This window comes from Enoplosus armatus, chromosome 1 (assembly GCF_043641665.1).
Source record: "Enoplosus armatus isolate fEnoArm2 chromosome 1, fEnoArm2.hap1, whole genome shotgun sequence".
Classification (NCBI taxonomy): Eukaryota; Metazoa; Chordata; class Actinopteri; order Centrarchiformes; family Enoplosidae; genus Enoplosus; species Enoplosus armatus.
In genome coordinates this window covers 5,351,831-5,413,141 of record NC_092180.1, presented here as the reverse complement: position 1 = coordinate 5,413,141, position 61,311 = coordinate 5,351,831, and the positions used below count along the sequence as shown (strand labels likewise).

The 61,311-nt window shown below is 39.1% G+C and overlaps 1 protein-coding gene across 1 annotated transcript; it reads left to right on the top strand.

Annotated features, from left to right (window-relative positions):
- The first annotated feature begins 1,812 nt into the window (after nucleotides 1–1,812).
- Nucleotides 1,813–18,033, top strand: hsd17b12b (hydroxysteroid (17-beta) dehydrogenase 12b). Its single transcript, XM_070902078.1, has 11 exons — nucleotides 1,813–2,004; nucleotides 8,263–8,309; nucleotides 9,240–9,315; nucleotides 10,050–10,157; nucleotides 10,470–10,534; nucleotides 11,348–11,392; nucleotides 12,000–12,034; nucleotides 13,366–13,447; nucleotides 14,172–14,237; nucleotides 14,436–14,585; nucleotides 16,450–18,033. Exons 1-11 carry the CDS (start codon nucleotides 1,827–1,829, stop codon nucleotides 16,555–16,557), a joined length of 960 nt encoding a protein of 319 aa, XP_070758179.1. The 5' UTR covers nucleotides 1,813–1,826; the 3' UTR covers nucleotides 16,558–18,033.
- The last annotated feature ends 43,278 nt before the right edge of the window (nucleotides 18,034–61,311 follow it).

Sequence of the window (61,311 nt, the reverse complement as noted above, 5' to 3'; positions counted from 1 at the left end):
AAAACATTTAACAAAAAACACAAAATGTATCTAATTGAAGAAAAATCCTGCATAAGGCTGTTTTGTAAACTGTTATTATTTAGACCCCCATTTGGGCTCCTTTGTTAAAATACACTCAAAATGATTCTTACAAATTCTCAGGGTGAGTATGATGTGTATGCCAAGAGTGTGTTAATGTGTTAATGGATTTCACATGATACTGTAAGTGAGCCCTATCTACAGTTTATACAGTATTTCCATAAAACCAATAAAACATTAAGGAAAGCAAGCTTAATGTTGCAATCTTTTCTACCAGTTTTCATTAGGACAAATACAGAATCCACTAAAACACACTGGGGGTGTAAAATCGGACAGAGCAGTGAAAACAGTCTATACAGTGGTAGAATACTGAGTCTGGTAGTATAATATTCATAATCATGAACAGCTGGATTTTCATGTTGGATTTTTGTTGTTGCATTTTCAAACAAGATATTTTAACATACTCAACAGCAACAACAACTAAAAAGTTGATTTTTCATAACTTATAAAACATCTGAAAACTGCTCAGTTCACAGTGATCAATAATGCAGTCTGTAGAAATCAATACACCATCAATGATCAGGTTTGAAAGTATTATTTTGCACGGCAAAGGTGTTTTAATATATATACTGTATTTAGTCTTAAGCTGCAAAAATATGAACAAATCTAAAATATTTACATCTTATGCACTGTAATGCAAAGAGTCCAGCATCTTACCGAACTGGTTACAAACACAGCCTGCAGGTTTGGCATGACTACTTAATGTGTACAAATCATGATGCATGTACAATGACAGACATACAAACTGTAAAAGAGGCAGCAGGTAGAAGGAGTAGTGATACAGTCTCACGGTAGAACGATGAGTGAGGCTGTCAAGAACAAATATAAAACACTGAAAGAAATTTAGAAGAAACACCCATTACAGAAATTCAAAGAATTTACAAAGAGCTGCAGTTGCTTGGTAGAAGAGCAGTTTGACGTCAAAGTGAAATTGTTGGACACTTATGGAAAAGGTGTGTGCGACTATTAGAAACATGAAGAAGATCAGACAACGGTGTAAAGAGTGGACTGCTGAAGGTGTAGAAAAAATGCTAAGCAATTGTGAAAATACACATTGCTGATATTTACCTGAGGAAGGCAAAGCAGAAAGATAGGACATGAATTATATATAATGATATGTAATTAAGAATTAATAAAGCTGCAGAGGTTCTGGGATGAGGAGACAAATATATAAGATAAAAAAAAATGGATGTGTGTGTGAAAGAAGGAAAGAAAAGCATCTGATGTGTTAGATTATACTGTGTATATAAAAATATTTAAATCTTTAAACCTCACTGTAAAACCTTGCAGGGTGAAACTGGATGACTGTGAAACACAGTATTATTGTTTTTGTTTATTTAATCATTAGTAACACAGCAAGGCCTATTACATAAGAAACTGAAGAGGAAAGTGGCAAGAAAAGCATAAACAGTAAAACAACATAACAGCTCAGGAAATGCCGTTTCACATACGTTTGACATTTTTACAAAATACGGGACTGATGACAGGGAGGACTGTGGTAACAGTAGGTGGTAGTAATGCTCTGGTTTGTTGCAATTTGCCGTCAAAGCAGAAAAAGAACAAGAAAATTGGCCAATCACAGACAGCCAAGCGCTGATGCGGAAGCGTCCAACGCGGAAGTGATATCCTAAATCCTTTTTGACGCATGCATTTGCACTTTGAGCCGTTCTTATTACATTAATACAGACATTATAAATCCAGGATTTAGCATCATCACATATACAGACAGAGGCGTGTGCAGTGCAGCTATGTCGTCCAGCGCAGAAGCTGTGTTTCGGGCCGTGGAGACGCCGCTGTTCTGCCTCGGTGCTCTGACCGCGGCCTGGCTGTCTGTGTGCTCCGTGTGCCGGCTGCTGTCCGGGATCAGAGTGTGGGTGCTGGGCAACGGACGGCTCGTGTCACCCACCACACTTGGGAAGTGGGCAGGTGAGAAACTGTATAGGAACAATAACGTTAAAGATAAGATGTTTTATGTCATTCAAGTTTTTAATTTCTTTTTAATTTTATTTAAACCGCACAAACATCATTTGCAAACATTGATAAAATTGATAAAGTATCATAATTACCAAGCTACCATACCGTATAAACATAGTCAGAGTTATTATTGGAGTCCATTTCTTCTTAGTTATGACAAGTTTCACAAGTGTTATTAACAATCAAGGAAGTTTTTCCTGGCCACTGTGGCCAAAGTGCTTTCTCATGGTGGGAACAGTTGGGTCTCTGTAATAACATTATAAAGAGTCAGTCAGACCTGCTCTATTTGTAAAGTGTCATGAGATGACCTTTGTTGTGATCTGGCGCTATATAAATTAAATTGAATTGAATTGAATTGAATCTTCGTTTTGGTACAGGGGTGTCACTGTTTAGATGAGCATTCATTTGAACCTGAAGTGCTTGTGAAACTAAGGAAAATGTCTCTGCTGTACGGTTGTATTAACCAGCCATCCTTTCTTTAAATATCAATCCAAGCTGCCAAAATGTCAGAAAAAAAACAACAAATAGTTTCTGTCTCTAATCCACACACCTCACATGAATATTCATTTTCAGATCTAAACCTCTCCAACACGTTTTACTGGTTATATTCAATGTTCAATGTCAAAGGAGCTTCTCCAAATTCATTACTATTATTAATTTGTTTTTACTTTTTATTCTACACATCACATCTCTTGTCTTTTACCTTGTTGGTTATTCATAGTCACATTTTACTTAAACTTAGCCTGAAATACCTTTGTGTCACTGTGAAAGAGTAACTGAACATGAAGCTTTAACAGCACTGTTCACTGACCTCTTCTGGCAGAAAGTTATAGTCTGCTGCATCTCTGACCACATCCAACATCATGCTTATAGGTGATGTGTGCAGCAGCTCAGCTTTTAACAACCTTACACTTGTTGTCTCCAGTTTAATTTGGCAATAATACTTTGATGTGTGTTTGATTATTTATGGCAACAGCAAACAACATATTTATTTAAATAGCTTTTAAACGTAGCATTTAACTTTAGCACATTTTGTTTTGGATGTACCAACAAGTCTTGTTTGGCCGTTTCAGATGATCATATATATATATATATATATATATATATATATATATATATATATATATATATATAATAAACCACTGAGCAATGAAGGCCTGGAAGTCTTGGACCAACCTGCATGAGGAACTGTATTAAGGAAACACCGTCTATAATATGTATATCCATGAATACTATTTGCAATGTTCCTGTAGTTTTACAATCTTTGTCTTGAAATTCTTCCTGAATTAGTTTACTTTACTTTAACCAGTTAACAAAATAGTTCTATATTAGATACACCCTCAATTTGAGAACATGATTTTAGATTATTTTTTACAATAAATAGTGATGGTGTTGTGCATTATATTGAGGGGGGGGGGCCCCCCTCAAGAGTGGAAATGTGAAGGACCAAAAAATTAGAAACACCTCTCAATATAATGTAGTCCTGTATGACACCACCTTTAACTATGACCTCAGGAATAAACATATAGTTAAATTTACACATTTCCAACAATGTCAACAACAACTGACCATCATAAACTTTGTAAAGGTAAAACTTGTCTTGGATTGCATTTGATTGTACAGGTTATTTTCTTTAATGAAGTCAATTTTGTTCTTTGAACATGTCATGAAGCACCTGTGCAGTACTGTGCTGTTGCGCTGTGTCACGGTTGTCTTGCATAATAAGCTAACCCCGACTGTTTAATGGTTCACACTGGTGATTGGGAAGTCTCCAGCCTTCTGATACTCCTTCAGCACATACTTGTTACACGTGGCTTCTTTGCCTGAGCAACAGCAGCCTACACTGTTAGTCTGTGGTACTTTTCACATGAAATGAGGAATGGGCAGGGAATGATCAGCCTTTTGTCATCTGGTGTAAACTGTAGTAAATCTTGTAGATTGGATTACAGCGAGGGGATTATCAAACCAGACTGAATACTGTCCAGCATGCCCACTGAGTGAACCTTGGAAGTTTGAACAGACTGAAGGGATTGATTTAATGTTGGCGAGTCTGGTGTTCAAGGTTCACATCATAATACAAAAAAGCTGTACAAGGTATTAGTGTTTTTAGATACTGTTATATTACATTGCATCCTACATTGTCAGTGGAAATAACAAGATGAAGAGCGCTTGTTAATAGTGTATATTTCACAATCCTAAATTATTTAATGTGTGTATTTACCTTTTTACTTGGACACTGGGCTCCCCGTATTTTAACATTTTTACCAGTCTTGATTGCGAGCAGTCGTTTCCAACCCGTGCAGTCACAGTCACAGTCACATCAGTCTGCCAGAGAAACCCAAATGTTTTGAGGATGCGAGCTCGAGTTGCCTTTGATCTTTTTGTGTGCAGCTAAAAATGGAAACGCATCAGACGGGTTTTTATTTTTGGATTACACATGCAAAATGATTCAGAATATCCAATGAGGCAAAGGAGCTCGTTTGCCTCGGCTGCTGCTTTCATTCACAAACTTTGTGTCAGTGAAGTGGACTTGATTGAGAGGACGGCCTGATTATGTAACCGGACCAGAGCCATTCATGAATGAGACGCATGGTCCTCGAGATTCTGGTTCACTGGTACCCACATCTCCCTTTTTTCTGTGTGTGTGAGTGAGAGAAAGATAGTCTGTGGCAGTATTACAGCCATTGTAGTGGTATCCCAATCAAATGGTGTCTTCCTGTCTGACACAATGCTTCAGTTATTAATAATATAGCTGCCTTATTATATAGTAACAATAAATGATTGTAAAACTTGTGAGTGTATGGCGTTAGGTTCTACCACTTAAATTGCACAAATCACTCAATAAATACGAACCTGTTGGTGGCACAAAATAGCATCTGTCTTGCTTATCAGGGCTTGGACATTGTTGCTCATCCAACATACGCACACATTACAATGGTTTCATTTGTTATAATAATAGTCATTGTTGTCAGATACGGTTGTAAATTATTTTATTATTTTGATTGTTCTAGTAGTGCTTGGTGCAATGTTAAATTACATTAGGGCTGCAACTAATGACTATTTTCACAATTGGTTAATCTACAATCAATCATTTTGTAGTATAAAATTAGAGAATTACAGAAAATAGCACAACATGCCCAGTATGAATTCCCAAAGCTCAAAGTGATCTTCAAATGTTGTGTTTGTCCAGAACCCAAAGACATTCAGTTTACTGATGATATAAAACAGAGGAGAGAAGCAGCAAATTCTCACATTTGTAAAGGTGGTACCAGACAATGTTTGACGTTTGATTGAAACAAATAAACGATTAAGTTTTATTTCTGCATGAAATGGTTTGTTACAAATGCTGGTTGTGTTACTCCCCGAGTGGAAAGAAAGCAAGTCTGGAAGTAGGTCAGGACTTGGCTTATATTGTCACAAATATTAACAAATGGGGTATGTTGGGCAAATCCTCATTATGTCTTCTTGAAAAGTCCTTTAATTATGTGCAACAATAAAGTGATGTTGGCTATCAAACCCAACACCCAAATGGTGACACATAGTAGCACTATCATCAGAACACCTAGCCAGTCTAACCTACATTTGCAGAAGACAGCAGTCCCTAAAATAGATCTTGTTTTTTTTTACTGAAGGGAACATGCACTCAGCTGTAAAAGCTTTTTTTTCTGTTCCGACTGCAAAACAGTTCATTCTTAAAACAACTAAAAATAACCCAGCCTATGTTTCCCTCATCATTGTGCCTGCAGACTCTCCATCACTCTGCCCTCCTCTTCTCTGTGCTATTTTTAGTTGCCCCCAGGATCCCCCATGTTCGTGTTTGTCATTTTCTCTCCTCTGTCCTCCCCCTCTCCCTTCTGTTTGGCTCTGCTGCAGCCCTAGAGGATGCTTAGCACCTCAGCATCATCTGTACTCAGGAAGATCACACAAAGGGGAGATGGGTACAGCAAAGGGCCGATAGACAGATGAGTAAGAGAAGCAATGAATAGTATTGTCAAAATAAAATATTTGCTTAAAATAAACTTTATTATCTCTGCAGGGATATTTGAATTAGACATTGCGGCAACAGCACAAATAACATTTCATGAAAACATCAGGTGTGCAGTGCTCAGCGATATGACTGTGCTTTGTCGTGATAAAAAAATATCATATTTACAATAGTAATCATGATGTATATAATGTTTGTTAAATGCTTCTAATTCTCAAAAAAAAAAACATGCTATGGAGTAAAAAAGAAAATCGATTTAATTAGGGATGCACTCAGCCAATATGCCACATCGGTAGCAACGCTGATACTGACCTTATTAGGCAGATCAGGTATTGGCCATGATGTGACGGGTCCACATTAAAAACAGTTTCTTCATCACCGTCATTATTCACTGTTTTTCGCCTTCAGTTACATTTATTCAGTCATGACGGGCTGCCAACTCGGTTATTAGTGCCACAGCAATCTCAGCAATTACCTACTCCAGCATATAGTCAATTTTATTTATGTAGCCCAATATCACAAATCACAAAAGGTGCTTCAAACACAACAGATGAAGCTTTACTACTTGATTCCACCGGGCACAGCTGTGACGTCACACAGCTTCATACCCCTCGATCGGGAGTCTACACAGGGCGTTTTATTTAGTTCCTGTGTCTGATTTCCTGCCCGCCTCAGTTTCCATCAAAAATAGGACAAGAAGTCTTTATATTTTACTGAGCCAGGCAGCAGATCACAAATAACCAAAATAATGCCGAACCACAATGACATTTTTTTGTCAATAGACTTCTAATCTTTAATCTTCTTTTGTTTTGAGATTGCACGTATGTCGGTGCACCTCGCATGTAGTATTTAATGAGCCTAAGAATCTAAAAGCCCCGTTAGCGGACCCTAGAGGCTGCGCTGCTCAGTGCACCCAGCCAAACTGATGTGGTTTGATTTGACCTAACCAACCCACCAATATTCCCACCCTAAGTGCACTTCACTCTCACAAGTAGGTCTAAACCACAATGCAAAAGAAAGAAAGAACAAAACAACATAAAATAAGAACAGAATTGTAATTACACACAATGTACACCTAAAAACATAAGATGACGAACAATACAGTTTACACAAGGATAAGATGAATATTGCTCTTTAAGCTCTTTCAGGTTACACAGGGACATATTGTAACGCCCTGACTCTCCATCCCACTCCCCATCTACTTTTTGTTATATTTAGCCAGAGGTGTGATGAATAGTTCCTTCTGAAAGATGGGAATTGCTAAAAATAGGCTCCTGCTGCTGCTGCTGTTTGTGCCAGGCAGTTCCAGGGCATCCGCTCGCTCGACTGCCACTGATGACAGAGAGGACCTAACTTTCCCTCTCCCCCTCTCTCTCTTTGTCCTCCTTATTCACCTCGTACCTCGTGCTGCAGTACATCTGTCTATGCTGACATTCAGCCTTTTACCCTTGAAAGTCAATGTATTTTATTTTTCTAAAGCTTTTCGTGCTTGGTCATCATTAGTGGTTTTGCACTGCACTTTCCATGAATCACTTGTGGTGATAAAAGTTCCTTAAGGTGGCGCTCTTTGTCTGTTCATCTGTGGTGGCTAGCACTGCTTACATCTCCTGCACTGTTTTTCAAGTGTTAAAATGTGTTTCCCTTGGTGTTTCGTCTTCATTTTAAATCTCACACTAAGGAGGGTAAAGAAAACAAATCTGTACTTGTGAGTCTGCAGCGGGAGAGGCAAAACATCCCTGGCCTCAAATTTTAAATTATTTTCTCCTGAGGAAATATTTCTTCAAACAGCGCTAGCAGCTCAAGCTAACAGAGACAGAGACAGAGAAAAGTCTGTCTAAACTGTGCTCACTGCCACAAGTTTAAGGCCAAATGCAGATATAGTAAACGTGTGGCTACGTCAAGGTTATCCAGGTTTGTAATGTCTAATTTTGGTCCAGGGCTTTTCATGGTTCGGGAAAGGCTCCTTTAATAAAGGAAACCTTGGTGCTGCAGCGCTCAGTGATATTTTAGACAATCTTCCACCTATGCAGCAACAGATTCAGGAAGGCCTTTTCCTGTGTCAACATGACGATGCCCCCGTGGACAAAGCCAGGCCCCTTAAAAAATGTTTGACTGACCTGTATTGAGCCCTGACCTTATTAAATTCTGTGTTTTCATATTTGATTTAAAACAGTATATACTTTGTCCTGCTAATTCAGTCTCTATCTGTCCTTTCCTTTTTTTAGTTGTGACGGGAGCCACAGATGGGATTGGGAAAGCTTATGCGGAGGAGGTAAGATTCCCCCAGTCTCTGGGAATTTTCAGACTCCTAAACAACAGAGGACTACAGTGAAACAAGAGGGGGAGAGAGTTGGGTGGAATTTCTGTCTCTGTCTCTGTCAAACACTTATTAAGTCATTCATAAAGGTGTGCTTGTAAATAGAGTTTTCTACCTGTAATCTAGTTTTTTAAGCTTGAACATTTAGGTGTGTATCTGTTATTTCAATGGGTCGATCCGGCAGTTGCGGAGGCCTCGAAGAATCCGCCATTATTCCGTTTGTTTGAGTAATGCAAACCTGTTGGACGCTGGGTGAGCTGGTAGCCTTCCTGAGTGCAAACTCACTGGTAGGTGATTGACAGGTGTGTCCAGCCAGTTGTGTTGTTCGTAGCGATTCCAAAGACACTGATTGATCAGAAGCTGAAGAGCCCACCCCCTCTTCCTTGCTGGTAATCCCCCTTTTGTACCACACTGTGTACAAACACGCAGTAAACCTGTCAGATGTCTGTGCTCGTGCAGACAGACGCTGGTGCGTGATCTTTTTTCGATCAAAACAATCATGGCTGACCAGTGTGATGAAGCTCTAGCTGAGCATGTCCGTATTATGAATGCATTAAGGAGCACCATATACACTTCATCACCTCTTCGTTCAGACAGGAATGCAGTTGAAAATGTGATCATCATCAAGCAGCAAAACCAACATAACGGGTACAAAACTCTATTGTCAAGCAAACCTTTGTGAATGATTTAATATATATCTGTAGATATAATACATCTACAAACTGACTACTTAAATAGTACACCTGCTGAATTGACTTTCCGAATATAAAAGTTGTTTTAAGAAGACTTTAGACTAATTGCAGGTTGATCATCACTACAGGCCAAAGTAATATGTGTTGAAGTGCACACGTGTCGCCTTTTGTTAATTGATTTTGGTGTTTGCAGCTTGCCCGCAGAGGCTTTGCCATCGTGCTGATCAGCCGCTCTCAGGAGAAGCTGGATGATGTATCCAAGGCAATCTGTGAGTGCCTGTTCTATTTTATTTTTTCAAACATGCAGTGTAAATGTAGACAAAAATGTTGCCAGACATGAATAGAAAGTGAATGTTTTTCTGTTGAGTTTCATGCAAATCACTGTGAAATACAGTGTGTAGCTCAATATTACTCTATTTAATCCATCAGTCGAACTATTCCCCCATCTTACAGTCAAGGGAAATCATCAGTACCTGTGGTCCAAAGGCACAAGGCTAATACTAATATAGTGTTAAGTATGACAGCTGCTAGACTAGAAATCAGTCTTAATGATCCATGCTGCTATACGGCCTCATTTATCCCGAACCTGAAATGTTGCATCCATATTGCACTGTGTGATAGTCCAATAGGGCTAAATGATTAAAGACTAAATGATATTGCATTGAATTGCGTGTTTTTCACAACTGAGTGGAGATTCAGCAGGACTCTTATGCTTTTGGTTATGAGGCAGTAAAGCCTCCTGCTGGAGCTGAAAGTGAATCTATCCAATTAAATGAAAGCTTCCTCTTAAGGGAGGGATATCCTCATTGATGATGACGGATTATTCCAGGGTTTAAATATTTTTCTCTCTGCTCTGCTCTTCCTTTTCCAAGTGACTATTTGGTAGCAATGTGGTCATTCATAAATGCTTTACACAAGCGAGTAGTAATTTCCTGTGTCTTTCATTGTTTCTCATATATATTTATATGCAAATTTAAATGTTTATGCATATTTATTCCCTCAGCGAGCAAATGTGGTGTGGAGACAAAAACGATTGCAGCTGACTTCAGTGCTGTAGACATCTACTCTAAGATTGAAGATGGACTTGCAGGACTGGAGATTGGAGTATTGGGTAAGACTGCAGCAGGTGCTGAGGCCACCTCACTTTTTATAAAATGTAATGTGCCGGTCCTATGAGATGACAAACTCTGAATCAAGGATCATCAGGAATGCTGTGTAATCCTCTGTGATAAATGTAAGTTTCTCATGTAATCGTAAAGGTTAATTTATCCTGGCTTCTTCAGCCCTTTGCTGCCCTCCTAAGATTGGAAAGAGGAATAACACTCCACATTACAAAAATGTAATCTTCTTTTCATCCATCACTTTGTCAACATTATGTAGTATTTTGAATGTGACAGTGCTGTTGTTTTTCTTTTGTTTACAGTGAACAATGTTGGAATATCCTATTCTTACCCTGAATTCTTCCTCAACGTCCCCAATCTCAACAATGTAAGTTAAAAGTTTATTGTTATTCTATTTGCCATGAATGTATAAATGATTACACCATACATGTATATGAAGAATGAAATGTAAGTTTGAAACATTTTAACATTTCACGAGATTGTAAAGTATGGAAGTGGTAATAATAGCACATCCTACAACATATGGTGTATGTCATGTGTTTTATATGTTTATTAAGTTTGATCAGTCTAGCTCTACTACAAACTGGGTCCTTTACAGTTAGCTGTTTGGAAAGTTTTGCTCTCAGATCATTTTTCCGCCTCATAAATTTGAGTTAAATAGGTAAAAGCGCCCTCATGTGCAGATAGAACTGAGCTTCAGACAAAGTAAAACTGCACAAAGGAGGCCAGCTGAGTAAGACCTTATCAAATATTGTACTATCTTGCTCCCTGTGTCGTTTTTGCTGAAAGGTGCCCACTGCAAATACCAGATAATGCAAAAGCATAGTGAAAGAGTAGCACACGTGGAGAAGGGTCGTAAAGTTAGCAAACTGACTCAGTATTGTTTGTTACACAGCTTTAACTACAAAAAGTTTGCTAACATTAGCCACCATAAGCTACTGGTCATACCAGACTAAGGCAGCGTTGGAGTTAAACTTTTAATTTGTGAGAGAATGTGTGTGCGGTGAACAGCCTTTGGCATTTCAGCAGATATCTTGTGTTTTAAAAAAATCGCAAGATAACATCTTTAATACCTGCAGTTAATACTTGAACGGATGAAACTGTCTACATTTCTGATCAATGATAACTATAAATAAATCACAAACACTGTAGTGTAGTAATGCTTCTGTTCTTGTTTCAGTTCATCGACACCATGGTCAACATTAACATAACATCAGTGTGCCAGGTGAGTGTTATTATTTTAAAACATGTGGAAATGTTTTCAGATACTCTCATAAAGTCAACGTGGAGACACCGAGCAGGGATTATCCTAAATAAGTGGTTCAGTGTCAGCGTGCACAGCATGGACTCTGTAGACTTGGACTTGTAAATGTCTGTCGCATGTCTCACTGTGACGTCTGGGTTGCCTTTAAGTCATTAAGTTTGTCCAAGTGGACGGCTGAGATAGTTAGATCCACTGTCAGGTAGTCCGGCAGACCGCCCCCCCGCACACACACACACCAACACAACACAGTGACATAAAGCATAGTAAGTCACTTCCGTCCCTATTCTCCATGTTCGGCAGTTCCCAGAACAACAGCTAGAGTCCACCCACTCTCTTACCACTTAATTTATGTCATTCAATATTTCTTTAAACTGCTCCCTCTGCTATCATTATCATTTCCTTTCTCTCTTTGTCTTCCCTCCCCAATCACCTCTCCACACACAACCCACACACACACTTTTACAAATGTGGATGCACACCTCCACACTCTTGTCCACAACCCACACACATTAATAGACTTTTACTTGGTTTCTCACTCCCTCTCTTTCCCTTTCCGTTGTTTTTCCAGATGACACGACTTGTTTTACCTCGCATGGTGGAGAGGTGAGTTTGTCTGACTTGAGCAGTAAGTGATTTGTTATTACATCACTGATGTCTGTGAATCTTTAGTCATCAACTCCAGCACAAACGTTATTAAGTAATGTTGTTGAATTACCTATTTATCATCCAGCCCTATGTGTTGCTTAATGCATGTGTGCTGGTGTTAATTACTAAAGATTTATTATGTTTAAATGGTATTGTGATGATATGATCATATCATGTTATCATTTTATAAAATAGTTTTATCTAAATCAATGACTAATTTTGGTTCTTTTTCCATTTTACATGTGAAGAATTGTATTTGACATCGTAGTAGATATTTAAAGGAATAGCTTGGATGAGAAAATAGATACCACTCTCATATCTTAAATATAAAGCTAGAGCCAGGAGACACTTAGCTTAGCACAAAGACTGGAAACAGGAGGAAACAGCTAGCCTGGCTCTATCAAAAGTAAAGAAACTCTGCCTAACCAACAACCTCTAAAACTCACTAATCAACACGTTATATCTTGTTTGTTTCATCTGTGTAAAAACTGAAGTGTAATAATAATAACTGGTTTTATGTGGTTATGTGCCGGACTACTTCTGTGCTGGACACAGTGATTTCCTAAAATGTTGAATTATTCCTTTAATTACACTGAAGATCAATTTGATCATTTAATCATAATTTTGCATACATTTACCATATTTTGATATACCTCGATCGCCAGTCGTAGCAGCACGTCAGTTGATAGTAAAGGAACTGATCTGTTTAGTGAATAAACCTAAAGACAAGCAAAGCTTATATGCAATCAAGATTGACTTTCAATCAAACATTGCACCCTCCAGATCTACACTGATGTGTGTGTGTGCACACTTTTAAATAATTAATTTTTACAATAGCTAATAGTGTTAATCAACAGGATTCTTACTTTTTAGGAATGTTGTATTGTAATGTTGTGATGGGACGTATATGTCTTAAAGTCTGCATTACAGCGGATGTACACTATATACTGTTGTAGATGAGTGAAATTAAGTCTGAAATCTCTAGTTTAGATTAAATATTGTATGAAAGGACTACCGGCTGGAGCAAAAATATCCTCAGATCCTCAGATTGTAAATATTAAGGTATTGATGTTACTGTATCTTTGATCTTATCAATATCCACCAGCTCCTCTTTGATGTACAACAAGACCAGTTTGGGTTCAACTTGCCAGCACACACAGTTCCATGTTCTCTTTTCATTCTGGGATTGATCTCAGGCTGAAGTGTTTGTTGCATTGCATCCTGTTTGGCTCATTCTTTGTTTTTTTCTCAGTGTAAAAGAGCATTTATTTATATTCCTGTGTTTCCAGGAAGAAGGGGGCCATCCTCAACATCTCTTCTGCTAGTGGAATGTACCCTGTTCCTCTCCTCACTGTCTACTCTGCCTCCAAGGTAATTGCAATACATGCTTTATGACCTTTTCTTCAAGTGTTAACTGCAGAGCTATCTATAGACGCATCCCAGCCTCATAAACGGTTTACATCTTCCCATATACTGTGGTCCCTGAGGAGAAATCCATCTTTGTCCTCATGTTATGAATTATTCTGTCAAATCCACCAACATATATTGAGGCAAAACTTATCTGCTGATGACTATAGGTGTTAGTTCAACATTTATTTGGATGTAGGGATAAAGTGATTATAAAGGGATCGTCTTTCTTCATATTTGCTGTTTTAATTGTTGAACATAAATAAGTCGGTGACTAACTCGGGTCCCGAGGTAGTGTACCAATTAAAAATGTTTATAGGAGCATGTGGTGTCATAATGTTTTATAACCGTCTCATGTGTGTTTGTTAGCTTAAAAACAGCCTGCTGTTCACAGTTTCAGCTGATTAATTTGCTGGTGTCTTAATACTGGGTCATGTTTATCTGCTAAATCCCAGTTTCTGCAATGCAAGTTTAAAAGTGCATCTAAAATTCATGTATGGTGAATCTTACATTTAACACTCAATTTAATCATCTCAATTCATTGCACCTGCCATTAACATTGTGAAAGTACATTTTACATGAACTCTTTGCCAGTTTTTATACAGCAAGTTTTGTGTTCTTTTGTGTTATTTTTCTTTTTACTGAAATTTTAGTTTTTATCTTAATGACCTGCCTTTATCTTATATAGGCATTTGTGGACTTCTTTTCTCGAGGACTGCAAGCTGAATACAAGAGCAAAGGCATCATCATCCAGGTAAATCATGAACCAACTCTTGTTCTTCTGCAACAAGCCCACATGGTTTTGTTTGGTGGTTCATAACTATAGTTAAAAATGCAATTTGAAGGAAAATCGAGGGTTATGAAAAATAATGTTGTCTCAACACTATCTATACTTTACCGAGATATGAAACTTGTTCATTAATGTAACTGTGTTTCTTTCTTCTTTTCCCAGAGTGTTCTGCCATTTTTTGTTGCAACCAAGCTGAGTAAAATCCGACGGGCTACGCTGGACAAGCCCAGCCCAGAGCGCTACGTTTCAGCTGAGCTCAACACTGTGGGGCTACAAACCCAGACCAACGGCTACCTGCCCCATGCCATTATGGTAAGTCTGGGTATGTAATGCTGGTAGCTAAGAACACAGAGACTTATGTAAATGCATTCCATGTATTCTTTTTTTTTAATCTTCATTTGACCTGAAAGTGCTTCAGCCTGTTGGAACTTAAAATCACACCGCAGGCCAAATCTTCCTGATTTATATAAATGTACTACATTTAAATGTACCTCAAGTATTTGGCAGGTATGGAAGCACAGCTGGAGTGATACGACTCTAACACAACTGGTTTCTCTGCAGTAATAGATCTGGTACAGCATAACACTCATTAGAAAAAGTGAGAATCGTGTCACAGATAGTCAAGGTCTCCCTTGGCAACAAGACCGAAACCTCATCGGGCTGTAATTTCACTTTACACAAAAGAGCTTCCTACCTGCTCATCTACATTCACTAAATTAATGTTGTGTCAACAGTTGCTAAAGCATCTGTCAAAAGGTAAACATCCTCTGAAATAATGGAGTGGGATGCTCCACTACCTTGCAGCTTTGTCTGCATCCCAACACAGTAATTACTCTGTAGAGACACAAGCGTCAGGAATGAAACGGAAACACAAATTTAGTTACGATTTTTCAGGCGTGTTCATTTTAGCAGGGGTAACGGAGAGCAAGTAATTTTCTCCTTCCAGTCCCTCTATGTTGAGTTGGATATTGTTGAACTATGCAGCCTGAATATCAATGATCATGTTTATTGATATACATATAAATAACAACACCATCCATTTCAGCATTACAGCTGGTCAATAAATCATATTAAGCATAAACAAGCCTTTGTTAATCCTGTGCAGTCAACCGTTTTTGTGCAGATAACATAAACTCAGCGCAGATCTTTCCAGTCATCTGCCCCAATATTTCACTAAACCACAAGCTGCCGACAAGTAGTGTCTGCTCTGATTATCTACATTGCCTCTCCCTTCAATTGTGCAGTGCAGCTTTGCCCATATCCCAGTAATAATCCACAGTTCACCCGTATCTAATTTAGACTCAATCTGCAACCTTTTACATGTTCACAGACAACAGTACATGTTTTGTCATCTTTGCTGTAGTTGGTTTGTTTATATGTTATTTGGTTGCACAATTTCAGATTTCATGGTAAAAGACCTTGAATAATAAAATTAAATTGATATGGGCGCTTACAAAGAGTCTAATAATTCTAATAAATTCAATAATGTATCATTTTAGAAAAATAACAAATTTCATCTTTTAAAGTAAATTAGCATGACGAACAAAAAGAATGCAATTAAAAGGAAATCTTTTGGTAATTAATTGAATATGGTAATGTTTAAGTCGATGAAAGAACCGTTTATGACGCTTCATAAAACTGCTCCTTACTTAAAAAGAGGATTAAAAACAGTGGGGGTTTCTTCAGAACAAAAATCAACTGTTTCAAGTGCCACACTGTTGTCTGAGAAGCTGTTAAAGTTGAGTGAACTGACATTATGGGTAAAGCAGAAAAGGTTTTATTGCTGTAATTTGAACTGCCTACTTATGCATGATTTATAAAAATTAGGTGAAAAGCTAACAGCTGAATGAATTTGTCCAGAGAGATAAGTGTACCATGTTTAATGTTGGTCGTTACAAAAAAAAACCAAGGGATTGTATTGTAACTTTAGATATCATCAGATATGAGATAAGGTTTTAAAAATGCTGAAATGGATATTTAAGTTTGCAGAGACTTGTACCAAAATGGCTGTAAGTTATGCATCATTTGAGCATTGAAGCATGAGCATTAAAACAGCATTTTCCTTTGCACAAATTTGGTTGCCACAGTTGTTGCTCCTGTGGGTTGGAAATTAATAATGAATGCTAATCTGTTATTTGTAAATGCCACCAGCTGACCATGTAATTTCCCTCTGAAGGGCTGGGTGACTACAGCTCTGCTCCCTGCCAAGATCCTCAACAGCTACGTGATGGGGATGGGTTTGTCCCAGCGTGCTCGTTACCTCAAGAAGCAAAAGCAGGGATAGATGGATCGTCAGCAGCAGACAGGGGGGGGCAACTGTGCTAATGACTCGTCCGACTACCATCATCATGGAGCAAGAAGAGAAAATGTGACAGTTTCTGGGCAACATCTCAGTTTCCCTCCCTCTGATACTCCCAGTCATGGATGATGTGAGGCAGTATCTGGCCACTGTTGCGGCTACATGTATTCAATCCAAACAGCTGTGTGAAACATACTGAACAAAGTGGTGAAAACGAAAAACAATTCCCAAAAGTATTGTTCAGTCTTCAAAACATGATCCAAAATTAAGCCTCCATGATAAGGGAAGGGTGTAGATAATTTGGATGTGTCTGCGAGTGGAGGCCTCTGTGTGTTTGTATCTTTGAGCCTCCTGTGAATATGTGGACTAGCTTAAAGCTATTAAGTAGAAGACTGGAGGTTGTACTTACTGTTAACATTTTCTAGAACACTTAAACAATGTGTTATCAAGATTTAAAAGGTGGTAAATGTTTTTGTAATATTAATAGCTTTCTTAATTCCTCATTCTTTTGGGTTTTTCTTGTCATTTCATAGATGTTTCAAAGCACCCAGATTAACACCTTTCTTCTTGAGCACCAACTCAAAATCATTAAAGATGTCTTGTTTGCTTTTTTCGTCTTAATATTTTCTCAGCAGTATTGATGTGGTGGTGAAGGGACCGCATGCATAATTTAACCAAACTACATTTCATCTGTAAAAATGAAGATGAGGCTCTGTAGAGGAATAGCCAGCACAGACGGAGAAGTTGTGGTAGAATATTAAAATGTGTTTTCTTTACATACTAAATTGATATTCAAATCCACTCTTACAACTGGCGTCTATCTGAAAATTCCAGAAATTTCTCTCAAAATACAGTGCGTGATGCATCTTTTCACCCGTGTTGTTTGATTTTCTAAAATGTTAAACCAAACCAAACAGATGAGACAAACCAATGAAATAGTGTAAAATCTCTGCTTGTGGCTCAGATATCGGCTTTAAGTTATGGTGTTTTAATCCCGATGGAGAATTTGTACTTGACATTTCAAGCATACAAACTGTTTAGGTGCAGGGACCAACTTCCGTTCCAAGGCTTTTCTCAAGGGTGATGGCATATTCCTGATACCTGGGATGCATGTTGTTTGGGGTGAAACCAGATCAAAGCAGAACATCTGGATACCATTGGAATGTACTGACTATATAGAAAAAATAAAAAAAACTTCATTGCATTTGTACTTTCAGCCATCAATAAATATCAATTCAAATAACTTCATCAAGTCATCTGTCTGTTCTGACTTCTTACATTCTGTGTCATGGCTGTAAGATTTAGAGCACGGAGGGGACACATTTTAGACTATTTTATACTAAATTCATGGAAAGGCCCGACGAGAAGAGTTCTAGTATTAATTCCATAATGGGTTTTGTCAGATATCACATGTAAAAAGTGTAAAATGTCTGTAAATCTCCTTATGAGCCACTGGCATGTCTGTCGGCTACCTTCACACCCAAGAATTCACTGTAAAAAGTCCACAAACTCTTCTGTGTAATAAAAACGCCTTATATACCCATGTTTTATTATACCCTTTTACAACCTATCAATCAGCTCATATAACTTCCTTGAGTGATTTTACCATTATTCGTCATTTTCACAGTCCATACCAAATGTGTTGCTTTTTCACGTTCTGCCTCTTCCCTCCCAAACATCACCGTCCGGTTCCCATGCCAACAGTTTCTGGGAGATTATTCCGGTGCTCTGGTATGGAAGCTGCGGAAATGTGTCATCACTGAGAATGTAGGAGGGGAGAGGAGCTCTGTGTGTGGAGGGATGCCCAAAGGAAGAAACGAGTGGGTTGTAGAGATGTATATAAAGAAGAGCTCAGTGGTGCTCAGAGTCCACGGCTCGCTCAGACACAGCAGAGTTCCAGAGCGAAGAGCAGATTGGAAAAAGAGAAAAACAGGATCTCTCAAATCATCTCTCATCAAGCAGAACCCTCAGGACTGAATATTAAACAGCTCTCACTGATTGAGTATTGTATTTCATATTTTTCACAATTCTTTGTCAATTTTTTTTGGGATCTTCTGTACCAAAACCTTTGAAGACAGCTGATCAGATACACCAGAATCTTTAACAAAAGGCTTTAAAAATCCTACATCCTACTCCACATCTACTCTAGGGCTTCACTGTGCAGCTCACCATCCTCACATTTGGGCCACCGTTCACCATGGCGACCAGCATGGACACGCTCCCTGCCCATCTGCTGCCTTTGGTGATGGAGGAGTTCCCCCAGTCTCTGGCCACAGCTTGTGTCTGCAGGGCTGGACAACGCGAGCCCCGCCTCCGCTGCGTACAGTGTGGCATCATCGAGGAGGAGGAGGAGGACTGCTCCACCTTGGAGGAGGACCAAGCCGAACGCTCCTTCCTGCAGACTGTGGAGAGCCTGAGGAGGAGTACCAGATGAGCTCCTCCAGAGGAAGTTCTGGCATGACTGTGGCATGTTTGACCTATTTGGCTTCCCTGCAACCAGTCTGGAGACCAACAGATGTCAGCAGTATTACGGATGCAGACTGTGCCGAGTTAAAACCTCTGACGGTGGTGATATTTTGGTAAAACTGTTGCCACTGGTGGACACCATATATGGCCATGGATGAGACTGAGTCAAGACACTAAAGAACTGTGATGGAGCGCTTCTAAGAGCTAGTCAAAAGGTGCTGGCAACAAACTACTGTTCTGCATATTTTATCCATATTTTCAAAGTAATTATGCTTTTCTTTATTGTGATTTTCTGCAGAGGATTACTTTCACCTGGTCAAGTTGTTATTATTATTATTGTTATTATTTACATGAATGCATTTCTTTTCCAAATGTTCATATTGCCTGATGCTAAGATTTTGAACTTAATATATAAAGCTGATGTCAACACATGTGTTTGGTGGTCTGTCTTCTCTACTATTAAGGTAAAAGGAAAAAATGTCAGTTGAATTTAATGTTGACATCTTAAACACACGTTATACATCAAGTCTCTTAATGATGTTGCTTGAAATCTAACACTAGAAGCTGTGTTTTTAGGGGAAATGTTGGCTTTCAAAAGCCATTAGAATCTTTCAGGCCTTTCCATGTGGTGGCACTATTGATACACTTTTTTGAGCTAAATAGCACAAACTATACTGTACTACACAACAATCCCCTGCACCCACTCCATCCTAACTGCATATTAACAACTGCAATCTGTAAATGTCCCCTCACCCCCCCCCCCACTATTTCTGATATAATTGAACCATGAGTTTATTTTACCTTTGACTGTTTCTGAGACACTAACAAAAGACACAGTCATGAATCATGAGGCCACAACACAAGGCTTCAACACATGAACCCCCCAGCTATCAAGAAGTGCCCTCCTTGGGCCTTGCAATAAAAACTAAATTTCATCCTTTACCTGTGCAGATTCTGCTCCGCCCCCCATTTTTATTTTTTAGTAAATCAGTCCTCCTGTGACCAATTAATTCCCACCATGTTTACTATCATCGAGGCAGTTTTTGCACAGTCAAGCTGTAGCTCTGCACCATGTTTGCACACTCAAGAATGAGATACTTTTCTATCTAAAAGGCAAAAACCAAACAATTACGAGGCTGCTATTACAGGATGAAAGGGCAGTTGTTCGAATCATGAATATATGTTCTGCATTTCTTGATGATTTTCAGAAAATAGCAAAAAATATTTTTTTGAAAAATATGCTCTGCAGATGTCTGCTCCACAAATGAACTCAATTAAAGATGCTGTTTGCCAGTTGCAGCCTGTTTCATTTTTGGTTGTTGTATGTAAATATCTGCTTCTTTGTGAAGGAGCCTTTTTAAAAAAAATGTTCATGCAGTTAATTCAGTGATCACTGCAGTGGTGCTGAGGTCAGAGGCTGTTTTCCTCCTGCCAAAGCCTTGTGTGGTCCAACAGACTCCAGTCTACCACCATTTTGTTTAATCATTTATAAACACCTAATTAATTAATTATTAGATTACATAACTTTTCTTTAATCAGTCAAAAGAGTTTTGGTTAATATTAGCTGAAAGTCAAAACCTGGACACGTCCACCACCACTGACTCTAGGTGTTCAACTGATGCAAAGGTAACAGTTATTTTGAGCAATCTCCTAAATGAACCCACAGATTGTCTTTGTAAATCTTAAAAAGTTTGGTTTTAACTTGCTTCTCATTTTCAACCAATTCTAAACATCCATCCCTGTTCTCACATGCTTCCGTTCAGGAGCTCGAGGTCGGTGGAGTCTATCCCAGGACAGACGGTTAAAGGGCTAACACAGACAGACAACCGCACTTACACTGACATGTATAGGCAATTTCGAGTTGCTGACCCGTATGTATTTGGCCTGTGGGAGGAGGAAACCCACGCAAATACAGCGAGAACATGCAAACTCTGCACAGAGAGGCAGTTGCTTTCAAATTCAGGACATTTTTGTTGAGAAGTGACAGAACCAATATTGATTTAATTTAAGTATTTCTCAAACAGATTTTTGCTCAGTGTCCTGAGATGTCCTGCTACCCTAAATCTCCACAGCACACTGCACACACACTACAGCTGAAAACACACTAACCTACACTGCATGCTGCAGGGTTTCTTGAACTCTCTGTCCTAGATAAGAGTAAAGAAAACTGCTGAAACCTTCCGCATGATTAAGGATCTCCCTCTTACCGTGGCGCTCTGTGGAATGAGTGCGCTGCTTCAAACAGGTCATTCTGTAAACATAAAAGATTTAATAGTTATTGTACATTTTCTGAGATGATAGGTCATGACAGGAAAGCATAACCAGAAGCAGCAGACTGTTAACTAACATTTGTGACCTTCGCCTCTGAGTTGTACAACAATGTAGACAATAATAATTGTATCCACTTGAAAATAAGGTATATGTTATGTAATGTAAGATGAAAGAATAAGAACATTAACTGTTTTGACAACTACATTGACAATTGTCCCTGATTATTTAGAGGTTAAAGAATAGAGGTTTCTATTCTGTGTATGTGTCAATCATGTCTGACTGTATTTTATTTTTCTGCTCTATAGCAACATACATAGCATGTGGCATGCAACAACAATTTGTCTTCTTATTATTATCTATTTGATAATATTGTGTCTAAGCAGCCTATACATTTCAATACAATACATTATCGAGTATTTCATGAAACTCTCAATCAATCATTCTAAAGTCCAGCTGCACCTGCGGTCCACTCAAGGCCAGTGGAAAGAAAAAAGTGAGCAAAAGGTTAGAGGTTAGGTTAGAAGTCACACATGACGACTGCCCTGCTGGTCGCAACCATAACCAACGCACCCTTTTCAATAGGGCGGGTGTTTCAAATTGACATGATGCTGCCTCCACCTGCTGCTGCTGCTGCTGAGCTGCTAACTGTCCGGTAATGTTGCCTCAGAGCGGCTTATCATCCTGCTGTTGCTGCTGCTACCACCGTTCAGCAGCATTTCTCTGTCTTCATCATCATCATCATCATCATCATCATCATCAATTATGTTTGTGATATCAACCGTCGGCCTTGACGGAGGGTTCAAGCTCCAGGGGAGATTTCATGTCCTGCTGTGGAGTTTGTGTGCAGCAACTGCTCAAAAAGAGTTTTGTTTTTCTGTCTCCCCATCGAGGTAAGTGTGTCTTCTTGTGCTAATGTTGAATGTCCCGGTGTCTGTGTGCTTGGTTAGTTAAAACCAGTTAGTAAATCGGCTCCCCTGCAGTTTATTGTGCACCTGCTTCTTCTGCTGGCTGCTAGTCATTTCTGTACCCACCTGTGCAGTATTTGCACTGGTTTTAATGGTGGAAGTTGTTGTTGAGCTTCATTTTTCTTTTGGTTGTTGTTTGGCATGTGCATACAATACTCTGCATGTGCATCTCTCGGTCTGATACATATCTAGATACACGGGCTGTGATACATTCAGGGACGATACATTATAATAGAGAACGATTCGGTGCAATCTGATACAGTTCTTAACATTTGTTTAACGTAGGCGTTCATTTTCCATTATAAATTAAAATAAGCCAATTCTGTAAAAGAAGCATTGCTTACCTTCAAATAGTTACTGTATATTTCATGAAAGACAAAGGAATCCCAAGTATTTCTAAGTAAGTTCAAAATGCGTGTTGAGTGTTGCAGCCTACGTGACACGTTTCCTCAAACAAGACTCCAAAGACTTATCAAACAGGTATGTTTTGATGTAAAACTAAATAATATATGTATGTGTATTCAGTGACCAGTATAGTATTATTTAAACTCAACGAAGTTATGTGACAAATCTGTACACTATTCTCCATATCACAATTACATCTGAACATCTGAATTTGAAATGAGGAGATTGTCTGCTCCAAGCCTGAGGTCTTGTGATTTTAATATGTATAAGTTCATAATTGTCTGCTGCATAGCTGATGTGTTTGAGCCTGCTGCTGCATATCCAGTGGATTGCTGGGTTTAGATTTATACATATCTATTCACTAAAAAGTATATATCCCCTAGTATAGTCTCAGGTGCTCAGCAGGAGACGCATCTCGTCTCATGGTCTATTTAGTTAGGCTACTCGATGATGGTCTAGAAAGTCTGTTCACTCAATAAGTGGCCTTTGCTGTGTGAACTCGCATCTCTGCCCTGAAGCTAAATATATTTCATCTTTTTTTTTTTTCTGACATCAGTGGAGGTGCTATTTATTTCAGGAGAGCCGCCGTATCTATAAAGTGCTGAAGGAAATTTTGTTGAGTGGGACAGACGAGTGACGGACACCAAAAACGTGTCAAAAATTCTGCCGAATGAACTCACTAATCTGGTTCAGGGACACACTGTGGACTTTTGGGAGGAAATTTAGCTAAACAAATGTTTTGTATCATCCCGTTATTTATATGCATTAGCTTATTGTAAGTCGACTTTGAAGCAAAAACCACTGCAGCAAGTTTTTGTAGCTGTGTTAACTCTGCTGCTGATGCCACTGCTGCTCTCTTGTAGCATTTCATAAACCCCACCTTCACCCCAGCATCCACCTGTAGGCTCTGAGTCTAAGTTCCCCTGGGGGGAGGGGGGGGGGGTGTTATTATCGTCACTCCCCAGTTGCTGCTGTGCTGAGGTTGGTGTTTGCTTGCGGGGAATGACAAGCTTAGAGTCTGACACCAAATATCAACTCTGAACATAGTCTTTATTCACGTAATAAATCAGTTGCTGCCTGAAAAAAGTTATACATCTAGAAAATCATCTTTTTACACATTGGAGGACAATTTAAATGACTGAAGCAGCAACTACTCAAAACCCTGTTTCATGCAAGTTGTTCTGGTGATATCCTGACTGCTGTTGGAATGTACTTGTTCTTATGTATTCACAACAACTTATAGTATAACCCTGAGACACATCTTATTTCCCTTTTGAAATTCTTCTCTTACTATAATATTTCTCCCATCACTTGTGTCTTGACACAGTCATGGGGTCGAACTAGTGCTGAATTGATTTTCGTCGCCACAAACACATTTGGTGTTGCTTTGTGAGGATGAGCAACTGAAAATACTGACAAACAAACAGACTGTGGATACTTGGGTGTTATGGGCACCAATCCTCATTATCCCGCCATAGTCTGCTTACTGAGCACATGTACGTACATGATTGGACTTGCCCTTCCATCTCACTTGCCACGCTGCAAATCGCTGCCACGTTGGCGGGTTCACTTCATACGGGCGCGGCATGCTATTAAGGGGTTATTTGTATAATTTACCACTTCTAATTCCAAGGCTCAGCCATATTGGCAGGAACATTCAAGACTAAATTGAGTGTGAAGATTGAGAGGAATTAATGTCTGCTGGACTGTGAGCTGAATGCGTGCCTTCAGTGGGCCCTCGGCCACCACAAGGACAAGAGTCTGAGCAGGATTTGTATGTTAAAGGTTGACTTAGCAAAGTCAATAATTGAGCTACTCTGTGGGACTTTGTCTGCCCCAAAGCAATCAGCCATTCTTTTTTGTTGGATGAGAGGAGAGAGGCAAGTAATCTAATAGGACTATAAGGCTTGCAAGTGGAACAAAAACAAAAACTGAAAAGGAATTTATTTTTAAAGGCACAGAAGTTTTAACAATGTCAGTGTTTCAGACTTGTAAAAAACATTGCTTTGTAGTCAGATATTACTAGTTAATGCTGTCTTTTTTTCTGTTCCCATATCAAATAGTCCCATGTGACGTTTTGTAATGATGCTTTTTCAAGTGTCAGCAAAGCAAAATGGAGGCATGGCTTCCTGAAAATAAAACATTTGACTTCAGCTTGAATAGGCATGACAAGCAACGTCTCTGTATATCCAGAAACACTAAGGTGATGCATAGTTATCCATTCGCAAAATTTCCTTGTTAGATGTTGAAACTATAGCACCCACATACTAACATACTGGGATACAGGCGATACTGGGATACAGTGATCTGTGACTCAAAACAAATGTGGGCCAGGGGCGTAACGCCCGGGGAGGGGGTGCTTCCCTACTCTCTACCCCCCTACTTCCAGCACCCTTGCTCAGACCACACCCACCTTTGAACTCGGCCTTCATTTGGATCTCAACTACACATCTTGCATCTTGCAGTCCCTGCCGCATGGACAAATTTGACAAAATAAGTGGGAAAGCAGAGACAAAAGGCTCCGTCAGTCACACAAAAAGGCACTGCTGTACTGCCGGTCAGGAACCAGGCTGAAGTTAGTTTGATAAGAGAGCCGGCACTGAGTTGAAGTCAGTCCGAGTTAGATATCGCACAGCTCGACTTGCATCAGTAGCTCTGTGTTGTTAGCATCAATGACTGTGATCAGATAGAGAGTTAATGTGAGATTAACTTTAATGAAGGCTGCAATTCAGAACACACCAATCTCCCGCTGTTTTTATGATGTGAATTCATGAACTATATATATATAATGATGTCCCCAAGTTTCAACATGAGCTTCCCAGTTTCACTGTGAGTATATACAGCAACAATAAATAAAAACAATTCCATTCTTTTCCTGTATACATGCCATGGAGTCGACTCAAAAACTGTTTCTGTCCATTGGATTTCTCCATTGTCTTAGTCAGACTGTGGTTTATCCATCCACACTTTACTTTGAATTAGAGTACATAGCAAATGTAGCCTATGATGCTGTTAAACTGCAGCCTATATCATCATCAAAAACACTATCACAGTTCCCAGAGGATTAACCTGAGCGTTTTGATACAGCTTTTACTGCAACGTCTCAGTCAGAACAAAAACATTTTCTTCAAGTGAATCAGACAAGTTGTATAAAAACTGTACATCCGGCAACTGTTGAATTTACAGAAAATGAGAAGAAGCGCAGTAATGTTTAGAGACCAGAAGAGTCACTTTGCTTCCTTTAATGGCATTTTTCTTACAAAAGAGAGATAATGTATCTTTATAGTGTTTCCCGGCTGTTTTCCACATTTTGTCCATAAAAGAGAGAGAAAAAAGCAAATATAGCAAGTAACTTGCATTAGTTCACTATAGTTACCAATAATGAATGAAAGTGACTGGTGCATATTGAGTGTGCGGAGACTCGCTCATTGGATTCCCGAGAGAAACTGAAGCAGTAGATTGCAAACATTCCCATTACCTCAGCACAGAGCCACCTTTGTAAATAGAAAATCTTCACAGCTTAGATGTGATGACACAGTGCTGTATCAATAAAAAAGTATATCCAATGTGTTTGAATGACAGAGCAGTGATAAGACTATTTATTTATGCATTCACACTATCTGCAGTTCACTTCTAGTAATTCTCGTCTGCCTTAGCAGCAGAAACAGTGTAACTGGTGGAGTCCGTGGACTGATCGTATGTATTTGCTTTTATACTTTGTTTGTCTTGAGAGAACAACATACATGTTAATGACTGTTATCCATTTTAGTCACCTGAACATGTTGAAATTGTGGGCTGCATTTGTTGTGTATAGTCTATTGTTTTACTTCCCCTTATTTGCTTCCTGACTGTGTTCACTCGTCCACACTAATTCACATTCGTTTTGCAACTTCAACAACCTGCATCCCCCTCAGAGATCAGTTAGTTTTATCTTAACTACATGCAGTACAGATTGAAAATGGAGCATTAAAAGCCAGAAATCTCAGCTTCTGCCAAAGTAACTGTTGAGTCATTGATGCTGTTGTGCGTGACGGTCATTGTGTGCGCTGCAATTGTAAAAATCTTGATCCTGTATGTTATCCTGTGTATCTGGATGAAAGTTGATGTAATGTTTAAAAGACCCCTAGTTATGGCATTACATTATTGATGTGTTTTATGTTGATCTATGCATCATCAAATAACTTTTTATTCAAATCAAAATGACATTGCAACAAATTGCAGTGACTCTAAAAAGGTTGTTGTTGTGAGCACAAGCACCTGTTTGGACCAGCCAACGCATTCATTGCCTGGGCAAATGATAATTCACAAACTAGTTTTAAACATTTGGAATTTGGACACTCTTTTGACTTTTGTCTTTGGTACATTTGACTTGCAAACAAAGTGAGTGAAAAAGTTTGTCATTGCCTTGCAAAACAACCCATATGAGTGTTTTCTGATCTGATCCCTATCAGCAGGATGTCAGTATTTGTCAGTGCCTTCCAAAACCGATAAAAATGCTCATAACAAAATAATTCATATGACCCCTTTGTGATTTGCCAAATGCTATGTTTAAGGTTGGATTAAATGTAGGAAATTTCATGGGATGCAAACAGTATGCACAGTTTTCTTCATGTTTTCTGTCTTGTCTTGTGTCTTGTTTTCTCAATGCATTCCCTGTGGGGCAATTACATTTCTATTTTAATCTGAACTACATATTCTGTTGATTCCAACTACTTTTGCAACTTGAAATATGTCTATAAAGAGTGATCCCAAACCTGAGCTGCTATTTTTATTAGCTGCATCATTACATAACCACTTTCAATAGGATGTGTGTGTATGTGTTACGCATTGTCTTACACATTTTCCTGTCAGCCATCGTGACGCTTTTTACATCATGTGACAGTGTGAATTGTCTTGCCTTCATATAAAACCCACTTTTTACCCCAAAGAGTGTTACAGCTCTTTGTATCTACATGACAGCAGTCTATTCATCAGAGATGGTGTGTTTCTGTTGAACCGTGTTTCAAAGAGATTAGAATAATACCTACAAAGAGCATCTATCAATAGTGCGATTGTACAAGTTCAGTAAACAAAGTGTAATGCCATTCAAACAGCGCTCTCCCCGGCTGGCCAGGTTCGTCTCTGAAGAGGGAACATTTGTTATGACGGACAAAAGCCTCGGTTTTGTTTTTTCCCTTCTACTCTTTCTGCCTTGTTGACAAATAACCCTTTTTACTCCCCACATTCCAGCTAGGAAATGTTAATGTGACCATTTACCTACCCATCACATCAAAACAGTACGTGGCCATTGTGTCTTGTCAGTCAGTGAGCCCAGGCGTTTAGGTAACCTTTTGCCTCTGCGCTTTCATGTGCTTCCCCTTAATTATCAGAGGCTGAGTGAGCTTTTGGCATGATTGGGTTTTTATAATATCTGGGAATGCTTAGTGGAATAGAGACAACGGGCACATTCATCTACATGTTAATCAAATGGCCGCATGCTCTGAACTTTACAGCCTGTTGGGGGAAGGTAAATGCTCAGTAGCCTCACCCTGCAGGCCTGACTGAAGACTAAAAACCTGTACATTTCAAGCAGTGCCCTCAAACAAAAAGAGTTCTCCTGCTTATGATCTGACTTTCTTTTCGCTTTAGATAATTTATTCCATTCAGGCATGGCATGAGACATGGTTTATTTAATAAAGTGGACTTTGTATTAGATTAGATGACCAATTTGAATGATGCTCCACTGGCACAGTCATATATGTGTCATTTAGCATGAATTACAATGCAGAGATGTTGACAAAAGCCATTTTGCAAGGTCACTTGTCATAAAGGATTTAAAGGAAAACTCAAAGTGATTGATTGAGCTGAGCGAGAGAGAGAGAGAGAGAGAGCTCTCTGCTGTTAAAGTGGACAGCAGAAGCAGAACTGAAAAGATTAGTTGATTATCAATTACTCATTTAAGTAAATTTCCAACATTACCTAGTTGTAGCCCCTCAGTTGAGAGGACTTGCTGCAGCTGAAGTCAGAAACTGCACTTGTGATTGCATTTTTCACCATTTTAGACAGATTTGACTTTTTTTTAAATGAGAAACGATTAATCGAGAAAATAATCAGATAGATAGTCAGATTAATGACCAAAGATTATTTGCTGTTTTCAGCTTGACATGTGAGGATTTGTGTCTTTTGTCTGATTTTTATATGATTTAGTTGAACAATTAATTAGCCTATCAAGCAAATTAATCCTCCCATACAACTCCCTTTTAAAGCAAATAATGCCAATTCATCTCTGCGTGGTCCCAGCTTCTCTAATGTGAAAAGTCTGTCTTTCTTTGAATCATTGTAAATTAAATATCTTCGGGTTTTTGACTCTTAGTTGACAAAACAAGACATCTGAACACATTGGACCACCTTTATTAACAGTTAGATGCAGCTCCACATACGTGACTTGATTCAGTTATAGTAAATTGCTTGTATACACTGGAAAAGAACAGCAGTGTAAGTCTTCCTACTTTAGCAGTGCGAATTGAAAGAAAGGAGATAGAATGAATTCTGGCAAGCCCATTTGTGCTATGTGGTCTGTCTGTGAGGGGGACACGTATTAAGACTCAAGCCAGTAAATTAAGCTCATTCTACTTACACTTGGTTCTTCCTACACTCGGCTTACTCCTCTTTTTTTACAAGAACAAAGTCTAGTTTGTCCCTGGCACTTGTCTTCGCTCGCCTCGCATCCATTTTAGGAAGGTATTGGCGCTATTCATCAAGGGCACGGTAAGCGTTCATCAAATGACCGATTATTCCTCTATTCTCCCATTCCTGTCCTTCTCATTTGATTTCCATCAGTGGGGTCTTGTTCTCGCGCTCTCTCTGCCCCCCCCTTAATTAGCCTCCAAGCAGACACAAAGAGAAAGTTGTGATAATAAAGCAAGGAGAAGAGAGATTCCAATTTGGAGTACAGCTAACCCTTCAGAGAGACACTATTTAATTCCTAATTCATCCTCCCAAGGCCACACTGGAAGTTTCAGCTTAACCGTCTTCCAAATGTACACATTTGAATAGTAAATCTGCAGCCATAACGGCCATATTTGTAAAAGGTATTTAATGTGGGACAAAACTCTGGAAGCGCTTCATATACAGCACATTTTACAGCATATATGCTATTGCTGAAACAATTAGTTGAATAATCGATTTGTGGATCAACAGAAGTTTAATCCTGAACAGCTTTTACAATCAAAAATGATCAAAATCCCAAATATTGACTGGGTCTAGCCTCTCAAATGTGAAGGTTTGATGCTTTTCTCTGTTTCAGTGTGTCATTTTCTCAACGAAAACTATGGCGGAAAATATTTGTTGACAACCTATTTTTCATGATGAAAACTAAACTAAAACTAGATAAAAAGTAACCATTGAAAATGTGAACTGACTGCCTTGATGAAAAATGAAGATGAAAGGCAAAATGCATCGGTGAATTCACACAGTGTAGCCTCGCTCATCATTAGTAAAACAGAATCCCGCCGCCCAGAAGCTGATTTAGACACTTGACCTGTTGCGCTACTGCTAATAAGAAGCATCTTGCGTTCAACAGCGTTCTGTCTTCTGTCAGTAATGTCATTTGACAGAGACAGACGGTTCTTCATAAACAGATTAATGGACTAAATCTATCTGCAATCCACTGAGCGTTTGATAAGAAGCAACAACAAAACAGCTGAGACAAACTATGAAAACAAGCAGGCTAACACTGACATTCATAAAAAGGCAAGCTAACGTAACTTTATCAAGTGCTCTGCATCTGGATATAATGTTAATGTTACTTTCAGTTAGCTTGCAAGCTAGACTAGACTTTTATGTATATCTGCATTAATCAATACATCGGAATTGATAATGAAAATAATTGTTAGTTGAAGGTGTAATATTTGCACTCATATTTGACCTTCTATTTTTATGTCAGACTTAAATGTCTGGTGATTGCAAAAGTTAGACTGAACTCTGCAAGCACTTGACAAAAATACAGTCTATAGTTCATGCACCCTCTACAAGGCTTTTATCTCTATTCAAGCATTTCCAGTACTTCAGAATATCTCTCTCATTTAGATTAATCCGTCTACAAACATGCTGCATGGATCAGCCAGTGCACTTACATTCATTTAAAGCATGCAATGAATGGGTGATTGCAATCCCTGGGGCAGACACACTGATAAGAGGATTGATTGACAGATCAGGGGGTGTTGCTACGGCATAATTTATCTTCGAATGGCTGCTACGGAGTTCACATTGAGAGGAGATAATGTCATTTTGCGCCTAATAAGCTAATGGATCCTAAATCCATTTTTTAGCATGCATATGAGCTGAACACCATTACCCTAATGGTGATGCGCAGACTAGGGCTGGAGAGAAAGGCAGTGAATGTTATTTGAGTTTAAATCCACTCTAACATGTGGGGGACGGATTATGACAGAGGACGTGATGGATACAGTATTGCCTCCACAGTTAACTCTGGCCCTGATATTCAGCATTTTCCTCAGAGGGCTTAGATTATATTTGCTGGACTTAAGGCATTAAATAGTTGATTAGGGATAGAAGTATATAAGTAGTATATTATTTACAATCGCTAACTATTATTCTAGATAGTAACTATTTATTTATATGTGTAAGAATAAAACAAAACACAAAAATAGGAAAATATATATATATATATTTCAAATCTCTCTGTACTGTCAGTTTAAAAACAGAACCAAGAATGGCAACCCTTGCTCAAGACCTTGTTGGATCACCCAACAACAGCTGGCACAAGTTAAGGCGGTGACTTCACAAGGGACCTGTAGAGGTCAGTGTTAAAGCTGACTACACAGCCTTTCTGTGTTTGAGTTCATCCCAAACGTGTGAAGGGGATAGATTGATATCAGGGGGTTTTGATGGCCAGTGGCCTCATGTATAAAGAATATGTATGCACAAAGATGAGTTGATAGAGAAGGATTTCCCTTTCACTGCAAAAGACTGGACGTTAAAGAACAAACTCGGGGGGAGAATGTGTGCATTTCCTTCAAAAATATGACCTTTCCATATGAATGATTTGATGATGATGATGATGAGATTTTGAAGACTGGAAAATGTCCACATTGACGGTATTGTAGGTTAGACAAAAACTAAAGAAGAAAACTGTTGTGCTAATGACCTTTCTCCCTCAAAATGATTTTAATTATATCAAAGTATTCTTATGGCTGTCACAGTGTGAAATGGCAAGTGTGCATTTTGGTGCCTTGTGTGTGTACAAAAGAGATGCTATTTTCCTTGTTTTCTTGCAGTCAAATCCACGTCTCCGTGTCTCTTTCCCTCTGCAGAACAACCTGGAGAGACCTTCTGCAATTATTGAACGTAAACTCTTGTCAAAAGCAGGCAGCTCCGGTGTGCGGCTAACCTCACTGGTGGCACCGATGCTTTGCTGGTGTGCAGCAATGCGCTGTTAGTGATGAACTTTGATATCTAAATATTTCTTGATTTCTAGAATGGTTTGTCTCTGAGCTGAGCTGATGTTGTCTCTTAATGGCGGAACTGTGGATACAAAACAATACAGCTGTTGTAGTCTATTTTTTTAGCGTTGCTTTCTGTCTTTAAAATGTGATTTTGCTCTTGACACTGACCTAATATTTTAGACAATTAACATATTTTAGAAGTTGAATATATCAACATTGTGACTGTCTAACTGCTGACTGTTTTACCAGGAGATGTACGGGAGGATTGATATCAATTTTGTCTCTCTGTTTAGTGAACAGCCTGGTCGGGGAGGTGTTACCTTGGTGCAGGGACCCGAAAAAGGAGCACTGTGCCTTCTGGTAACTCCAACTCCTTTTGCTGTTGAGTAATTCATAAAGTAATTTAATTACTTTTTCAATGATTAATAAGCAATTGATTAATTTTTCAAGTAACTGGAGCAACACTGCCTCCTAACATTCACAGCATTCACCTGGGGGAATACAGAGTTGTGGGTCTGTCTTTGTACTTGACTGGCAATTACTTGTTAGGGCCCGAGCCATCCGACATCTCCCACATTCATGTACCAAGGACCACCTCCCACAAAGCAAATGTTTTGATGAGATGTCTTGTTTTGTTCTTGTCCTTTGATTGAACACCTTTGAGACTGCCGCCTTCAAAAACCTAACAACTCCAGTGTCTTGGTGTTGCTCATAGCCGCCCTCTTGACGCCCACCATCATGATTATGTCTTTATTCATTCACCTGTTCGTGTGGTGACATTAGTGTGAATACAGGGGAAGGGAGTTTTTCTGCCATGGCTGGGTTGCTGCTGGTTGTGAAATCCCAAAAGCTTTTTAAAAGCATATCATGTTGAAACAAATATAGAAACAAATGAAAGACTTCCGGATAAACACAAAATGCAAATGGATTTGATAAAAGATTAAATCATGATAAACACACTCATACCCATTCTCACAAATACACACCCACAAACCCACGCTCACTATCACATACCTTATGATTTCATTTTCTGCATCAAGGGTTTTCAAATCTGTTTAACCTCTTACATGCCATTTTATACAATTTGTTGTTATCATACTGAACGTACGTATTTTGTTCTGAGGTGTTTTTTTTCTTATTGTTTCTTATCACTTCACCTCCAAACTTGGCCAGTGTCATTTTTTCCGGTTGAGAGATGTTGCCTCTTGTTTACGATATTAGAATTAGATTTGTTAGAATCAGGAAAGTATTTTGTAAAATCTTTTAACGAGTTTGCTGCATACATCCTCAAATGTTTGTGAAGCACTTGACTTTTAGCACATTTTATCATGTTTACTTGGGATCCTTTTCCTTAAACAACATAACCTCTTGAGGTTAGACATTTGAGTTAGGCTCATGTTTGAACAGGAGCTAAATTGAGTTTGAAAAGTATCCATAAACATTCTGACAATCACTACATTTATGTGTTTCTTCTTTTTTTTGTGCCATATGAGGCAACTAAGAAAGGGTTCACAGGGGGAAGAAGCCAAAGAATGCATTTAGTTAATACTGAACTTGCACTCATCAGCGGGACAGAAACACAACTCCAAATGAGTGACAATGTAGTTCTGTAACTGCTGGATGTGTGAACAATGGTGTTACAGAGTGAGGCTTCCTATACGACATAAACAATCTTTGGCTGAATGCAGACAGCACACAAACCCTGAAAACAACCAAGTCTCTTTTTGGCCATCAACTTACTCATTGAATTAACGTTAATTAGCGTCATTTGTCATTTTAACCAGTGAAAGTGACGGTCAGCGCTGGCTTAAAATGTGAACAGCTTCCTAAATGTTTTGTACTCCGCTCTTTGCTAATGAGAGAGTGAGGAGGGACAACAGATTTCAGCGAATCCATGTATTGGGTGTCAGAACAGAGTCAATCACCAATGCTCACAGTGAAGAGCCCAGACTTCATTGAGGAGAGCAGTGCTGCAACACGAGCAGGCTGAGGTGGACAAAACAAACTCTTCAGTATCAGATTTTGATTGGGTTTATTTTAGCCGATACAGATCCATTAAAATATGCCCAAATTGGCTCGGTATTGATATTGATATTTGTGGGTTTAAAAGAATTCAATGACGTATACCTTCCCATATTCATTTTCAAACATGAATACATAATGTAGTTATGATAAAGTTTTGATAAAGATTCCTTAAATTTGGTTACTAAAGAACTATGACCACAGTGTGTCCTCAGCGGGACATTTTACAGTTGAAATATAAACTTGTCTCTGGCGGAGAAATTAGCAACATAATTTCGAGGTTACCTCAAACCTTTCTTTTTATGTATTGACGAACACAGCAATATGACACATAGCCTATTTGTAATGAGCTATTAGCGGCCCACCAATTGATTGATCCAGCTCTAATATTTAAGCATTGTTTGATGATCCTGATGAAGACATTAGCTTTTCAATAGAGTTGGTCCTCACCACGGTAAAAGCATTGGTGAAATTCTGCAGCTCAGTATGGAGCAGATTTCCTTCATTAGCTCATTCGTGCATTTGTAATAACAATATATATTCCTTTGTGTGGAAAGGGCAACATTCATGTTAGGTAGTACATGTTAGTGCTGAGCCGCATGAAGCAGAGTCAGTGAGGATCCAATCAAGGTTATGCTCATCCTTGACTAAGCAATCATTGTACTGTGCCATAGAAAAGAGGATGGGGAGCAGTATTGTTGCTGTCCTATTATAGGAGCAGACTCTATAGGGTTGAGTAAGTTCATCCTCATTAGCCGAGTGCAAATTCATAGAAATGTGGAAATGAGTGGCTGGAGTGTTTTCTGAGAGAAATGCCATTGTTAAATAGAAAATTTTGAACATTTAAGCAATTATCAGGAGTAACTTATTTTCTTCTTCCATCCTTGATATAAAGTGGTGAGTCATAAAGTTGAAAGAAAAGCTGCACTGGTTGTGTTTAAGGGCAGTAACTAACATGTCAGTAGTTTTAAATTCAGCCAGAGGAGATAGCAGCGAGATGCTTCCGTTGAATGCTGTGGTCAAAGGGTGATGTGCATTTTGAAAAGGAAAATATACAGCTATTTCTTGGAGACGGCACACATACTGAAATAGAAAAGAAAAACAGATTTTACAATGGTTTTCGGATGTTTTATCTTCTTGACAGGGAAAAGGAAAACCAGTGAAACAGTCACCTTTCAATTGTTACTTCATTCCCTCACCTCCTGACATTGCTTTGTAATAGATTCTCCAAAGCTTTCAAGATAAAACGAGTAGCTGTATAGTTATCATGAAGTCATCGATCAAGGGAGTGGCTGAACACCTGCCTTCTTTAAATAATCAGGAATGCCATCAGTGGAGAGCAAGCCATTCACAACAGAGAGCAAGTACGAGCCCTCAGCCCCTGTAACCTCTTTGAGGAATTTAGTGTGAATAATATGTAAGGGAATTTGGGTGGGTTGGAAGATAACCACAAAGAACGGGTTCAGCAGTGATCATTTTACGCATGAGCACCTCAAGGCCAGAACATTCACCAACAGAAATAGATTTACTGTGCTAAAAACAGTTTCAAAGGAATCACTGTGGTCAAAGACTGCAGGAAGGAGAAGTGTAATTTAGAGATGTAATTTGGGCATTAGAGAAGGGAATAAACTTTTTTATCCAGATAGACTCATACCTCAAAAGTAGACTCTCCACTGTATGTTTACAAATGCTCCTTTCCAAAAAACATGACAAATACCATATCTGTAATGTTTGTACACAGCCTTAAATGCTTATTTCAATGGCAGAGACAACAAAGGTGTTGAGGTAGGAGGTAGTTTGATCGTCTGGATCAGTCTCACAGCTCCAATGTCACTTTGAACTAAATCCATGATTAACCATCCAGAATACAACATACAGCGTATTTCTAGCCGGTGAACATAGTGGAGGATTTAGCAGCCAAAGAGCCCCCAAGTGACCAAAAATCAGTTAATGCAGGTTTAAAGGTTGTGATATTCATTTCAGCCATATATTGCCCCACCTTATCAGTGCATGAAAAAGTATTACAAAGTTGTTGAAAAGTCTTCTTAAACCACTCCTGCATAAGTTATGCACATAAATACAGATAATGAAGGTGGAGACACTGCCCATGTGGTTCCTAAGCATTGGCGTACATTGTAATGGACATGAATTCAAGGAAACATAGCTGCTGTTCCCTATGAAGGACAAAACAACCAAAAAAAGTGACCTTTTAAAGCTGGATTGCAGGACTTTTACATGTAAATGAATGTCCATTACATTCAAGCCGTTGTCAAACGACTTCACACAAAGCCGATTAAGCCTTGGAGTTTTTGAATCCGGTGTCTGTGGCGAAAATCCAATAGTTCCAAGTTCTTGGCGGGCAATTAGAATGCGTACATATAATACATCCATGGCAAATACCGAGAGACAGAACTGCGATTTTTGGTAATTAGTTAGAGAACAGAGACAACGCGACTCTCTCTACATGGTTCTGGGCTACGGAAGAACCTGTAGGCATAGCGCCAGAAGGGGGAGACAAAAGTTCTGCACTCGAGCCTTAAACCCACTGGGGGTACAGTTCATACACAATGATGCTGAAAACATTTTGGGTGTCATTTGGAAGTATCCCTTTCATGCGATAACTACTAGATAAGTGTTGACCTACAGTAGCATTTGTGTACGTAGTGAAAAGTGATTTATTCAATCAATGGTGAGTCAGACTGCTGTGCAAACCTTTCACTTGATGGCCACAAACACTGACAGGCTGACTCTCGCTCGCTCTCTCTCTCCGTCTCACCCACACACACACACACACACACACACATACAAAGTTTCATTTTGTAGTTATTGGTCCAAGTGGGAAAATAATGTTGGTAATTGTCTCATCTGTAATGCCAATGTGGTATTCATAAATTAGTGTATTATAATTTGAAAACAGAAAAACAATTTCCCCATGCAGCCCTAGTCCAAATTTCTTTATAGGCCTAACTCTGATGATTCCGAATAATTTTAGGCTCATGGAAATTGTTTTTCCAATGACTTGATAATGAGAATAGCATGATGGTCAATAGAGTCATTTCATCTCTCCGCTCGTATTTCTCTGACGACCTTCACTGTATTTCACTGGTATTTATGCTTACTTTTTAAAACTAATACAATTAAATAAAATACAAAAACATTCAGAATCTGTGAAATGACCTTACCAGTAACCATGATAAAGTAAAATACCATGCCACTTACCAGCCATTCATTTGCGGTGGCTGTGATTCATTATCTTGCAATTTTCAGCAACCTTCACTATCAGTTTTTATTTTCTACATTGAAACCTTACAGTGGAAAAAATTTGCTAACTACCATGCTGCATACATTTGCATATTAATCAAGTGCAATGTGGAAATACTTGCATCTTAGTCCTTAATGCTTTATTATACATATAAACATTACATGTGTTGACATAGAAATATTGCCTGATTAATGCATGTAATAGTTTTACTAATTAAGATTGACAGCTGTGATTGACTGTGGTGCGCTCGCGATTGGCTCAGGCGGGTGTATGGGCGGGACCTCGACACCGCGGCTATAATAATTCCTGCTTTAAATCTTAATTGCAAAAGAAGACCATCTATCCATTGCTAGGTGTGCCTGAGTCACAAGGGTCCTCCTGGGTAGTCCATGGTGGTCCCATGCAGCTCTCATGTTTTTAAATTGCAAAAAGGAAGCCCAGAAAGATGGAGTTAGTGGAATAGGGTTTGATTTTGAATCATGATTTTTGGTATCATGATTTAGATTTGACAGCGATTCTGAATTTGTTGCTTGTCATTAGGTATATCTTAAATCTTTGGAAGCACTGGATTGCATTAGTTGGTGTTGCACCACACCAGACAGTTTCTTACACTCTGTAAATGCTTCCTTTGAGGCCAAAACCTTACCAATTACCAGTTGTCTTGAATGCAGTCCTAAAATACACAGAAGCCATTTTTCATACATTGGTAATTAATGAAATAATAATAGAATATTGTGTGAGAGAAATGTCAGATGCAGTTTCATCACTATGGTCATCCTCAATACACAGTCAGTGTTGTTTTTGTTGCTTTCATCAGGATTGTCGGGGCAGATATTTATTTATCTTATTTATTTCAGCATTATTTTTTTATTCAACAATTCTTAACATTGTATATTAAGTGTTAAAATGAGGAGATGAGAATGCATCATGGACTGTGAACAGTTTATATATTGGCAGGCGACATGTGCAACATATTCTTGGTGATTGAGTTGCTGAGCGGTCCTGCTCTCTCTCTGCCTTAGTGCTAGCTAGTCATATTCGTTGACGTGACTAACCTTCAAATGTCTGATGACGTTTTTGTGTTGAAAGTGTTTGGTTGCGTTCCTCCGCGAGGGATTTCCTTGGAACGCACCTTGAAAATGGCAAATGTATTATCTTTTTCAGACACCTGGTAGAACTGATCATTTTAGTGGCACATAGAGAAATTGTCCTGCGTGTTTCGTTCATCTGATCGGCTCTTCTGAGCCTTTATAGAGGCTGCGATCAAACTATTTAAAATGAATGTCGACTGATAACGATCAGTGGCCGATCAATCGGAGCACCATTAATTTTTTGTCATGATTAATAAAAGGTAAAAGTAGATAAAGCCACCAAGAGTCTTATAGATCAGTCAAATTAATTCATAATAATGTTCAGTGACCATGAATCCTAAATTTCCAAATGTTCTATGCCTATAGGTCATAACAAATTAGAGATGCTGTCATTAGACACAGCAAACTTTATTTTCAGCTTTTCCCTCCGGAAAAATATCATGGTGTAATTAATTGTGCTCCCAAGCCAGTGCTCCTTGTCTTTACTGGAAAGCACGGTGGTAAAATGAGATAGATGCACTGGGTGGCAGACTCTCGTCATTTAAGTAGATTCTTTTTTAGATTGTATACTTTAATTTCCTCCGTTCAAGCAAGAGCATAAAGCATCAGGAGTCTCTTATCCACAAGAACATAATTGCATTGTATTTGTAGATGTTGGTGCACAAACATTCTAATACAACAGATAATTAAATGCATAACAGAAGCCTGTGTAAGAAAGCAAGATACTTTAGAGAGGAAGGATGTTTCATAAGCCCAAGGAGAGCAGAATCTGTTGAAGTGTGTACCTCCATTTAGCGATATCCACCACAGCAATCTTGTGTGGTGGTATGTTGCTGCACTGCTCTTTGTTATTCATTCGTGATCATGCAGGTTTTGCAAGATATGTGCAATGTCTACTAGACAAGGAGATATGAATAAATGTGACTTTCCATATTAATAAATAGAGTAAGAAACCGTTAAGTTTCTGGCGGCTTATCATTTGAGTTTTTAAAAAGAAACTTAACTTAAAAGTGGACGTGAGGAAAGTGAAATCCTGGTCCGATTTCTTGAATGTTAAATAAAAGATTTGAAAGAATATGGTGGAGGAATCACCCCTGGACTACTTGTAAGCTTGTTAAGAATAACATAACAAATAAATAAAATACTAAATCTTAATTACTGTCAAGCATTACTTGGTTACCTCCTCCTTTGGCAGCCATCACAAAATGTTTCTTGGGGGCAGCAAAAAGTCTTTATTCCAGATTTTTCCCCCCACTCCTCCTTTCAGTACTTCTAGTTTAGAAATACTTTAAAGTTGTTTTGCACACTTGCACATATCTTTTATTCAAATTTGTTTTGTGGACCGTGAATGCCACTGGAAAACCTTAACCTGTTGTTTCTTGGAATAGTTCCCAGTTCATTTTTTAAGTTGTGTAAAGGGTCATTGTGCGCTCTATCCGTTCCCTTTTCAGCTTCAGTTTTTTCATGGACGCTACTGATTGTCACTCACAGATGAATTCCCATGGTTAACAGTTGGAAAGGTGTTCTTTACTTGAAATATTTCTGCTTTTTTCTCTAGCTGTACCTTCACCAAACCGTGTTTTTCTTGTTTGTTTAATTGGTCCACAGCATGAAGAAGAGTTTTGTTTTGAGATGTCATCGTGTCTAAGGTCCCCCCTTTGTGTTCAATGATACATTTGTGGGGAGAGTAGAGTAATAGAAGTTGTCATAATGTTTTTACATGTGTTGCTCCAAACTCTTCTCCACCTTCATTATCTGAAAAGCAAGATTTTTTGTACATTATAACATTTTTGCAGCACATTTTATTTGTCAAGTTGGGGAGAGAAAGCAGAATATTATGTTTAAGATCTAGCTGTAAAATAACCTGTAATTTTGTAATGAAATGAAATGTTTGACCATTGCATCTGTACTTTTGGTGTCTTGTAAACTAATGAGGGTTGGGAACTTTGTGTGCATGACACGAAAATAGATATTGCGGCTTCTTACGTTTTCAGCGTTCTGCACACAATCTTTCTGAGGGTTTTACACTTGAAGATGAAATCTATTATTGACTGTGTAATTTCACAACAAGACTGTCATCACTTCTCTCACAATAATGCCTTCCAAAGGAGAAGCGTTGATTAATCCATTAGCAAAACTCTAATTGCTATTGTCCCTGCAGTTATTTGCCTGTAAAAGGAGAAATCAGCCCTGATAGACTCTGACAGATATCATCACTTTGAGATATTCAGGAGTTATTTTGCGATGAAGTGTTTGATTTAAATTTGTAATTTAATTTTGTGGTACACCCACTTCCTCTTGACATGGCTGATATACTTGTACTTCAGTTTGTGATTTCCTTTGGCACCCTAAATGACTGAACAACCTGGCGAGAAGGGGGCATGAACTTATTACTTTGAATCAAAGGTGGGCGTATAGGAATATAAATGTCTCGCCAATGAGTTCTTGAACACTGGGGCAAGCCTGATTGCAGCTGGGCCCCTTACTAACATGTTTACTAGCTGCATTGCATTATGGTCTATTGAAGCTACTGTCAGTGGAGAAATTGGTCTCTCTGCCTTTTCTACTGTGGATTTTGTCCTTGTATGTTGGCGAAAAATGGTGGCTGTACAAAGAAAGCCTCATTCTGAGTGACCCCCAAAACTTTCCATTCTACTTTTATTATATTTTGCTGTGATTTCATCATGGGGCCACTTATCAGCATCAAGCAGATCCAGAAATAGCCACAATAGTTCTTTTTAACTGCATGTAAGTGTTTCAGGATGGATTTTTCCCTTACCTGTACATTGTGTGAAAAGTGAAAGTGGTTCTTCTGGTACAATCTAGAAATGACGTTCAACATCATACCAGACGCTTTTATGTTGTCCTTGCATCATAATGGCAGTACCCTATTTACTGTGCACATATGCTATAGATTTTATTTTTCTTTTGACAGAAACTGAGCAAGCTCCTGCTTCACTGCCATTTCACAAAAGCAGTATTTGGCGTTCATATTTGGTCTCCTCTCCAAACACAGCTCAGTGAAAAGAAAAGTGATACCCGTGGGGTTGCTTATGGCTCATTTCTTGGTCTTGTCTCACATTCACTGCACACAATTCCATTAAACTGTGAGGTCTTTTTAGAAACGGAGCATGCTCCCTCATGTGCAACACAAACAAATGCACCCTCAATGCACACACACACACATACACACACACACACACACACACACACAGTCACACACACCCCCTACAGGCTTCTTTTCCTTGTGAGGGAGCACTCACTTAGCGTAGCGGTAGAGTGCAAAGATTGGAAACTCAGCAAGTGGTAGGAAAGTCGTGGTATGGAATAAGAGGATGTTTGATGTTAACAGAAAACTCACTCTGCACTGTACAGGCACTTTGCTGTTAAGACTGATTGGCACTTGAGAGACTGCATCAAATTAGATTTTATTTAGGGGCAGATGGTTCTCTCATAGTATTTACCCAGAATCCAACTGGACCCACCACTGGGCACATTACATGTTACATTAGGAGTTGCATGGCCATCCACTGTTCAAATGTATTGTGTTTTCAATTGTAGTACATTTGTGTAGTTGAACAAGAAAATACGCTATTCTTGGAAGAACATTTCCACTATGCTGAACACATGGAAAAAATCTGTATCAAACCCGGTATGGTTAAAATTAGGCAAGCAAATCATTTGGTTAAACCTGCAATAACAGATTTGTTTGGCTACTTGGGGGCAAAGGAAACAAGTTGTGAACACAGCACTGACATAATCGCCTTTTAAGTTGATATGATAAACAGTTTATTTACACATCCAGCAGTTATCATTAATTATTCATTTGGAGTCGTGTGTCAGGCCACCTGGCGAATGTAAGTCCATGAATCACTCTCTGTTAGTACTTTTAGGGAAATATGTGGCTCAAATGCTCCACTATGTTCACCAGCTAGTTGCTAACTGTGTCTGTCTGCCATTAGCATGTAGTGTACAGTGGGTTTTTAGAGCTTTTTCGCTGAAAAGTGAGTGGAACTGAACGTTGGCACTGGCTGGAAATCATGCACTGCAGAATCAGCCGATATTAACAGAACCGTTGGTTTGACTAAAGGTATTTAAATTTGTGTGACCACAGATTTCACACATTTCAGTGATCATTTTAGAGATTATGACCTTCATAATTGAAAGGTAAATTGTAGGCATGTTTTGAGAAACGCTATTAGGATTTGTTAGTGTGTACAAAAAGTCAGGAAATTTGGGCTGCACTTGATAATACAATTAAACGGAAGTAAAGTCTTAGCACACAAGATGGTGTTTACTAAAAGGCTTACAACTAATATGAGGTTATAAATAATAAAGCAATAATGTAAAGCAAATAAAACACCAGGTTTCAGTCCTCAATAAGTGTCAAGCAAGTTCAGTGAATAACCTGCATAGAAACGACACAGAGCGATAAGGGGCTACGCAACAGAAGACAATTAGCACGCCACTGTGTATACACCAGAGGTGTGCTAAGTGCTTTCTGTGAGAGCTACTTTTTCACATGCTGCACATAGAAAACTTTCTGCAATGAGTACCTGTTAAAGTAACACACTTTTACAGTGTTGTTCTCAAGATACAAGGAAGCAGGCAAGCATTTCAGCTACTACTCATATTTTCTTCTTCCTCTCTCCAGTTGTAGGTTCCCAGCTATGGCCAGAGCAGCAATGGTAACCAATATCTTTTTGGTAACGCTATATTTTATGGGTCCATAATTTCCTACGATGTTCACTGGAAATAACTATGTAATTTAGTAGAAATTATACAGAAAATAGGAATTACCTTCAAAACAAAAAGCCCTTTTTAAACCTACTTAATATAGCCCGACACATACTGGATTTTGGGGGCAGATACTGACACGTTTAAAGGCTCTGATATCAATATATCTACTATACAGATATAGTAATTAACACTTATTGGCAGACATCCACTAAATAAATATGATTAATATTTATTATTGGAAACGTTAATCTCCATATGTTGAACTGTATGCTTTCGTTTAGACAAATGTTTTACATTTCTGCTTGTTCTGCTGACTTCACAGGCTAAAAGACTCTTGAGATTACACTAGCAGTTAATTGGAATTAGTTCACTGGAAGTGCACCAATTGAACATTGTCTCTATTTCCCCTAAAATTAGTGGCAAATTACAATTTTATTTTCCAGGAAATTCTTTGGGAATCATGCTTTTAAACCTACGTTTTCCATACCAACTGTAGTTGAGAATTGAAAGCTGGCATTGAATGTGTGGTCAGATTCCTAATCTTGTTAACTTATTCTTTGATCAAATAGTTCCAGATTTAAACAATAATTATGCCAATTTTACTATAACTTATTTGAATTAATATAAATATAATTAAATTCTAGTGTACCTGCTTGTGTCCAAGAGAAAAAGATCTTTTTAAAAAAGTTTATATTCCTCAAAGCAAGGTATTGGAAAAAGCATGGTGTAGGAAACTGAAATGTGGCACTGGCAATAGTATCATCAAATCATTTCAAACAATACCCAGCCCTACTCATTATGATATTAACCGTCATCTGTCAAGTACAAGCTGGCATTGTCATACAGTTTGTCCTCCTCATCGCTGCAGCTCTACTGGCTCTGCAGCTATGAGTCAGCAGGCAGTCGTATGGTGATGCGGTTTGCTAGTGCTCTTAATGCAGATTTAGGAGAGCAGCTGTGTGTTAGGCACTGCAGTTGACTCATACTTTTCGGGGGTGTAATTGGAGATAGATGGTTAGAGTTTTGATCGGTTCCAAAAAATCAGGCCCGAACCTACACGAACTGTTGTGGATTCTGTTTAAACCCAACTCGAGTCTGAGCCAATTTACCATTTGATGAGCTTGAAACTGAATTTCTACCTCCGTGTGAGTGAGTCAGATCCTGATGTTAAGTCTTTACACATTTTACTGTCACACCTCAGCAATACCTTAAACAGATTTTTGCTCTGTCAGTGTTTAACAAAAGCAGTGGATATCTTGTCACTGCTGAAAATAATGTTAAAGATGTGTCATACCTCAGATTTTTCCGTCTGTGAGGACAAAGTCAGTTCTCCTGGTGTTGATTTCCTCCTCACTTTGTCTGTTTTTGCAGTGTTGATATGCATAACCAAGCAACTGAGAAGCACATACATGTCACATAACGTGTTGGTAGGGCTGGAGGTAAGGGACAGCTGTGCACATCCCATTATTTCATGCTGTCTCTTTAAACCCCCCCCCACAATCATTATAAAATGTGATCCTGAAAAAAGTGAGACAGCGTGACCTGCCATGAACCGGGTCAGGTCTGGCTACAATCAGGGTGAGAATCGAAAGCTCTGTACGGGTAAAAGACAGACTTGTGAAGTAGAAAGGCTGAAACATCTTGGAAGAGTGAATCAATAAAAACACCACAAAAGGTTTTGAGAACAGCTCTGTTAAAGTGAAGCAACTCAGAGGAAAAGGATATGGCCATGCTGGGAAACCACTGGGCTCAACATAATAACAAATTAACAAAATGCTCTCCCGCACACAATGATTATGCGTTCAGGTTTCAAGTACAGACAAACAGCAAAGTTTTTTTTGATGACGAAATCTGTCCTCTCCTTCTAAGAAAAGATTTCTGAATCTCTCAAAGGCGCTTCAAGTATTAAACTGGTTGTTGATAACCACTACTGTATGTTCATTTTTTTTTAAAAAGCCTTGAATTTGTGATTAAAGCTAACCTTTTAGACTCTTTGATGGTAACTTCAGTGGGTAGCCACCACTTCAGTGTTTTGCTTACACCTTTTTAAAAATTAATTTACAGTTTTAAAGCAGCAAACTGACAACTCCAGTTTTTCCTCATTTCTGCATGTTTTTACCTCTCCTTTTTAGTAAAATGCCAGTTGTTTATAATTTCTTTATTAGTCTGCGGGCTTTCCTGCCTCCTGGCTGCCCTTGACATCTTTCAAAAGGACATTATCTACATATAAAACCCTACCAGCAGTCTGCATGCTGTGTGCGCTTTGGTAATTGCTCATTGCAAAGCTTTGGGTTTAACATTATAACCAAGGAAATGTTGTGCATGGGAGAGAGCTGAGGTTGCCAGCAGTTAAATCCTACTGTGTTAAGTCTTGCAGTTTGGCAGCTCCAGTGGTTGTGGTATGTAACTGTTCAGTAGTTTCTTCCTCCAATTTGTAGAAAATCCTCCCCTGTCACTCAAGTGATAATGGTGATCTTTTTATCTTTACGGTATAATGCTACTGTGGCCACAGACGGCCTCTGCAATGCACTGAACCTATAATCCAAAATGTGCAGCATGGTCTATCTGTTTTATGTATGTTGACATGATATATATATTATAATTCTGAATGAATATTGAACAATACATGAAACACATCACATGCCAACAACGTTTCCAGCACTGCTTGTTCCCAAGCCTCCCAGACATTTTATTTTAGATTGATTTCTGAGGAAATGTTATAAAATAGATCTTTAAAGCTGATATAATCAATATTTTTATATTAACATTGGATCAAATTGCTATGTGTGTAACGTGAACCCACAGATAATTATCACCTGACTCTGCAGTTCCCCGTCAGCTCAAAGATATGACATCTTCAACTGATTGTTTTAGTTTTACTGCCCACAACTTTAATGGTTTAGTTCACTCTCATCAGCGCTTCTCCAGAATCAGCAGGCAGCTGTTTTCAGGGAAAAAGCTCTTATAAATCCACTGTACTCTACCAGCTCAGCACCAAACGGCAGACAGACAAAGCTAGCTACAAGCTGATGAGCATTACGCAGCTAAAGAGCCATACATTTTTCTCAAGACTTGATGGAGAGCAAAACAGAGCTAAAGGGAGTTATTATTGGAATTAAATGAATCTGATGGCCAGGTACATCGCTCTAAATAAATGCTAATGTTGCTCTGTATCCGTGGGAAGTGTAAATAAATTCCTGTTTGCTAACATGTGTGCTATGTCAACTTTTTAAGGTGATAGATAATGTGTTGTCTTCACAGCTCGTTTCCGCTGCCAAAAAAAATCTGTTAGCGCACGTTTAAGAAATGTCCTCACTTTGCAAACACGGGACATTTTTGAAGCCAAGAGAGATGATTCATATTGAATCTCCCAGGTTTTGCAAGTAGGCAGAACAATGTATAATCAGTATAGGGGGGAAAAAAACATCTTTACTGTTTGATGAAGACTTATGTGAGTATTCAGGGAATAATCTAGAAGTGAAAATGAAGCTTCTGCACATACAGTTAAATGGTCCTAAGGAGGTTATAGAATGACTGAGGAAACGGAGGGCAACCTATCTCTGAGATATGAAACATAAACCAATTAACAGCTGTGTCTGCAATTTCCACAAAATCTCTAATACAATTAAGAAGCGATAACAATGCCATAGGCAGCACTGCTGGTGGAACTGTAACGCATATTCACCAGATTCCACAGCTAAAAGGTCATTTACCAACTAAATAATACTGACTAAATAAAAATGAGGCCAGCCAAGTTGAATAAAGGTTTAAGTTGTCATTTGTGATCAAGGACTGGCAGTGAATGTTTCTGACATTAATACTTACAGGAGTGTACTATACAGCCATTCATTCAAATATCTTGTCTCTTCTTGTATTTTGAGCACTTTAGTAGCAGGTCTTGTCATGGCGGTTTTGCATCCTGCTTTAGAAGAGACCTCATAGTCATGAATCTGCACTGCTCTGTCCAAGACTATAGTAGCTTGTGAAATCTGCTTTTAAGTTGTCTCTGTGAAAGCAGCTCTGCTGGATGTTATGACAATAATTTATTGTATTATGCAACAATACTTTGTGTCTGACACAGAAATAACTGTTGTCCCTAACGTCCAAGCCTGAAATTTGGTTAACTGCAGCATGCCCCGTAAAAAGGAAACTGAAATGTCATATTGCCATTTTCTAAATGTGTGTATGCAAATGATACTGCCAGTTTGTGTCGTTAACAATTGTGTACACTAACTGGTTGCTGGGTATTTGGCCCTTTTGGTTCCAGAAGAAACATCTGCGGCTAAGAAAATAAACAATGTTACCCTCTGGCATGATGCCGCACCTAGAGAATACAGAATATCATCTAATCATCTTCCCAAATTAAGTGTCAGTGTATATGCATATAGGCTTCATTTCGATTAGAAGCACATTAAGCTGCTCGAGTTCAAAGAGATGAAACCTGAAGACTGCGTGACTGCGCAAAATGAATCATGATGACTGAAATTAAGTCAGACTGAAATGACTAACAACACTGCAGACACATTCATCATGACATGTCACATCGTACACTATATTGCATCTTTATTACTTCTTTCCTATTGAAATGCATATGTAAAGTGTGTGTGCATGTGCAATGAGTGAGGGAGAGAGAGACAGTGAGAGAGTAGTGTACAGAAAATAGGGTATCCCCAGGGAGGGCGCTTACTCCCGGAGGAGCGACCTGTCTTAAATAAATCATTCCATGCACAACTTCCCTATCTTCCTTTAATCCAGTGTGGGAGAGAGTGGAGAAAGATAGGGGAGTAAGCTGTTTGCCTTCCTCCTCTGCCTGTGTGTCGCTTTAAGCCTTTGGTAACTTGAGTTCCCAAACTTTTTTTTTTATGTTGACCCACTTAAATGTGACTGTAAACCCACAAACTGGGTTGTACAGTAGAGGGGGGAACATTTCGAATGAATCTTCTGTCAGTAAACAAAGTTGTTTTAATTGGTGCATAGATTCCAGCTGCATAAGCTGAGCAGGTTGACCACACTGTAGTACTGTGGTAATGAGATCTATTTTCTATGCACTTTGAAATACAAGGCTGCATTTCCACCAAGGTCCATATCATGAATTCTAAAAGAGTCAAAAAAAGAAAAAAGAAAAAAAGAAGAAGATCAAATGTCAAGTATTAAGATGGCAGTCAGTATTGCCCCAGAAATATCCTTGACAGTAATCTGCTGCTTGATGAAAGAATGTAATATTATTGTTATACCATCAAAAACAGCTCACTTGTTTTTGCTTACTTCAGGTAAAACGAGGGCTAGGTGATATAGCTGAACATTTTATCACAGTGACTTAACCGCACTTTGATTTTAAATTCAACCACCTTACCTTGAATTAGCCATACTCACAAGCCGACCTGCCCTTTCTTCGCACTCGTAGCGCGTTCCGTTATTAAGGGATACGACAGGCTGTTAATGAGACATATAGCATTTAATGCATTTAAGTGAAACTATCAAACATCTATTGAACAATTTTCTTATTGCTATTGATGAAGTGTCTATCGCCGGGGCATTTCACCATCATTTTATCTCCCAGGCCAAGGTAAAAACACCCACCTACTGTGTGTATTTAGATTATATATGGAGTCCTACAGGAACACCGAATGAGATTTGGAGGTCATTGGTAGTCCTGCAAACAGCAAGGCTGTTCTTAAGCTACTCTTGGCACATCCTGTGGGTCTGCCTGAAAAGTGCACAAACTGCATAACAGATCAGTTGACCCTGTCAGCTGGGCCACACAATGATTGACACTGCACTCTTAGAAAGCTGCAGACTTTTACTCGTGCTGACAAGACAAGGTTTTCCCCTCACACACGTTTCTCTACCTCACTGAGCCTGGAGACCCTTTAGTCTTTCATGTTTTTATCAAGTGTAGGAGATATTTGTGAACCCTGATGGATAAGCCCTTCATTCCTTGGTGAGCACTGGGCTGGAAAACTGAAGCCCTCGCTGCGAGCAAAGCAAACACGAACCATGAAATAAACAACCAATATTTGACGTGCATTTCACCACCTACATTAAAGAACCCTGTGGCCTCGGAGCAGCCACTTTATAAAGACTCAATTTGAGGCAATCACTGAAACAATAGAGGCTTCTTTTTTACAGTGCAGATGAGAAACAATCTAATACACACTCTGTTTATCAGAGCCAAATCGCCCTGGTTCAGACTAAGCTCCAGCGATTGAAGCGATTATCATAAATATTTTTTTCCTGCTGATATTAAGGAACAGAGTTGTTATAGAAAATAAAATCTCAGATCTGTTCCTGTGCATTTATAGGAGATGTTTCTGGTGCAGCGGCATCGTGCTGATAATCACTGTTAAGAACAAGTGACTCCACCCTTTAATTTAAAGCAACCCGTTTTGCCATCCCGCTGTGTGCTGTGCAATCTGACAACACAACACAACACCATTCTCCATATGCCAGCTCGCCAAAGCTTTGCTCTGCGCAGCAATGTCCATAGCATCCGGCTGCGTCGTGTTTTCCGGCTCTGTCGTGGCTGCCTGAGACGATCCACTGCCATATAAAAACATTTGTGAGGGAGGGAAGAAGATAGAGCAGGTTGTGTCCAGGGTGTGTTTCCTGACTCTGTAGACGTCCTGAAGGCCTGAATGGAGGGCATGTTTGCACCAATGATTTTCTCTGCAGACCTGTTGTCTGTTCCTGTCCTGTTTGGTGGCCGATCCAAACCAGACAGTGATGGATGAACAGAGAACAGACTGGATGATTGCAGTGTAAAACTGGATCAGCAGCTTCTGAGGCAGGTGGAACTTCCTGAGCTGGCGCAGGAAGGGCCAGCTGTTTAACCTCCTGTCTGTATGCAGACTTGTCACCCTTGAGGCTGATGACCGTTGTGTCGTCTTCGAACTTCAGGAGTTTAACAGAGGAGTCTCCTGAGGTGCGGTCGTTTGTGTAGAGGGAGAAGAGCAGTGGGGAGAGCACACAACCCTGTGGGGCACCAGTGCTGATTGTCTGGGTGCTGGATGTGATGTTCCCCAGCCTCACCTGCTCCCCTCCTGTCTGTCAGGAAGTGATGTCCTTCAGGTGGGCCAATACCAGTCTTTCAAAAGATGTCATGACAACAGACATCAAGGCGACGGGCCTTTAGTCATTTAATCCTGACATGGAGGGTTTTCACTTGTCAATGTATATACATGCCTATAATTATTAATATTTATTACTTAATTGTATTCATTTTGATGATGCCTTTCTTTTGTTTCTGACTTTGTCTTAACACATATGCAATAAAACAAGTTTTCTGTCAGAAGTTTCAGCTCATAAGCACTCCTTTAACCAGCGGCTCTCTGGTAATGACAATATGACTACATAAAAACACAGACGATTGCCCAACCCTAGTACAAACACAACAGGTTGGGCTGATTTACTGTGTTTTGGGGCTGCGTACCTACAAGCCTAGAGAATAGTTTCCCTCTGTGTCTCCCCAGAGTCCTTTTTAATCTTTCTGCAACATGCCTTTGGCTCCCATCTGTATTATTTGGAAAAACAGCGCTCACAGGTAAATATCTAATAATGAAAATGCCCAAAGATTCTCAATATCATGAAATAGATCATGATACATGAACAGCTTTGCACCACAACATGCATCTGCTTTGCCAAAATCAAATCTGTTTGTCCCCAAGAATTTTAATGCCATGCAAATTGTCAAAGTGCATCTGCACCCCATCGCATGACAAAAAGCATTATTTCCAGTTTCCCTTGCCGTCCTCTGAGAGCAACAGTATGAGGCAGCCTTGTGAGTTAGTGACTCCCCGAGTTTCACACTTACCCGTTAAATCACATCTTCTGGCTTGGAGCTTACTCCACTCATCTCTTGGAAGTCAGCCATTTTCAACATTATATTCTTATCTTAGTTAGTGGAGCCCACCAGGAGAAGCTCCGACTGGCTGTTTTAGGCCATGGAGACTCCTGCAGTCGGATGTAAACTCCTCATTCACAGAGCTCGAACATCTTCTAGCTCCAAAAAGTTTATTTTATCTCATTTCATTTTATTTTGCAATGTTATACAAAATACTTTCTTTCCAATTTGGACCTCATGTCCCTTCAGCCCTTTGTTCCCTCAGCTCTTAAAAGTTCAGTAATAGGCTGTTCCAATATGGTGTCAGTATGTGTCCCTGTAGTACATGAAAGGCACTAAAATACTGAATTTGACTGACAAAATTACTACGAGGAGAGAGTATCAATGCAGTGAAGTTGCTGCCTTGATATCATTTATAAATGACAAAGCTGTAAGTGTTTTACTTTAGTAGAGCAAACTAAAATGCAGCAGCCTTTTGCTTTATCCCTGAAGAAATGTCAAATGGAGGATTCTCTATGTGTTGTCATCCAAAATATTAAAATAACTGTCCTCTAGCCATCGCGTGTGGTTGGCAGGACAGACGATGTCTTCAACAGCTCTCAGTTTTGTATAGTTAGTATGGACTGTAAAGCCTTTTGTTACCTCAAAGATTCAAGCTTTAAAAAGTGAAGGTTTGTCTTAAGGAACATCCCATAACATCCTATGGACAGGAGCTTATATTGTTGTCACTGGAAATTGCGATTGCTTTTAGTATTTGTGAAGATTTGCAATTGCATTAAATAGTCGTGATTTGACACATTTTCTAATGGCCTATTAAACCTTAGCCTCATCTGTGACGTCAGCGTGTCGCTCCTTGATTCGGTCACATAGCACTCTCTACAGTCTACACAAACCTTAAGGGAAAAATCTAAATGTTATATTTTTAATTACGTTATGCAGCAGTGGGTTGTATCTCAAAGGTATTTTCATAATCCCATATCATATGTATTGTCTGCCCAGAGAGATAAGATGTTTGCCTGGGGCAACAGCAACATTTAAATCCAATATTTCCTCACACCACGCTGTCCACTGCTGTTGCCTGCGTAGAAACTTGAACATATGTAAGAAGAAAAGGGAAGAGCACAATAGCGCTGATGGTGGAAATATAGGATTTAACCTTTGGTTTCACCTCAAGCAAATATTTTATTATACCAGGCAGAAGGAAGACATCTGTGAGATCATGAAAATACCACTGAAGACGCAACCGGCAGCTGGATGGCAGGAAAAAATAACATTTTCTCTTTCCCTCTATTACTGTGTGACTGAATCACGGAGTAACGTATGGAGTGCAGAGGTAACAGAACAGGAAAGTATGCAAAGCTTAACATGTACAGCTGAAACTGCTGTGTTTAGATTTCAAAGCCGTAACACTAGCTGAGAATATAAAAGAAAATATGATTTCAAAACATTTATTTTCAGCAGTAAATCGCGCTGTCAATCCGTTCTACACGTATGTTTTGTCAGATGACCTCTGGAGGCTTTTAATGGCAGAGCATTAATAAAGGAACACAGGGAAATTGGCACAGAAAATTACACAGTGTTTGTACAGAAAAGATTCAGATGGCAGTAGTGCCAGCATTGCTGTAATTAGTCTGCAGCAGCACAGCAGGTATGTCTGCCTCTTCAAACCACAGCTGTCCCTTCGCCTGCCTATAAATGTGTCTTACAACACATGGATGCTGTGTCTCAGCGGCACAACGAAAAATGTTAAGAAATATCTACTTGTGGGGCGGTTGGAACTGTTAACACCAGAGAAATGTGGGCTTTTTATAACCTGAAAAGACTCTTAACCACACCTAGTCTTTATTCTGTTATCTCTAACAGGTTTCATTAAAGAACAGACAGATGTTTCAGCAATCCATTAATAATTTTATATAACCTTAATTTAATTAGGTTAGATCTCATTGGCAGAAACAAATACAGAGAAAAAACATACGTAGTCACACAAAAGCTTCAGAAACATCTGTAAATAAGTCCAAGTCAAAGTTCAGTCTTCAACCATGGCGTATGTAGAGTTAACCAGTCTTGACATCTAGTGTTGCAAGTAGCTTTGAAAGATATGGGTGGCCATGTTCTGTAGTTTAAGTATTGCCTTGGTGCCATAGACCTCCATTGTTGTCCAAAAAACACTAAAAACAAATAAATGAGCCTTGGAGCGCTGGAGAACATTTGTCTTCATTGTGATGAACATGGGCACTGTAGTTTATTATGAGTCAGTGCAACACGTGTCCTCCTGTTGCTCTAAGGACTCGTAGTAGTGCACCAAATGTGTGTTAATCGGAAGCTTAAAATAGTCTACAACAAATGCAGTACAGTATTTACTCCTATATGCGCACATATACATTTGCTAAAAGCTACAGTGCCCAGCTGTTATTTACATCTTTAGAAGGAAAGAATGGGCTCGGGTCTGTGCTCCACACAGAGCGCAGAGAAGTCGGAAGGTATCGAGAGACGGAGTAACGCAGTTGGTTTTAGTCTTTTTACTTCCTTTGTTGACGAAGAAAACTCGACATCATCCCAAGCCTTATTGTTTACGTTTACGTACCTTTTCTTTTGCTTGTGAGAACCAGCTTACCTTTTCTTAAAGCAAACATCAATGATTATAATGAATATCTCCAGTATTACAACTGTAAACTGTAGGACAACTCAAAGTAGAATGAGCAGCATGTCAGTACTGGATTAATCCATCGTCATGACTTCACATTTATTTATTACAACAGTAGAATCAAACACATAAATGATGTTTAGTATTTGGTATGATGCCACATTTTCACCTTTGGTAAAACTGTGCTACTTTGATGCTATATATAATAATAATAATGCATCATTTTGATATATGGGATGGCTCCTGACCTGAACTATATATCCTAAAATGTTATGTAACTACATCAAGGTAAAATGGCATAACACCCTGATTTTCCACCCCTTACTCTTGTCCGTGCACAACCTTGTGGGCCACATGAAAGCAGAGTTAAAAAAATAAAATAAAATACACGACACAAAATCATCAAAAACCCTTTTGAGACTTCTTCAAAGGGAGGAGGTCACCCTGCTCAGTGCATGGTCATCCTCCCACCCAGCTTCAAACTTGTTTCTTCTAATATGCCGAGTCACAGCAGATATATATTGCAGATGCTCTAGTTCTAGTTTTCATAGAGATAACTCATCTCTTGGTTTCACTTTGAAGATCTGAATATTACAGAGAGTTTCAGTTTAGAGCAACATGTCTGTGGTTCTGCTTACAGCAATACCCTCAATTTAGTTCTCACCTTCAGAGTCTAGCCGCTCGGGAGGACATTGTTCACCTCTAATCACCAATGTATTATTTTTCATCCTCTCCTCAAGGTGCCCATTAAACATACAGTAGGCGCACTGCTCACTTTTGCATCTTTAATGAACAATCTGCTTCAAAATTCTCCCCATTTTTTTTTTTTTTACTTTCTTTGTGCAAACATGGGGTGTTTTTTCCAAGCAAACAGCTTGTTAATCATTCCAACAAACTTTTCTCATGCACACTCAATGTTCCTGTCCTCCTACGTGAATGTCAACTTCCATAGCCTGCATTTCTGCTCGCATGTGGAACAGAGCAAAGGTGCAAAACTATAAAAATGTCTATGTATATTTTAGATTTCTTTTAGTTTTTCATTTTATTTTGTTTATTATTATTGATTTCTAGGCTGTAAAACATTAGGTACTGTAATTATAATGTATTAATTAATAGCAAGTTGAAGAGATCAGTGAAGATCACCCCCGCATGCTCTGAAGTCTTTTCAGCGGAAGGAGACGTCACAGTTTTCCACTCCCATTATGATGCACGGCAGTTTGCGCTCGGATTTGGCAGAAGCAGTGGGGGAACCAGGCAGTTATGAAGGAGGTGGTGAGTGAATATATTATACTGGCTGTGTTGAATTACACCATTATAAAGTCCCTGAAGAGTGTGGACCTCAGCTTCTGTAGGAAGAACTTTCAGTACATCTAGTGCCGGATCTCCCTGCTTATGGAGGTGACGGTTAAACTCAAGGTGGAAGGAATGGAGGGCGCTGCAGAGGTCTAGGACTTTGTTACATTTGGAATATCCTCGCATATAGAGAACTGACAACTACAATTTCCAAACAGGAGAGCAGGTCACATATTCAGCAAGGCACCCATTAACCTAAGTCTCTTGTGTTGCCTCTGAAGACCTTTACTGCACCATCCCACTTACAATGCAGCACCGGTGTACATGGGGAAATGATGGGAGAGGAATTGTATGCAACAAAGGTCCCAGGCCGAAATTCAACTCATGATGTTGCAATTACATGGTATGTGCTTTGGCTACCAGGGCACCTCCAAACATGTTAATAACTTTTTAAAAGCGATCCATGTTGAAGCAGATTAGATCGATTTGTCCAAAGTAGCTACCCCCTATTTCGACGTAATTCTGTGAGCAATCGGCAGACCAGTATCATGACGGCTGAAACCCAGGAACTCATGAGAAGAGAAATACGGTGCAGTGGGTAGGCAGGCCCTTCCAGCTTTGCCTTAACATACAGTATATGGTGGCAAAGTTTATATCATATTAAAGGAGATCAAAACTTTGCACAACCTTATTGGACCTTTTTGAAATTCAAGGCTATAGTATTAACTGCAATATTCCACAACCTTTGGAAAAGAGGAACTTTTGTGCCTTTATTCTGAAACTCATAATTGGGATCTTTAGTCATAGTTTACCTCTTAAAAGTCTGCATGACAGAATGCTAATGATCAGCTCAAGTAGTGTTTGAAGTGTACTTGTCGGTCTCATGCAGGTGTTGCCACTTGGGTAGTCCAGCCTCTTATATAACATACGTCCGTACTGTACAAAGCTAGCACCTTTTGTGTAATACTTAAATGTTCTTGTCTTTTAATTGCTGATTTGCCAAAGTTCACGTGTGTTCTGTGTAACACCAAGCTTGTTTTTAAAGCTTTTATCACACAAGCTATGTTGATCACTGTTGCGTCCCTCTTTTGGTGTTAATTATGTTATCTCTTGAGGCGTTCATTGTTAGTTGTAGCACTTTCAAGTGAAAATAAGAGGACTTTCAGCCTAAGAGACTGGCGGTGATGAAGGCTGATGAAGACCTTTATGGTCAGTCATGGCAGTCTCACAGATGTTGCACCTGTTACAGAGCAGAGTGCATATTCAGCAGCGAGTCAAGTGAAGTCCTTGTTAACTGGTTCAGACCGGCTGTATTATTTGCATATGAGCTCTTAGGAAACTGCAACATGATGTTTAATTAATCCTGTGGAGAAATCGTTCACATCCTGCACTTCAAATAATACACATCACTTTCATGTAACCATACGCACGAGACAAAAAGAGGAAATTCACTTATGTTGGGAAACATAACTTGGTACTGTTCACATACAGTACAAAAGAAAACTAAGAATTGTCATGATTGAAAGCATCATTATGTATTGATATTGGTATTATTGCAATATATAACAAGAAATTCATGACTACCAACCACTTAAAGGTGCCATATGTAACAATATGCAATAATTTACATGTATTAATCGCTTTCTAGTGCATGAGTTTTACCTGGAACATTTTGGCAGTGCACCAGTTGTATATCAGCTGTAGCATGCTGGTCGGCTTAGTGTCACTGCCTCCGAATGACGAACACAAATGAGAGTCCAGAGCTGGAGGATCCTTCCGTGACATTTAGATCCACTGTATGGAAGCATTGTGGTTTCCTGGTTAGTTACGGCGAACGATTAGTGTCAAACTGTGTGGCGACACTGTTCAACTGAGGTCGGGTATGTCTGTGGACCTCAAACATGACATTTACGCCAGAATGTGTAGATTAGTCATTAGTCCATTGTGGCTGCCCTGTAAAAACGAGCGTGAGCTGCAGCTGTTCAGGAATTATCAACAGGTCAGAGTCTTGGATGGATCATGACTGATATTTGTGTTATTTATTTTTTCTTCCTGACAATATGCCAGTATTTTAGAGTGTTAACTGCTGCAGTAAGAATTATGGTCAATGACCCACTGTTAATTATTCACATTTTTCAAAAGAAATTACAAATTAAAAACGTACCGAACCGTGACCTCAAAAATTTGAAATTTATGTAATCAATCTAATAAAATTACCCAACAACAACAACAACCTCAGCCTCTCGACCCCATGATTTGCACCATCTTTTTAGGAAAATGAGGAAAGTAAACGAAGGACCTCAGGAGATAACCAGCCTGTCTACATTGTGGCTGTGCTGATACAGATGTATATAAGAGCTCTGTCGAGAACAGCAACAACTAAGCTTTCCAACCATTGAGGATGAATTAAATTCTTACTTTGTGTCTGCAGAAACCTGTGTGTTACCCATACTGACTTCTTACAGGCCAAATTTATCCCCTGTGCACGTCCCACAGGTGATGAAAATCAGCAGCAGTTGGGGGGAACTCAAAAATCATACTAGCAGTTTCAGAAAGTGATTGAGCATTTTTTCCTGTTTTTATGCTGCACTACATGCAAGAGGAATATTTCTTCCATTCTGCTCGTCTATGAAGATTATACAGTGTTATTTCTCAAACAATAAACAGTAGCTTCATTATCAGATGATCATCACTCAACTCTTTCTGTACGCTTGTAGCAATAGCAAAAATAGCAATTGCAAATGCTTTTAATTACATTATTTTTCCTTGTTTATGCTCTTGTTTTAACCATTTAATCTCAATAATCTGAAATTAACTGAACCTAAAAAACTGACTCATTATAAATACTTGACTGGCCTGATGCACGTGATCCCATCTGCAGTCACAGAACATGGACCACATGGACCACGTCTCAGCTTTGTGTGATGGCCCCTCTGCTCGCTTCACTCTGCTGCTGCTTGGCTCTTTGTCTTCAGGGCTGCAGACCTAATTGGCAGGTTAATCAGTGGCATAGGACACACCGGAGCCCGTTGAGCCCCATGCAATTTAAACCAGAGCAGCGGCCAGTCCTTGGGCAGATCCCCTCACCCCACATCTTAATGGTTTAACATTGTCCCAAAATAATTAACTGAAGGACTACCAACCATCCATCACGGTTGCGGCTCTATCCATCAAAAAGGTAACAAGGAACACACACATCAGTGCACACACGAACACACACAAACCCCCACACTCACTCACAGACAAAGAGCAAAGGTCCCATAAATTACAATGCTCGAGTGTGTTTGGACCAGTGGAGATGAACAAGGCACGCCTTTCAATTACGCTGCCTCCTCCTCCTCCCCCACCCAGCACAGACACACTTATTTCTCATGACTAGACAAGAAGTGCCAAAACTGAACTGAAAGTCTCTGAGTTATTTTGCTCTCACACCGGAGATCATCTCTGCTGACCACTCGCCTGGCTACTTTCACTCAGTGCGGCTTCATTGGTCTTCTTCTTTCATCCGTTTGATATGGCTGCCAATTAAATACGTAACATGTATTTTCCCCCACTGACCATCTTGTTAAGCAATAGATGATTACAGTTATTAGTTGCTCAGTTGCTGGCAGTGTGTGTGTGTGAGCCACACAATGCATCAGTATATTTCATGATGTTCTTTTACCTAATTAGGAGAAATGGCTACGGAATCTGGTTACAATACATTATATTAAAATAGCACTACTAAAAGGCAAAACTGCCTTAATATGGCAGAGTTTAAACGTATATTTGTTGCAATCTTTCAAATAGGCCAACCCCCAAATAATCTTGCAACAAAGGAGGAAACTGGGATGTCATATAAAAAAAAACCAAAAACAAATCACTTACTTTCTCTGGTCTCATGATGTTATGTGCCAAATTTAATGAAAATTGTGAAAAAGTCTTTTGTTTTGAAAATGTACAAAAAGAGACGAAATTAGGTGGAATTGGCCTACAGATTTGTCTGAAAACGGACAAACAAATGGTTCCATACACCAACTAAAAGCTGGCGCAGATGATATTTTGTTTCCAGACTCATCCAAAATATGAGAAAAGGGCCGTGAATGCATTGCAGTACAGTGTTTCTCGAGGTGATCACACTGACGCTTTGGCTACAATGAACACGTAACATGTGGACAGTTCGCAGAGCGGCAAAACAACGGGGTGAGCTTTCGTTGTGGGATTGTGTCCTCAGTTTTTGGACCCAGCACAACGCTGTGAAACTATAACTCTTTCACACAGTTTATGTGTGTATATTTATAGTGTGTATAATTTTTTTATTTTTTATTTCTTATTTTTATATCTTATTGTACATACTCTACTACTTTCTACCCTTGAATGGGAGCACCGGTACTGTATAATTTCCCCCCGGGGATTAATAAAACATTTCTGATTCTGATTATGAGTAAGTTAACATACAGACTACAGTAGGCTTTGCAAGGGATAAAGTTACTAAGCTACCGCCAGTACTTACAAAATAAATGCCGACAGGGTGATCAAGACCCCAAAGTGGAAGGCCTGTTTGATGCAAAGTAGCGTATATACGATATGGCTACTCATAAATAAGACACTTTATGACCCATTTCTGTGTAAAAGGGCTGCGCACACCTCGCATAACAAATATAAAGTTTGTAGTGGATATGCACCACTGCGTTGCTCTGGTGTAGCCAGGTTCATTGATTACCGTAGAAGCGTAATGTTGCAGCAGCCGCTCTGCATACGTTACCTGTTCAATGTAGCCAAAGCGTGAAGCTCAGCTCTGCATGTGCTCTTGGCAGGAAACAAAACCACTAAGAAAGAAAGGGAGATGTAATTTGTATGTATACAAAAGTCAAAATGTCAAGGCATGTAATCCTTTCAAGAGGTGATGAGGTCTTTAGTTAGAGCTTGGCGTGACTCCAGACTTTAACACAAGAAAAGTGCTTACTCCAAGTTCTGGAGGTGAACGCTGAGTTCTGATCCCACTTTCCTCTTCTCTCACTCTCACTCTCCTTCTCTCTCTCTCTGGCTTTCAAGGGATTATTTTGCTCTCAGTACATATGGATTTACAGTAGTAGTGTACAGTATATCCTGAGTGGCGTGTTCTATTTTATTTACTGCCGGCATACTTTATAGCATGTTTTCCAAGGGTGTACGGGGACCGGGGTGGTGAAGAAAGTATGTTATTAAACCATTCGGTTAAATTCACATCACATTCAAGTCCTTTATCCACAATGATGCATTTCCCTCTTGATAAGAGCCACATCACTCACATAGACAGTGTCAAAACATTTTGAAAGCATGAAGCTGTCAGAGAAAGACACAACATCAGGGCAGATACCCCAGTTCAATACTAGCCGAGTGTTTGAAATGTCATCTGAGATGTGTCTGTACAGCATGTGCGGTATTTATTCCTGCAACCTTAGTATTTAATAATTATTTGCTCAAAGTTATATTACATATTAACATTTAAGATAAACGTCGTATTGAATTCCTTGATATTCTAGGTATTCCTCAGTACCCTTTCCAATGCTCATAATGTCTTTATCTCACTTTCCCAAATATTTGTAAAGGACGTCAAAATGGCCCATGTTCATTTCCCATGTCATTTTGGCGTACGTATGTTTCATAATGTTTTTTATGTTATTAGTAGTTGTCGTTTAAAGTGTGACTTTTGTTCTTTTTCATAAAATGCTTTGGCATTTTCCTCGTGTTTGTAAACCGTTCCAAGATGGACCTTTGGGTTTTTACCCCCAGTTGGTCTCCCTTTGCAAAATATTCTTGATAAAAACTGTACACTTTATTTGATATTCCATGTGTTCCTCTACTTTTTAAACATTCTATCCAACTTCTGTCCTCCCACCACTCATCTGTTTTCTTCCACTTACAGTCGTTGCTAGGCAACAGCTCATGGCTGCATTAGAATATTAATATGTACATAAAAACAATATTCAATAGTCTGTGAATGGACTATTAGATATGAATTGCACTACGTTAAGGATTCAGTTGAATTTCAATGTTTAGTGCAGGCAAGGACATTTCCACCGGTTCAGTAACGGTAATGTGATTACTTAAATTTACACAGTAATCTGTCACACTGCTTTTACTGGGAAATGTAGTGTGATTACAGTTACATATTAGTAATATTAGTTACTCTGTTACTCTGATCAGGGGTCAGAGAAAGTGCTTACTGTGAAGGATAACAGCAATACGTTTTCAAAATTCAGCTGTCTTGATTATGGAAATAATGTACACCGTTAAAGAGGTGAGAATGCACCTAAATCACATTGTCTTCTA

Excerpts from the sequence above, each read along its gene's own strand:
- hsd17b12b (XM_070902078.1), top strand. The coding sequence starts at position 1,827 with ATGTCGTCCAGCGCAGAAGCTGTGTTTCGGGCCGTGGAGACGCCGCTG. Across the intron at positions 10,535-11,347 it reads ACGTCCCCAATCTCAACAAT|TTCATCGACACCATGGTCAA; the intron begins GTAAGTTAAAAG and ends TTCTTGTTTCAG. Across the intron at positions 13,448-14,171 it reads CTGTCTACTCTGCCTCCAAG|GCATTTGTGGACTTCTTTTC; the intron begins GTAATTGCAATA and ends TATCTTATATAG.